At 46.9% G+C, this 71,908-nt stretch overlaps 1 protein-coding gene across 1 annotated transcript; it reads right to left on the minus strand.

The window, feature by feature from the left end:
• Positions 1–603: 603 nt before the first annotated feature.
• Positions 604–15,353, minus strand: BMP3 (bone morphogenetic protein 3). Its single transcript, XM_054172760.1, has 3 exons — positions 14,581–15,353; positions 6,502–7,412; positions 604–2,458 (listed from the first exon to the last, which is right to left on the minus strand). Exons 1-3 carry the CDS (start codon positions 14,948–14,950, stop codon positions 2,267–2,269), a joined length of 1,473 nt encoding a protein of 490 aa, XP_054028735.1. The 5' UTR covers positions 14,951–15,353; the 3' UTR covers positions 604–2,266.
• Positions 15,354–71,908: the final 56,555 nt, after the last annotated feature.

Here is a 71,908-nt window from a genome sequence, read left to right on the forward strand (position 1 = left end):
CTACTTCCGGCTCCGCTCGGCTCTCTTCGGCTCCGTCCCTCCGTCCGCGCTCGGCTGAGTTCGACTCCCTTCGGCCGGACTCATCTCGGTCCGCTACGCGCATGCGCGGTGTCTGCGGGAACGGCAGCTGCGGTCCCTATCAACCCGGGCTCCGACTGCGACCCGGCCCCGTCCCAGCCCGGGGCTCGAGCTTCTGAAATCCTATTTCGAAGATAGTAGATATAGGCTATTTATTTATTTAAAAACTATAAATTAATAGACATTTGTGATACCTATCTAAAAATGAGAGATTTCTGCCTGTCCGGTTTGGACACAGTCTGACGTTTCTCCTCTTTATGGAAATGGATCAAATGAGTCTTGATCTAAATGTACACAGCTTCACACCTTGTGCTTGGTTTTGATGGATGCTGAAGATAGCACTTGGCCACTCTAGTGAAGGAGACTTCACCATTTCCAGGCAACAGACTCATGAAGGCAATACAATGCTGCAGAATCCCAACGTGCCACAAGCAGGTCAGACGGCTGTGCCAGTTAGCATTGCTTAACTGGAGCCAGTGAACACGTATCTGGTGGCATGCTTTGGGAACCTGACTTCAACGGTACACTGTTTAAGCAGGGCAAGGCAAGGGCCACAAGCACAACTTGCATCTGGGACTAACCTGTGGTTCTTTTAACTCCTGTCAGCTTCCACCAAGGCTTTGTGCAGTTAGAAAGTGAATCCTGGGAAGAACCCTAGGCTCTCTATTTTACCTCCACCCCCTCTCCCACCTTTGCACATTACCCAGTCTGGTAAACACCACGGCACCAGTGACCAAATACCCCTCCAAAAAACCCCAAAGAAATTAACAACTGAGAGTTCAAACTAGCATGAAGTAAGAAGGAAGCTGCAAAAAGGCACATAGGTAGGAAAAACCACTGTCACCTTCAATATGCTGAGGAAAGCAGACTCCAAAGTAGACTTTAACTCTCATGGTGATGGGGAATCCATTTATTCCCTATGAATACTTGCTGTTTAAACACCATTGCAGAGATGCAGTTACATAGGCAACTTATGTTCACTTTGAGAGCAAACTGAATCACTGCCCTGACCAGCCAGAAGTACTTCATAAAGCATCATCCTCTACAGACCACGATGCTAGGGAGGGTATTTGGGTTCTGCCTAAAGTACTTCTGTCAACATTCACAGCTGTGCCTGAGGTTCCAGATAGGTTTTCTGTCCTGCTTGTAGTCTTTCAAATGAATTTGTGAAAGAAATCATAACATGACAGCATAGATACAAATTTGATTTTCAGAGAAGTGAACCAACTAAGAAGGGAAAAAACCCAAACTACTATTTGGTTAATGTAACAATCAAACCTTGCCAAGCAGAGGCAGCTTTGATCAAACAATTCTAGTGAAGGCCTACAGAAAAGAACTATGCACCAAATAATTTCATGTCAGGAATCAACGACCACGCTTTACTCGGAGTATTTGCAGCTGTGCTCTGGGATGTGTGCTGAGAAGTCGTCGCTCAGACACGTCACTGAATGTGGTGTTTTCATACCCTGGACCTGCTGAGTTTCTGCAGTGGCCTGAAATAAAAGTCTTGGCTTTTGGGATACCACAATTGCACACACAGCAAGCATGTGTTTTGTGTTCTTCCAGTCAAGGGTACAGCCCTGTAATGAACTGAATCACAAGGAATTTGCCAAGGCAAAGGAATACACAATGCAGCCATGTCATACCGAGCAGATATATGTCTAAGATGGATTATCTAAGGCTCTCAGAATGTCAGATTTTAGTTCCCTGCTGCACTACTCAATGACCTAAGGCAGAAAGCTGAGCTTTACAAGGGAGAATAGTGTATTTCCGATCTCCCTCCTAATCAGTCACCATTTGAACAGAGACAAAGAAATTTAACAGCTGATGCTGCTTCCAAAGTCTTGTACAAAAATAGATCACTACGTCCTTCTGGCAGTGCCAAAAATCTCCAAGTCTTCTGCAAATTCCTCTTTTGTCTCTTGATTTCAACAGAAACAGTCAGTCTCCACTGCCAAGACTTGTGCCCTTGCCAAATGCAGAGATGAGTGAAGTTTGTATCCTCTTTCCTTGGAATTAGTGTTCAGAATCCATTCCACTTCCATCCTCTTTCTTTGGATCTCTTGGTTTTTTCCTCTTTTTTTGTCCGGAGGACATGCATTGACAGTGCAAACAAAAAGTAGATACCATGAAATGCACACACAACCCCCCTGACCACCTCAGTGTTTCCAAAGGCTCTCCCAAGATGTTATCTGCACGCACAGGATTCCACTGTCATGTTGGGGTACACCTTCAGGACCACGTTTTTGTTCTCATCAAAAAACAAGATGCTGAGGGAAGCCATCCTCTCCGGAACGCAGCAGGGCTCGGGAATGCCCGGCACAACCCCCACGGCTCTCACGATGCTCTGAATGGTGGCGTGGTTGGACGGCTTCAAGGCCTGCAAGAGAAACACACAGCAGGAATGGAGCTGCAACTGTGTCAGAATGCACCCAGGTACTTTAGAACCAAACCACCCGTGAGAGAAAGGGCCCTGCAGAGACCCCACAGCTGACTGCCTTGTAAAATCTGTCTTCTGCCTGACCATTCCCAGCTGTCACCAAAGCTGCCATGAGCAGGGAATGGGAAACTGCTCTGTTTCATTTGGCTACTGGGTGCAAGTGTCACTCCACCACTTTTGGCTCAAGTATCCTGCTGGGCAGGGGGCCTGGGGCTCCCTGTGGGACAATGATTTCCCAAGGAAAGATCCAGGCAGCAGATCTTGCAGCAAGCTGAACTCACAGGTCAAGGTGGTCTCCTCCTAGTGAACTACATTACACGTGGGCTGCAACTGTTGACCTCACTTGTGTTCATAAATGTAAAGGCTGAGTGCCCAGAGGATGGAGCCAGGCTCTGCTGGGGGATGCCCAATGACAGCACAAGGGGCAATGGTGAAAGCTGAGGCACAGGAAGCTCCATGGAAACATGAGGAAACATTTCTTCACTCTGAGGGTGACAGAGCACTGGAACAGGCTGCTCAGGGGGGTTGTGGAGTCTCCCTTTCTGGAGACATTCAAGACCTGCCTGGATGTGTTCCTGTGTGACCTGCTCTAGGTGCTCCTGCTCTAGCCAGGGGGTTGGACTGGATGATCTTTTGAGGTCCCTTCCAGCCCATAACATTCTGTGATTTACTCATAAAAGTTGTTTGGCTGAGAGCAAGGCAATCAATGTGCTTGTAGGCAGAGTCAGACAGGGGAGAAAAAGAAACACAGGTTGTGGGCTGGGGTGCTTGACCAGTGGAATGTGAGAGCACCAGGGAGAACAGAAGCAGGTAAAAGGCATACAGGTGAAAGGACACAAGTGCTTTACACCATGATGCTAACTGTTCCCTTTATCTCGTGTGCAAGGTTAGGTGGTTTTGCTCATTCTGTAGGAGACATCATCAGTGACATGGCTGAGGAAGTGAGCCCCCTCAAAGGACTAAATCTGCTGCATTGTGCTCATGCAAATAGGAAAACACTTCCACAGAATCACAGAATTGTCAGGGTTGGAAGGGACCCCAAGGATCATCCAGCTCCAACCCCTCTGCCATGGCCAGGGACACCTCACACTAGATCAGGTTGCCCAGAGCCACATCCAGCCTGGCCTTAAAAACTTCCAGGACTGAGGCTTCCACCACCTCCCTGTGCAACCTGTGCCTGTGTCTCACCACCCTCATGGGGAAGAAATTTTTCCTAATGTCCAATCTCTATCTCCCCTCCTCTAGCTTGTATCCACCCCCCCCAGTCCTATCACTACCTGACATCCTAAAAAGTCCCTCCCCAGCCTTCTTGTAGGTCCCCTTCAGACATTTGAAGGCCACAATAATGTGGCCTTTGGTTTGATATGAGAAAAAAGCAAACCTGACCAGTGAGAGAACTATTTGTTCACACAAACCCAGAACACATTAACTCAATCACAAAAATAAACCAGATCCATTCTGGCACTGTGTGATAAAGGAAGTGCTGACTTGAAGTCTGTCTGAAATGTCCATGGCCCTTAAGGGGCACTCTGGAGCGTGCCCAGCTTTGGCATAACTCTGCTTCTGCCAGTGGGAATGTCACTGTGACTGGAGTAAAACTGAAGGTGTGTCCTCAAGAGAACTGAACCTCCTGCTGCAGTACTGAGCTGGCATAACACCATGGGAGGCAAGTTAGGCCATTGCCTGCAGCTGCCTGCAGTCTGGTCATGAAAAGCAGGCAGAGATTTTCCATAGGAAGGGAGAATTTGGAGGCTGAGAGGAGCAGCAGGAGGGAAAAATGCCAAGCTGACCCCAAACTGCCAAATCCGTGAGTGAGTCCAGCTGTGGCTCAGGCTGCACCTGCCAAGCTGCACACATTCTTGGGAGCCTTGCTGCCCTGTTGAATTTCATTAGGGATGCATCACCAGCAGGGCAAGTGATGTCAGTCACAAACTTTCATTCCTGACCCAGGAGAGGGTCTGCTACAGCCTGACCCAAGCCCAGCACATGGGAGTTTGACAGCAGTCAAACCAGCTAATTGAAATCAGGAAAAGGGGGAGGCCAGAAAGCTTGGAGCTGGAAAGTGTGTGGGGGGAAAGGCACATCTGTTCTTAATTACCCAACAGGTTGTCAACTTTAGGAGCTCACCTTCAGCAAGGGAACATTCTATACCCATAGGCACAGATTGGTTAGTTATTGCCTGATGGTTTTAGTATTATTTTTGCAAACAGTATTATTAGTAGCACCAGGTATTACACATGGCTCAGGAGTAACAGGTGGCTCTAGGAGAGCTTCACTTTTTCTTATCTTTTAGGTTTTCTTTCTCCCTGGAAAGCAAGGGCATTCTGGTTTGTGCAACTGCATATAACACACAAAAGGAACAATTTGCACTGCAACATGCACAGAAATCTACCGGTTGCTTTCAGGCAGCTGGGCTCACAATGGGCCTTGGAAATCAGACATTCTGCTTCATGTCAGACAAGTTCTTTAAGCTCTCTGCTTTATTTGCCTAGCCATTTCTCCTCCTTATTTCCCACCTGTTTTCCACTATGAGCTTTTCCCAGGGCAGAGACCTCTTCTGATAGCGTGTATGTGCCTATCATAGGCAGAGCAGAAGGATGAAGAGGAGGAGGAATAACATTCTTTTGGAAGTGCTGTGCTCAGTTACCAAGATAATAGTAGCCAGTACTGCAATCTACTTATCTGAGAAGATGGAGCTTAGCTGTGACATCCCAGAGGCCTGCACTTACACCCTGCCGGAAAGCAGAACCCAAATTTGGCAGAGCATCCCTTGCCTCTGTGTGTTCAAAAGCTTTCTGATGAAGCTCAGGGGAACTTCCCAAAGATGGACAACGTGCAGATAAAGCTGGTCCTTCTCTTTCACCTAAGCAGTATGTGTTAACTCTGAAACACTAGCTATGTAGTGAGGTGGGTGTTGGTCTCTTGTCCCTAGTAATAAATGATAGGACAGGAGGAACTGGCCTCAAGTTGCACCAGGGGAGGTCTAGGTTGGATACAAGAAGAAACTAAAAGGCTGGCGCAGGCTGCCCATCCCATTGCCCCTTGGCCTGTCCTTGGGCATCACTGAGAAGAGCCTTGCACTCAGAGCATTCCAGCCACTCCCAGAGCTCCAGCAGAGCCCGCTGTCATCGTCACAGCTGTGCCTCACCAGGCACACATTCTTCCTAGAGCACGCTACGCCGACTGCCTCCAGCTTGGCTCTGCCAGCAGACTCTTTTGAGGCCGAGTGACTACTGTCCAATAAGCAGTTTTCTGTATCTGGCTTGCATCATGTTTATTGAGCAGGTTAATAACAATCTCTCACATCATGAGCACTATTTTTTAAGGCAGGACCTTCTTTTTTTCTGTGGCAGTTGGGTTTCTTGACAAAAACCTAACACCAAGCAGTAATTCTGAAATCCCCTTTACAAGGCCATCCTTTTACAGGCTGCTCTGTTACCCCTTGCAGCATGAGCACTCATTTACTAGACCTGAACATGCAGCATGTGACCAGCTGCCTTCTACTGACACAGGGAAGAAAATGCACAGTTTACAGCATGGCCTGGTTTGACAGAAGGTAGGTTTTACTCTCCTTCCCTCTCCCTCTCCTCCCACAGGGAAAAGCTAGGCAGGGGAAGTTAAGAAAACTAATATTAACAGAAGTAAACAAAGTACAAAAGGTATTAAGAGAAAAGGATTGTATATACAAACCCAGTATCAGCAATGGACTAGGTCCCACTGTGCAGCAAACAGCTTCCCACCAGTGAAGCCTCCCCCAGGGAGCAAGGGAAAGCAAAAGGTAAGAGAGCCAAGAGAGCTCTCCCCAGAAGCTCTGTCTCTTCAATAGAGAAGATGCAGGAAAAGGAAGGGAAAAACATATTGCATGAGTCGTGCCTCCCCCTTGGGACTGACTTTCCACCCACCAGGAGGAGCTCCCCTCTATGGTTCAGCAGTTAACCCTTGAAAGTTTAAAAGGAAGCATAAAGAATAGATGAAGGCTGTACCTTTGGAATTGGGAACTGGCATTCCCCTGAGCAGTAATAGGCATCAAAGGATTTAGGGGAAATAATCCACTCGCTCCAGCCAATGTCTGCAAAATCCACCTTGAGGTAGCGCCGGGTGCAATACCTTGGCTCATTCCACTGCTTCCTCCTCGCCTTCTTCAGTGTTTGCTCATCAAACTGGAGCGTCTGGCTCTTGTGCTGATGAGCCTTCCTCTGCTTTTTCTTACTCTTTGACCTCTCAGCTAACTGTGGCTGCAGGGGCTTGTAGGGTTTTCTGTCTTCCCATCTCTCATCCTCGCTGTACTGGTACTCAGCTCCTGGGAGCTCATTGTTCTGCAGGGGCAGCAGAATGTTTGTAGAGCGCTTTTGCCGCCACTTCCCCAGGCTGCTCCTCACGTGGCTTTCTGGCCTGGGAAAGACCCTTGCCAGAGGATGGCGGTGCCCTTGCAAACTAGAGACAACACTCTCTGGCTCTGAAATAGCAGAGTCGTTGGCATAAATCAGAATGTAGGGCTCATAGCGAGGAGGTGCCCTCTTCCAGGGATGGTGGCTGCCCACATCCATTTTGACACCGATGAGGAGTTCATTGTTCAGTTTTGCTTCATGCAGAAGCTGAGTGATATCCTTCCACTGCCAGGAAAGGTCATCCTGGTAAGCAGCAGAGGCGTTCATTAGGAAATGTCCCAGGCTCCGAGTCCGGTTCCCAGCAGAAGGAAAGGTCCAAGCTGAAAGATGCAGCTGAATTTCAGGCTTCCTGTGCCCATGACCAGAGCAGCCTCTGGACTGGGAGCAGTTCCAGGGAGCACGCAGCAGATCTCCAATGTAATAATACACCGAAGCCGACAGGACGTTTTCAGAGTCGGTGAGCGATGTCAAGTTAAAAACGTACACCTCCTGGCTCTCAGGGCCCCCTGGAGGAAGAAATCCTTAGATAAGCACATGGGCATTTCAGAACGGTACAGAGAAAGGACCGAGCATGCTGCTCTCTAGGTTACACATTACAGTCCCAGGAAATGTTCATGCAGTGCTGTGGGAAGGGGCCTGGGGCACTACTCAGGAAAATAACCAAGCTGGCAAAGTGGTGACCATAAATCACACATTTTCAATCTGGTTTCCTTGCAATACCCATCTCCATTCAGAAACGCACATTTCCTACTGCTCCTCTGCCCTTGGGGAACTAGGCCACAGGAACAACCCAGCTTGAGAACTGATACACTAAAGACTTCATCATCTGAAAATTCAAGTGATGCCATGGTAAGATTTTGCTCTTTTGTTTCCCTCTTTCTGTAAGGTTTCCAGTCCCCTCCCTCTCCAGATGCACTTAGGTGATGATGGCTGCCAAGCCAATTGGGATGTCAATGGGATACCAACAGCACTGAATCGTGCCCTAGCCCAGACCGAGCTGAAGCGGCAGAAAGGCTCCCACTGGCTTCAATAGGCTCTGGGTTGTCTGTAAACAATCATTACCATATTGAGCCTCAGGTTGTTGAGCAGAGGCTCAACATGGCAGTGAGGAAGAGGAAAAACTTGGATTCAAACACAGCATGATTCTCAGTGTTGCCACAGGCTTTCAGATGTATTGCCAGCTTAGTCACTCAAGCTCTGACTGCCAAGCTGTTCAATGCAAAACCAGCCTAGACAGTTTCTTTAAACCTTATACTCTGATCCACGGTGATCTGGGCCTCACCTACAAGACAAGGACTCTGGGGCCTGGGTGGTGTTTACACCTAGCTTCTAAAGGTGTCAAAGAGGCTATTAATGAGAGACTGAAAACCATGCAACATTTTGTACCCATATCAGGAAGCAAAACAGGCAAACACAGAAAGTGCTACACACTTCAAAGGCTAAATGAAAAGGCAACTTGAAATCCTGTCTTACAAAGGATATTTCCTCTTGGTATTAACCATTCCTCCAACAGAGTTAGACCAATTTATTGGTCCCTCAAGCAGACAGTGACCTCAGCATGCACAATTGGATCCTCATGACCCTGAGCCCTTCACCACAGCGAGGTTAGAGCTGGGCAAAGAAGAGAGTATAAGGTTATTGACAAGAGCTTTGCACATTTGTAATCACTAAGAGAAAGGTTAATGTGCAATTTGGCAGAGTGCTAAGTATGTCCACCTTAGGAACCAGAATTTATGATGTCTCATGAGTGCCTGTTAAAGAAGTTGTTATCTGAATCACTGTTTTGTGTTGAAGGACAAGTTTTTTAATAAGAATCCCACTCAACAAACACTGCCTGTTCCCAATCACTGTATTACAGTGGAACACAAACCAAGCTGCTTTTGTTTATAGAGCAACCCTAGACGGTGTGAAACAGACACAGGAGGAATATATAATTTTGATTAAAAGCAAAACCCAGGCAGGCACTGTGGCTATCTGAACCCTGCAGCCAGAGGAAGAACCGGCAGCAGGTGGTGCTGTTTTCTCACTGAATAACCTCTAGGCTCGAAAGGCTCTGAAAAAAGTGGTTTTCATTCATTCAGTCTGCAAAGTCGTCCTGAAACCACTTACTAGTGGCCGGCACAGAGGTGTATGGGTTTGCCGGCTTCTGGCTGCCCCAAAGCCAACTGTGTGGCCTGGGTTGCTGTCATAACTTAGGAACACCGTGTCAAAGATACTCACTGTGTGACAGCAACACCTGACTTTCAGATGTGGGCAGCACACTAAGTATTCCCCAGGCTATTCTTTTTCAAAATGACAGGCATGACAAGGAGTGTTCAGCTCTGAAATACCTACAAATGCACCTCTTCCTCAGGAAAGTTTAATTTCACATAAATGAAACTTTACCATTCAGTACAAGACAGAGCCTTAGGAATTAGCCAAGGCCAAGCCTCCTTTGGCTTGAAGGAAACCCAGACCCCAGTAACCCCATGGCAAAGCCTGCACTGAGACACACCGGTTTGCCAGTCTCCTGCACAAGTGACAACTGAGCTCTCTGGGGTGGGGAGAGAGGGGAGGTACAGTCTCTGCAGGCCTAAAGCAGAAAAGCCTTCCTCTCTCACACAGGCTGTGCCGTCACTCACCATTTGGGGGGCAGAGATGCCAGCTTATTTACCGCCAGCCCGGAGCAGAAAGGAGCCGGCTCACAGCACTGCAGCCAGATCTGCAGGGGCACAGCCCATGCTTCCTCCCCTCCCTGCAGGAACACACAGCGGTGTGCACTGCCTGGGACTGCCACTGCTAAGGGATTTTAAGAAAAAGCAGTAGGTCTGTGGAGACTGACATCACTGGCATGAACTGCCTGACATCACCAGCATCACGTTACAAGGGGCATTTCCAAGCATCAATAAGCTGGACCAAGTCCACTAATGTGGTGTGTTTACATTTATAGAGGATGCACTGACATTTTTATGGACTGCCAAATCTATCCCACGGGTGAAAAAGGATGCAATAACGAGGACCATTTAGTTATATAGTCATCATTAGCCATCACTTAAATGAGATATTAAAGTGGTGCCCTTGTGCCAGTGCACGGCTAAGAATGGATCAGTGTTTCCATTGTAAAACTTTGTTTCCATGGGTTCGTAGCACAGTTACAAAAGTTCACTCAGAGCTGGGAATGGAAACCAGTGCCAGAATAGGAACACAAATTTAGAAGCCAGGTTTCTCCTTTTCTCCTACCTTTGCTCTTACTTGATTGCTGCTTCCCCCTTACCAACTGGAATCTTTTGTAATGGAAAAAAAACCAGGAGCAAGCTCTGTCTTTTTTAAGGGCACAAGACTTGGTGCCAGACTGGTTTTAGGAATTCTTTTAGCAAAGCAGGTAAGGTCAGAGCAGTTAGTAACTTGATATAAAAAGTCCATCCCTGATTAATGCTATCAGCTACTTAAATAAAGAGCTTCAAGAAGCAGTGAAGGTGCATGCTCAGGATCTGACTTAGGTGTAGATTTTGTGATATGGAAACCACAAATATGCACATGGCACGTCATAAATGTGCTGCACAGTGGGCAAAGGATCTCTCTTCTATATATTTTAAGCAGAAAGACCACAGCAGGTCTGAAAAACAAACAGAATGTCAAACTCAAAGCTAGTGCAGGCTAAGTAAGTGAAGAGGTCACACTGATAAAGTGCACAACTCTAGGAAGGGGAATGCAGAAAGCCAACTCTGCTCCTTCTCACAGATTAATTCCACTTTGGCTGGCAGCAGCACAGTCTGTCCTCTCCAGGTCAAAACTCCTCACTTGTGAAGGGAGATGCTCTAGGACCTGTGGCTGACTTGGGATTGTGAGCACAGCTTATTCATGTGCATGGCAGCACAGGGAGACTGGCTGGAACAGAAGGCAGAAAATGAAAATGCTGGGTCTGGGCCTGAGAAGAGAAACCTACCTGCCCCTTTGCCTGGGAGAAGGTTTGCCTGAAAGCTGCCAGTGTGCTGCTGCTTGCACTTCATTTGCAGGGACGTAGGAAAAAACCCCAAACCAACACAACAACAAAACCAAACCAACCAACCCCAAAACAAAAACCCACTCGTACTGTCTCCTGCCTGAGTGTCTTTCAAGTCCTCATTACAAAAGACCCTGAACGTTAGCAGAGCGCAGGGAGGCTGGAATTTGGCCTGTACTGGTTCCTGCAGGCTGACGGCGGCCGGGGCCTAGCTGATTTCCCTGTGCAGCATTTGGTTTCCTCTGTTTGCGTGGGCATTTCACACCACAACAAAGGAGAGAAAGGCATTTTGAGAAGGAGAACATAGCTCTTAAACCACAAGAACTGGCCTAGGGGCAGGTGTAATACCTAAAATTACTTGAAATTTAGTCAATAAAAAAGAGTTTAAAGTAATTTCTGACTGTATAGCTTTACTATAACATTATTACAGAGACCTTCCAATTAAAGCCGAGTTTTTTAAGTGACTCATTTGCAAGACATGTTCCTTTAGCAATGCTGTGATTAAAAAACTATATAAAGAGCCTTCAAAAGCAAACTGAGAGTCTTGTGTTTGAGGCGTTGATCTTTCCACTGTCTTTTATTTATTCCATGCAGTATCTTTCCTCCAGATCCTGAGCTCCAGAGGCTGCAGATCAGCACAGCTCTATGGGAAGCACTGCAGGTAAGCAGAGTTTTCTCAGCGGGGGATCTGCTCAGAGTGATTCGCTGAGGGTATGAAGGAAAGAATGGCTGTGTGCAGAAACTGATGCACAGACTCACCCACCAAAGTGTTCAGCTATAGCTTATGCATCATCTGACCTTCTTCCTAGCTGTTGTCTGAAAAGTCACAAGGAAAGGAAAACCACTCCCTGTTGTGGTACACGCAGGAAAAGAACCAAGAAAGGCACTGCCTTAGGATTTTTGCTGAAGCAGAGCTCACTTGTGAGGCCTGTCCCAAGCAAGACAAGGGCTGCTAAGTGTCATCCCAGAAACATCCCACAGTAACACAGCTGCCAGAGAAATCACAGGCTGAACATCCTTTGACTCAAACACATAGGAATAAATTAGGGCAATGAGAAAGAACAGTGCTGAAACATAACTGGCTGTATCATGACTGATGTACACTCTTGCTTTGCTTGTAATGGATTTGGGGCCTGGGGTTTCTTTCAGCTTCATCGTGGGCATCAAAGGTTTTTGAGATAATATAGCACCGTGAATGGAAAACAAATTTACCTGAATAGAAGATCACACAAGGATTCATCCAAATCAAAGGATAAACTCCCCAGCCCAAACAACAAACCACTAATAATCCAGTCTGGTCATAAAATCTGGTCTGGGAGAGATTTCAGAGCAGCAGCGTAGGATGCAAACATCAGAGGTACTCATGAAGTGCTGAAGCTCTTGTCCTATCCCCACAGAGGGCTGAACCATGGAAAGAAAAACCTGCATTGAACACTTGTTAGGATGCTGCTTCTAATTAATCATGCCTTAGAGCTTTCTTGTTAGCTGTCCATGGTAAGTCTGCAGCTGTCATGTGCAACACCACTTCTCTCGGACTAGAAACAGGAACAAGTTTTATCAAATCCTACCAGTTCTTGGTCTCTTCACACAATACTATCCTACAGGGTCATGAAAATTTGTCTGGAAGATCTGGGAAAGGCCTTTCCTGTGTGGGGCAGAAGAGCCAGAAGCCCTCCAGGGGAAAAGCAAGGATGGAAAGGTTTCAAAGCACCATTGGAGAGTTGTGTTTCAGAGCAGAAACAGTTTCGCTTCCGAAAACATACAATTACGTTTCAAAACGTACAGGTAAACTGCAAATTACAGCAGCGAAGATCTCCTTCCAGGCCTCTTCCTGTAGATTCAGGAGAAATGGTCAGAATCTTAGGGTAGTTCTGCTAATGAACAGACAAAAAAGCTGTCTCCTGAAGGGGCTGGCAGTGGGGATGGAGAATGGTGCAGAAGGAGTGACAGCAGCATAAGTTTTTAATGTAGCCAATGCAGCCACATTGAGGATGAAAGCAGACCTGTGGGACACCGAAATTTGCAGTCCGAGAGTGCAGCAGTCAGAGTAGAGGATCTGGAAACAAACTTCCTCAAAGGGCAAATAGTTGGGATGTGCTGTTTCCATCACAGGGCTGGCCAGGCACATGGAAGAAGTCAGAAACCAGAAAAGGCCTTTTCACCTCCCTCATCACCCCAAGGAACATTTGATCTAAGGGTTTTCTCAACATATACCTTTCTGCCATCAAAAAAACCCCAAAACAACAACCAAACACCAACCCATACCCAACGAGCTGCTGGTGCCTATGGCAAGGGAAAGACAGCAGTTAACTGGTTAAATGTTTTATGCAAATACTTAGAGAAGTGTCAAAAAACTTATAACCACTTCCAATTTATTGCTTTGGCACTTGAACTGTGAAAGTATCAGAGGAGGAGGAAAGGGATTAATGAATAGTGTGTTTATAGGACTGCTGCCACCCAATGTCAAGTGAGAATATAAATAAAATCAGAAAGACCACAGAGAAGGGATTTGAACCAAAAGCCTTCTAAGTTTAGAACAATAAATATCTTTAATCAGATATGATTAAAGGAGCAAATATCACTCTGCTGAGATTGTGCCATCTCACACCACCCCACCCCCCCTTTGAAAAAAATGTATTACACCCTCCTCTCTCTTAATGAGGAAACTGCTTCTTTCAGAACAAAGTAGCATACAGCATACATTGCAAAAAGTAGGAGTCTTTGACAGACAAGGGGCTTCCTCTTTAGGAACAGCAGCTGGGAAGTTCCAGCTCTCTGTCCTCCAAATGCAGGCTATTTGCACCTCTAGCTACCAAAGCCTCTCTTTACATTTCCATGTGTATCTACGTGCAATCACAGGGAGATCCAAGTGCCACTGCCAAAGATGCTGAGATGCGGTATTTGCCAAGCACGAGTTATGTTTCAGCTGTGCTCATTTGCCATTGCCCCTAACGCCAGTACTGTCACTAACATTTCCAGTACCTTGCAGATAGTCTAAAGGATCTCCAAACCACGCTGTTGTGCTATCACATGCAAATCAGACCTTGGTTTCCACAGAACCTACACATACAAAACACGGCTAAGGAGACTCCAGAGAGGGTTAATTACTCCACTTCCCTCACATGATAGTCAGACACCGTACGGCAGAGGCGCTGAGCACTGAGTTGATGAGAGAAGCCAATAATTTAAATATGGGAGACAATGTCAACATTACATCCTAAAATACACAACTGTTGCTGCAGGGAGCATGACTTTTCTAATCCTTTTCTCATCTGTCAGTCGGGTTCCCTAAGCCGTAAAGCAGACGAAGCACTCGTCTGACAGCGCAGGACCGTCACTCCTCGCAGGGCTGCGAACGGACCGTTGCCTTAATTTTCGGAGACCTGGAGCTTATTGCGTGCACAGTGTCACCCGAGAGCGAGCTGCCCCGGCAGCCAGCTCAGCGGCTAGGGTCACCCAGTCGAGAGCCCTCCCCTCCGCTCCAGGCCTGCGAGTCGCGGGGGAGCGGACGAAGTGGTTGTGCACGCCCTCCGCCGCGCCCGCAGGGCTCCGGTCCCGCAGCCGCCCGGCCGGGCTGTGCGGCGGCTGCTGGCCCCGCCGAGCTTCCCTCGTAAGTGGCTGGCATGGGCGGTAGCGCAGGGTCCCGCGGGGCCGCCGCCCGCAGCCCCAGCCCCACCACAGCCCGCACTCACCTGCAGCCCGCGGGCGGAAGCCGCGCACCGTGTTGCCCTGGCGGAGGTGCAGCCCGGGCAGCCCCGGCAGGTCTCGGCGCCGCGCCGCCCGCCCCCCGCGGCCGCCGCTATACTGGTCGTAGAGCCGCAGCATGTGCTCCGAGACCTTGTCCCCCGGCTGCAGCCCCTCCGGCCGCCGCTGTTCCTCCGGCTCCGGCCGCTGCCCCGGGCCGTAGTCACCTGCCGCGGCTCTCGGCCGGCCGCCCCGTATTCCTGCCGGGGTGTTTCGCCGCCGCACCCCGACCCAGCGAGCCTTCAGCACGTCGCCCAGCGCCAGGCACAGGCACCCCCAGCCCAGGCACAGGCACAGCACCCAGCGGTTTGCCGCCATCCTGCGCCTCCGACACGGCCGGGCGACCTCCGCAGTCTTTCTTGTCGCTTTTTTGCCCCGGCAGGCGAGACCGAGCCCCCCAACCAAGTTTGTTTCGGCCGGATGCAACCGCCGGCGGCGGCGAGTGCAGATGGGGCTGCGCTAAAAATCAGAGTCGGGGTTTCCTCTTTTAGGGAAAGCGCGGGGGGGAAGCGCAAAAATCAGAAGAAAAGGAGCAAAGTGGGGTGGAGGAAAGTGCCACGATATAAAGAGCCCGTCCCTCCCGGTGCGGGCGGTGAAGCGGTTTATTCCCGGCTGTGCAGGTTGTTGTTTTGGCGAGAGGTGGAGGTGTCGCTCTCTGCAGCTGGATGCTCGCTCCCCGCTCTGCCGTGCAGGCGCAGCCCGGGTGAGGCTCCGTGGGTGTGCGCGGGGGGTGCGAGTGCGAGCGCGGCGCCGGGGCTACGAGCGGCAGCCACTCGCACCGCCCTCTCCGGTCCGCAGCGAGCGGCAGGCGCGGCCGCGGGGAAACCACCACCCCGAGTCCAGAGACTCTGGAAATCCAATCACTGGCGCTGACTGCGTCCCTGAGGGCAGCCCGGAATGAGGGGGGAGGGGGTTCCCCTCCCCACCTCCACCCAATCTCTTCCAAAGGCAGTAAAATACACGGCTGCAATAAAACAAAAATCACGACTTAAACCGCACTCAAGTCTTTTCCCCTGGAAAATCTCACGGGCTGGCTGGACTCAGAGCACAGCCCACGGCAGGCAGGTGGAAGAGCTGCTAACCGGGCCATACGGAGCTTCAGTTCCCCCTCTCCTGAGGACCAGCCACGCTGAGTGCGTTCTACTTCCTCCTCTGAAACCCTCGAACCCATCCAGGGCTGGCAGAGACAGCCCCAGCAGCACACGGGAAGGGACATGCACCGTGTCCAGGTGAAAGGAGGATAAACACTTCTGTGAGCTGCATGGGATCGGGCACGGAAATCCTGCACGTCAGGACTCTTCTAATACAGCAGGGCACAACAAGGGGTTCCTTGCTTGGCTGAGACGATTTCACTTCCCTTCTGCCTTTGCTGCTTTTCACTATGGAAAGCACAGAAGTATCTCACCCACCTTGTCAGGGCCACAGCATCAGACAAACGCTCCACTGAATGCTTAACACTGTCCCTTCCAAAATACACTTTGCAACACAAAGGGTGCCTACCTCATGCATCTGATGGGCAAAACTACAGGAGGTGGGAGAGAAACCTTGCTGCTTTTTCACAGTTTGTAAATGTGCTGGCTCACAAGAATGACTTCTTGTCTAACCTGAGGCTTGCAGAGCAGTGTGTGGAGCTCAGCACACATCTCCAGCACAGAATATTCACATTTCCAATGGGCTACAGAGACTGTATCATGCTCATGAGGTACTGAAAGTTGAACTTGCCTTTCAAATCCCACTGAAGTGGGATTGGCAATAAATATTGTCATGCAGCTTTAATAAGCCCATCTGTAACTACAAGAAGCAAGCAGGAAGGAAAGAAAATTATTTCCAAAGCAGAGTCATGATTTTGCTAGGCTTCTATATTTGAGTGCTCAAATACCAACCCATGGCAGCATCTCAAAACAGTTCTGAGTCACTGAATTTGCTATTGCATCTAGAAATATTCTCTACATATGTACAAACAGACACAATGTTAATGTTAATTCCAATAGCAAGAACCCTCACTTCTCTCAGAAACTTACAGAAGCTGTACAAGGGAATGCATGTAATTAGAACACAAAGGTGTGATGGAGGTTTTGGACACAAGTAATAAAACCAACGTAGATCTGTGCAGGAAACCAAACCAACCAACCAACCAAATTATTTTAACTGATAGCCAAGAAGTTCAACACAAAAGCTGCAAACTGTCTTATGTCTGTGTCAGAACTGTTTATCCCAAAGAAGAACTTTGAGCAGCTGAAATACTGCAACTGTTAGTAAGGCCAGGCTGGATGGGGCTCTGAGCAACCTGCTCTAGTGTGAGGCGTCCCTGCCCATGGCAGGGGGGTTGGGACTAGATAATCCTTGAGGTCCCTTCCAGCGCTGACAATTCTGTGATCCTATGATCCTGTGTTATTTTCTGCTGGCAAGAGATGTGATTTTTAAAAAGCCCAAGGACATGCCCCAACTCTCTGAATAAAACAAGCATAACTGAAGCCTCTTTTAGACCAACAGCACCAAACAACTGTCCACGAGCATATGTTTGGCACATCCAACACCTCTTCCAAACTGTACCCTGACTCTTGAGGCTGGACCACTGTAAATCAAAAATTACTTCAGTAATGAACAAAACACTCAGAGAGAGCATATATCTGCCACCATACTCAAGCAAACAAGGATTAGACAAGAACAAACTGAAGTTCAAGGTGGAAACTCAGGCACCCCATTGCTGAGCTTTTATTTAAACTCTTTGAAATGTTAGCAGAAAGCACTTATTTATGCAAAACTAGTTTGGAATTTGTCTCCCAGAGCCTTACCCCAACACTTGGTTGTGGCTGTGTAAGACAGTAAGCTGGCTCTGTGCAATTCTCTTAGAGCCTGTAAGAAGAGAGAAAGAGGACACTTGATGTGAGGCAGGAAGGAAGAAGAGACTCCAAGGGCATTAGGTGCCTTCTCTCTGAAACCCACCTTTTGAGACAGCCATTGGATTTTGAGAGTGCTGCAGGGGTTTCAAACACCTCCTGCTTTGTGCATTGTCCCTGTGACACGGTGAGATGCTCACTACATGCAGTTCTGTGGCTCCTAACCTTAACAAATATCCCTAGCTCAAACTGGAGGTGAGATTTTAAACCACCAGAGCACTGTGCACAAACCAAACCAAACCAGCACATGTAAGGTGTTACTCCTCATTAGCAAATAACAGCTGGCAAACTCTCAGAGCTGACCTCCAAGATAGCAGTGCTTTTGCACTTCTCTAGTATTCCTTTTCCACTTTTTTCATGGAAGAGTTGCAAACAGGTAGCAAGTTTAGCATTGTGTAGAGAACTAAACTTTGATCATGTTACAGAGAACTTACAGTTTAATCTCACAGGTTTCAGAAGAGTTGTGCTGATTTCCAGAGAGAAGGAAGAGTCCCCTAGAACCTGTATTTATAATGCTGTGGTACCCTAAGCAATGGTGAAGCTATATGCCCAGCCTGTGCTGCTTCCACAACAAATGCTGTGGAGATAGAGGCATCCACAGGCTCATTCTCACAACAGTTCTGACAGGGAATCTTTTGAATTTCAGGCAGCAGTGAGTGCAACTGAAACCACCCTGCTTCTTATGGATGCAGAATTTCCAATTAGAATGCATGCTCTGCTTTTTGGCTTTGATAAAAGAATCTGGAAGATCAAATCCAAGGGGCTGTTTAGGTACTGCTCAGATTCCAGCTGCTTCTACAATGCTATAATAATGTGTTTGCACGTAGCATTTATGGGAGAGGACAGGAAATGGGAAGAAGTAATTCACAAGTGGGCTGGGACAGCGATGTAAGAGGGAAAGGACATGCTGTGACAAATGTCCAGGCTGCCTAGCTCACCCAGCACAGTCACAACTAGCAATGTACTAAGTAAAATCAGATCCTGCCCTGAACTGAAAGGACTATCTCAGTTTTTGAGATGCTTTAATCTTCATGACTCCTCTTTTCTGCAAGCCTTCTGCAGCGGGCGACCAACAAGAAACCAGCTAATCCCAGCTGTCACGGTCATGTTTGTGGTATGACTGCCTCAGAACTGGGAACTGTCCCCAGTATTACTGACTGAGACAGCATCACTTTCTGTTAGGACAACACATATCCAGTCAGAGTGCTACAGGTGTAAAGCTTGGACAGTGATGCTACAAGGAAAGCACACAGCCTACTTCAACACCCTCAGCTCTCACTATTCTGTGTCAGAGACTGTAAAATATACATTTTACCAGTCCTGATCAAGCAATGAGCTAAGTTTTGGCAGCAAAAAAAGCTGCCAAACTAAGCAGCACAAAATCCACAAGGGTTATTTCCCATCCTTTAGGCATTTTCTATCCACCATCTTATTGCAGTTTTTGAAGTACATATTAAATGTATGCTCAACACTCTGCAGAAAACCTTCCTGGCTACAAGCTTGCACTGTGAGTCTTAGTTCATACAGGCAGTGCACAGCAAATAGGCAAGCAAGTGCCAGCTTTCAGCACAAGACACTGTTAAAGCAGAGAAAGATTTTTTCCCAAGGCTCCTCTGAACTACTACAGCAGAAGTGCAGGGTGATGTGATGAAATGGGAGTCAGCAGCCATGCTATTCTCTACCACTCCTGGTATTTTCTGGAATTCTAATGGGGACCAGCAGAAACACTCAAACATTATGGTTGGTGTATGCTTGTGTCTGTTTTGTAGCTGGGTGAAGCTATTCACTGCACTCAACAGCAGGCTTTGAGTCAGACAGTCTGCAGTCCCTGCAACTGCCAAGACACTCCTTTGAGTTGTACTGCTGTGACTGGCAGCTTCAAAGATTGCAACAATATTCCTGAGCTAGATTGTGAGCCCCTGTGATCATTCTGTAGCCTTCCTCTTCAGGGGCAGCCAGGTGAACATGTGGATTAATGCCCTCTTCTGAAAACATACAGACTGGCACACAAGCAGCAGTCTCTGCATTTGCTGATGGGGAGTGGGGGAATCTTTGTTTGCATCAGCTGATGAATATTCATGGCTACTGGTTTGCACAGTTAACAGCCTTCGATGGCAGGAGCAACTCTACCATTCTTTCAACCAGCCTTTGCTTTCCTTCTACCTACCAACATCTGTTGCTAAGATATGGATGTATTAAACCATTGAGAAGTAGGCAAGGCGAGTGGGCAAAGTGAGAACATGGTTTCATTTAAAATGAAATATTTCAATTGAAATAAACTGTGGTTGGTTAGTTTGGATTCCGACTACGTCCGCATCTGAAATTCTCCACAGGCATCTTTTCAGCTCAAGTTCTGTAACATTTTACACACACAGAAATGAGGGCTATGGAAAGAACCTGTGGTTTGGTTTTCAGTAGATATTTTGACACTGGCACTACTTCCAGAATGGAAATACAGCTCTGTAGTTTTTCTTAACATACATTATGGCCTGAGTCCTGCTCCAAGTGAAGCAGATGGGTGCTCCAGCCTGGTTGCCTTGATTGGCAAGGTTTCACAGGGCAAGTACACAATGACACAATGAAGTCAGCATCTGCTGATACATTTTACTACTGCATTTCATTCTCTTTCGGAATTGTTAGACTGTTCTGGGCTGATAAAGGCAACACAAGTCATTCAGAAGCCTAAGAAGGGTTAAAGAATGTGTTGAGCTGTAATGTTGATGCAATAGCAGTAAAAATGATTTGTGCAGAATGAGCCTCAGCCTGAACTTGGTGCAGGAACATGCTGCATAGTTGCATTTTTAATGGAGATGACTAAATGTGGCATTAATTTCTTATTTTTCTCCCTCCTTCTCCACCTCCCCCCACCAATCTTGTTTTGCCAGTGTAGCAGCTCAATGGCACAACCATCAAAGCAAGTGTGGAATAAAAGCTTACCTGCCTTTCCTGTGTTTATAAAAACAAGGCAAACATTTCAGTATGATATACTGACAGGCTCCACATCTCAAACACTGCCCAGCTCCTAAATCACTTAGTTGGAATATCCATATAAACTCATCTGCCTTTCACACAGCATACAAATCATTTTGGTACAAATGTACAAATCGAGTCTCAGTCAGTCTGGAGGGCAGGTCTATACACAAAACAGCTGCAGCGACATGAAAAGCTGCAGAACATGCAGACAGACAAAAAGAATTACCATCCCCACAAGGGACAAACGCTGCATACACACTGCTGTGATTATGGAGTGACTCCATCCTATCCAGCACAGCCACTCTAGATTTCCATCTATGGAAACCGTTTGAGATAACAATTTGAGCTGCTACAGATAACCTCTCTTTTTTCCTTTTCTATTTTTCTCCCTGGCTCCTCACTTCTATTAAGAAACAAGAAAACTGCAAAGAGGTCAAGTAATGCTGCTCTGGATGTAGGCACCAAACTCCAACTGCTCGATGCACGTGCGTGCACCTGAGGGCAGATTTGAGGCTGAATGAAATCAAAACTGAAATGTTGACTGTGCAAAAGAGAGCTCAACTGTCTGCCTCCCTTATAGCAATATACAAGTGGCTTGCCTTACAGTCAAGCAGGACTGGACTTTCCAAGCTGATTTTCCACATATACTTATTTTACCCCAATATGTAGGCTTTTTAACCTCTCAGCCTTGGGCACACGGTAGGCTTCAATATTAATTAAGTCCATTTAAATGATGAGCAGCTTCGGTGCCATTTTCAGGGCTGGCCTCACCACCCCTCCAACAGCCCCTTTCCAAAGTGCCTATTGAAAAACTTCACCAAAAACTTCCAGGTTTCCACTTTTTCAGAGCTTGCTATGTAATGCACATAACTGGTAACTTAGTTATTTGTTCCTGCCACACAATCATTCAGGAGTCCTGGGGAAGAGGAAACCACAAATACTGCTTCTGGGGGAAATGAAATAATTACATATTTGCATAACAAAGTGATATTAGCAGAATCTGTTCGGCATGTGAAAGCCAATCCCACTGTTGTGCTTATTAGTTGCCTGTCTTCCCAGCCTTCCAGAGTTTATTTACAAAAGCAATCCCCACTACTGTGACTCCTACACGCAGCTCTCCTCACTGTCATCTGGTGAACACCCCTTGCAGCTTCACCTCAGCTGCCTCACACCAGCTCTTGGCACCATCTGTTTGCCCATCTCAGATGGGCTTCTGTATATCCTGCTCTGGCAGGGCTCCTGCCACCAATCTTTGGGTCAGTGATAGCAGCTTTTTTCCCAGCAGCATGTGTCTCACCCACAGAGGGACCCCTACTCATACTAGATCCATCATCTCTGGCCATCACTCCAGAGAAACCTTGTCTCTTCTCACTGGATTCAGTCTCATGACCCACTCAGCAGAGCCCTCTCTGAACGACTCATCCCCAGCTGTATCCCTTCCCTATATCTCTTACCTACAGCACACATTCCCATATATGACACTGGGAAGCTCATAATCAGCACAGGAGGACACTAAACAGTGCATCAGCCAGCAGAGTTTGGGATCGCTCTGTACAAACATGCAGAGCCAGCTCTCCCCTTTGACTGGGGAACAGTGGCATTTGCTCTCTTGGAATCTCCTTGCTCCTGGAGACCAGTACAGAAAGCAGCCTTTCACTAGGGAGGGTCATGGTGAGAAACTTCTGCCAACCTGCTCCCATGTACAGCCATTACCTCTGCCCATCTTATTCTTCTGCACTCGCTGGCCTGGCTGTTTGCTCAGGTGGCCAGCATGAGCCTTCCTGCTGGAGGTGCCTTCCCAGCATAAGTTCTTCCCTAGGGCCCAGAGATCATGTTTCTCTCATCACAGAGAACCTCTGCTATGCAATCTGTAATAATTCTGCTTGGAGCTGAGCTGAAATAAAACATGTGTCAAGTGAACAACAGCCCAGTAACAAGGGTGAGAGCTTTCCTGCTTGAAGAGAGTGTGTACTGCACACGGAGGCCACTCAGCATGGCTTTAGCACATTCAGCACCTGTGGGTTTGTTTTCTTTGCAGTGGGAACAGTGGCTTGGCCTCACTCCTTGTCCCTGCCTGTCTTGCAGAGAAGTGCCCAAAAGTTCTGCTCCTTTTTAGTCATACTTCTGTTGTGTATGTGAGGAGTCAATGGAGGATTTCCCCCTACAACCTCTTTCACTGAGAGTCAAAAGGAAAACACTAATGATCAAGTTGCACACTCATGGACATCTTGTTTTTTATTTGAGAGGATGGTGCAGCCACCTCTGCTTCCTCCTTTTGGGTTTGAAGGGGCAGCTTTTTTGGCAATGCTGCTGCTGGAATCATGAACTTGGGAGTTCATGAAGCGCTGCTGGGTTTTCTGAGCTGATACCTTACTGTACAGCCAACAAATTCAAAAGTGGGGCTTAATTACCATAATTGCTTGTGTTCCTCAGACAGTTGGCCTTCCACAGACCCACTATTGGTCAAAGGATGTAAAGCTGCCAATACCTCTCCATAGAATCACACCAAACTCATCAGAACTTCATTGCATTTCCAACTACCTCAAAGCATCCTGCTGAATTTCAGATTTTGGTGTAAAATACTTTTCTTTTCAAAGCCTTGTATTTTGTACTAAACAGTAACTCTTCCTGTGCTTCTGCTTGTGGCTCAGGATGGAGATGTTCACAAACAGTTCCATGCCACTCTTCATCTCTGCTCTACTATCCAAAATAACAACAACAACAGTTACCAACATTGCTACAAGACCAAAGGCCCAGACTCCACATAAAAGGAATAAAACTATCATTTTGGCAGGGAAGTAAAAAACAGCAAATAATCCAAAACATACTCAGGCTCATAAAAAAATCTGTAGACAGTAACTCATCTATGCAGTTTAGGCATGCTTAAAAAAACCCAACAGACACACCCTTGAGTTGTACATCTCGAGTTCCTGGGGTCCCCTGCAAGGATGCACCGTCCCACCAGTGCCTAAAGTCAGTTATCTTACAGAAGTGTGTGCAAACACTGTGCCTACAGTACATGTCATGACCAGCACTGACACCAGAGTCTCTTTTCAGAACAGAGATTTCCACTCACCTGACATTTATAGTGGGACAGTTTGCATTTGTTTCTGCTAAACAGTCAAAGAATGTACACATGAAGCTTTCATGTGGTTATCAGTCCTTGGAAAGCTTCTCTCATGACTACCATATGTTTTGAATACTCACTGTGCCTCTGCCCAAGACTGAACAGTGACAAGATGTGGGGAAAAAACCACCACTGACATTTTAGGGAACTGGAGTGTAACACCACTTAGCTGCTCCTAGGCACAATCCTTCTATTAAGTTCCATATACATATGCACTAGATGCACCATACTTTTATTGACTTCTATTCATGCTATTTATTATGACTCTGAGATAATGCTCTCCGAACTTCAAGGATCACTTTCCAAACTTCGGCCCTTCTCTTGGCTGCCTCAAGACACAGGGACAGTCAAACACAGCCGAGGCAGTGCCAGCAGCCTGGGTTTGAAGGGAGCTGCACGGAATGATGCAAGCCTTCATGCTTGGTACTGCTAAAGGAGGAGATCGCCTAGAAGCACCAGGCTCAGAAAAGCCTACCCTGACAGTGCGAAGCCTTTGATGTCCACATCTCGGCCCTCTGCAAAACTAAGGGAGTGACGGCCGCCTCGAGCCGCTCTCCCCGTTGGCAGCCCCGGGAAGCGGCGCAGCCAGCCTCCGCCGTTCGCGCCGCCGGCACCAGGGGGCTCTGCCCGCCCGGACATGCCGCCTGTGGCGGGGCTGCTGCGGAGCGCCCGGCGCCGGCCCCCTGCCCCGCACGCTTTAGAGATGTTTGTGCGCATTGATAAGGTCCTCCTGAGGAGCGCCGGGGTGAAGCGCTGTATGTAAATGCAAGATGTTACAGTACAGGTCTCTCTGGAGCCTTCTCTTCTCCAGACTGAAGAACCCCAACTCTCTCAGTCTGTCTCCATAGCAGAGCAGCACCAGCCCTCTGCTCATCCTCGTGGCCCTTCTCTGGACACCTTCCAACACCTCCAGATCCTTCCCATAACAGGGGCTCCAGAACTGGATGCAGCACTCCAGGTGTGGTCTCACCAGAGAGGGGCAGAGGGGGAGAATCACCTCCCTCGCCCTGCCTTCTTGCGAAGATCAAGCAGCTGGTGTGCTGATCGCAGCCGGGCCCGTAGCAAGCGCTTCTGGAGAGCTTGTTTGCCCTCCGTGTTATGGGGAAGCCCAAGTCAGATGGATCTTATTGGGACTCACAGGCCTGTGCCCTGCAGCTTGCTGTGGGTGGATGCGATGTACAGGCACAAACGCTTCTTAGTGTGCTCCTGGAACACGAGGACCTTTCAGGAGGATACTAAAGAGCTGGTTATTTGTTACAGATGCTCTGCAGCTGCAGAGAGCAGGACTGGTGGCCCACTTTCAACGCAGAGAAACATTTTTAGCTATGTGTTTCTGAACGTCTAACAAACCAACGTGCTTATTTTGAAACACATGTAATTTGGTATTTTGTACTCTTACTATTCATATGTGACCGTCTTTCATGGGAAACCCATCAAAGAAACCATCATCCTAGATCAGTGCTGCAGAAATCTAAACAACTCACGGCCCAGCCTAGTTCCTGTGGGTTTTGAGAACAACCAAAGCCCAAGTGTGTTTGTTGCATCCAATCTATAGACCGAGGACTTCAGCCGTAAGCAGCGTAGTTCAGTGCTGGCTGCTTGCAGGGAGAGCTGTCTGTAATGATAATACCTATTCAGCTCTCAATGTGAAGGATAAAATACCTGTGGCAATTGAATCAGCTTTCAAGTGTGGCTGAAAATATCTGGGTATGACTTAAGCATTTGCTTTGTGAATAAATGGCAGAGACCAACTTCAGCAATCATAGCACCAGAATGATTTTTAGATGAAAGCAAAGCATTCACTTGCACTGGCAATTGCCTGTGAGACATCGAGTCCACAACATTCACTCAGTTTACAGCACTGCTAAGGCAGAAGTATTTCCCTTTCTTTTGTTCAATTGTGAATCCTTCTGAACCATGTACTGCATGCTGGAGAAGCATAGCTTTCTGCAAGAAGATGCAGCAAATTGTCTTTTCTGAGGATTTAAAACCCAAGTTTGACCCTTATGCCAGTAACAGTCACAATCTGCTGCAAGAACTAAATGGCTTCAATGGGGTCACTTTCCTTAGGACTTCTCCTTTTTTTGTATTAAGGAGGATGAATAGGGATTGTGTGTGGTTGGGAAACAAATTCTGCTACTTCCAGCTCACCTGGAAACATCCTACCTAGAAAACATCCTACACTTCAGAGTAGTGCCAGGATCTGGGATATTGGGGTTCCTGCAAGTTGCAGCTGTTGTTTCAAAGTAGTCTCATATTTATTTCCATCCATCTGCAGACATGTTTCATAATAGAGATCTGATTTTTAAGAGGAGATGAATACAGAGACTGCCAGTCCCAGATGTGCCACCGACATTTGAGCCATTTTTGCCCTTAGCTGGAAGCACATCTGAGTCATCCTCTGAGTAAAACACAGCGTCTTCCTGCAACAGATGTACACTCCCATGCCTCAGCCCTCACATCTTCCAGTCAGTCCCACTTTCTTCCTCAGCCTGTTCCCAATCCCATGCTTCCCTTTCCTTAGCACTTCCCAGCAATTCAGTTAATGGGACATAGCCTCAGCCTGGGGGCTATCCTGGCAGTAAAGGCAACTGGTTCTGGTTAGAAGGGAAAAGGGCAGGAAAAGGGGCAGGGTGTAAGAGAAACTCTAGTTCAGAAATCACATTTATTAGTCAGCTCAGCTTCTGATTTCTGTCATCACAAGGGAAAGGCCCAGACACACTTGATCATAAACAAGGTGGGCTAAGCTTATCCTGACAGGGACCACAGCAGCTGTGATAACAACAGGAATAGCCTATCTGAGCAAGCCTGAAACAGGAGATGTGTTTTGAGAAATACACCCTTTGCAACTGGACTCAACAGTTTAGCAGAGCTCCACTTCATAAAAGCAATTAGAATATTGGGAAAAACCTCCAAAACATTTACCTCGGGATCCACATTTATGGTCTTCCTATTGCTTTTGTTCTTGAGGAGTAGTCCACAGGCATTTTCTACAGTCACTTGGTAATTCAGGCTGGAATTTGATGTGCTGACATTTCTATCCCTGTGAAAATGTGAAACAGAAATGTTCTGCTTTTAATGGATGTCATTCTTCCTTCTTAAAGGGCAGATTCTGACCTCCTTACTCATGCTGAGTAGTTCCTGATTCCACAACAGCCCTTCTGAAAGGCAGAAAGATTCACTGAGTAGCAGAAGTCTACTAAATATTAGAAAACTCATCCAAATGTGGTTTTACATATCTGATCTCTGGCAAACCAAAACTGAGGCCCCTAGTTGTCTCCTCCTCTGTTCAGTGCTAGCCTACTACAGGAGTACAGGTTATAACTAGTGGGAAGTGGTAGTGCTCGAGAACTACTACTGTGATGGACACAGCTCTGGAGACCACCTGACAGTGCTTCCTGGACCACCACAGATCTGCAAGCCAGATGTGGGAAGTGATGGTTTCCCCTCAGGATGTCACTGGAACTCTCTTACTGCCTTAGTGTTTTCCTTTCTCTTGTTTTTGTGTGTGTGTGCTATGGCTGCTGACATCAAGTGAGCTGGACAATCACTTTCTTGGAAGCAAATCCTTGGCAAGGTTACAAGCAGGATTTTGATGCCTTACCCTCTGATCTTCTCCCTTTTGCCTTTGTTCCACAGTGGGAAATGAGCTGTGGTGGAAGAGCTTTGTACACAGCTCGTTCCAGGGATGGAAATGCCATGGTGCATGAGGCCTGGGCAGACTGGAAAAGCACTTCAGACCCTGAACAAACTGAGGGTTGTCAGTCACCATCTGACCAAAAGAAAAGGTGTGCATCTGCAGGGTGAGAGCTTTGTTGTCCCAACTTACTATTTACTATTTAAATCAGCAAAATCAGAGAGACAGAACACAGTGTAAAGGTGTTTATGTCTATGTTGGCCCTACCTTTGATCCCATGGGGTTAGATTATACTACCCTACTCTTTCTTCCCCTCAGGATAAGGATTGGTTCCTTGATTCAGTTCTCTGTTTTTCTTTCCCACCCACACATACACAAAGATAAAACCATTCCCTATAGCAGACTGGGACTTCAGTCAAAAACTAATTATAAACAATGATGGTTCAACAGCTTTCTTCAGCTTGTGGTTCTGTGAATTTGTGATGCAAACTATCTGGCTTCTGACCCTCTCCTGGTAATTTACAGACTAGCCTGCTTTAGTTGGGCAGCAGCAGAAGGGTGTAGACAAGGGAGATGGGGGCATGCAGGACAACAAAGACAACTGGAATAGGGAATAAAGAGAAGCAGCAATTCCTTTATGCTGGTGTTCTCTTTCTCTCTGCCCTCTGGTAGAGTGCACTTTTGATCATTCTAATGGGGGGAATTGGCATTTTGCATGGGCTTGCCAAATACGACAAAGTAGCAACACCCTTGGATAGGATTTGGCCCCACAGTCTTTCCACTGCTTCCTGCTGCAAACCAGGCCAGTGCCTCCCTGGGACACAGCTCTACACCACCCACTGGTTCTTGGTAAAATGCAACTCACAGACCTTAAACAAGAAATAGCTGGGGTATTTTCACCTAAGAAAGCCAAAGGTGCTGAGTTTTGCGTTTATTTTTCACCTTGAGGCAGCTTTCACTAAATATATTTACCAAACAATTGACAGGGTAGGGTGAGATGTGTCACAGCACTTTGGAAGACCAAAGCAGTTTGACTTGTCCCCAGCTACTGTGCACAACAGCCATTCTGGTTATTCCCCCCCCTTACCTGTGCTGTATTGCCACTACTGAATTAACACCTTGCAGCATGTAGCCACAGTCAAATGTCTGACTACCTTGCAAACAGCCTGTAAATCGGGAGTAACTCCGAGGAACTTGCAGAAATGAGCACCTGGCCTATAGGGCAAAGCTATGCCTGTGTTTCCTCAACAGTGGAAAACCAGAGCACTGTCCACTACACATCCAGGAGTCAGCAATAGACAGCAAGGGTCTGTGATGGCCTCTTCATATGATTAGTACTGTGGGTAACGAGGTCTCTGCCTCTCATCTGTAACTTCCCTGCTCAGAACTGGCAGAGTGAGAGAGTAGATGTTTAGCACTACAGCCAGAAAAAAATCTTTACAGCTGTTTTGGCCTTGCCTTTGCCATTTAGCTAATGTGTAGCTCAGTGCATCTCATTAGTGAACTTGGGAAACAGCCTCAGCAGCAGCAGGATCTGCAATGACATCACTGCAGACAGTTTCACAGATGCACACTGCACCAGCTAGTACCAGACATGTCTGAACCTAGAAGAGATACAACTTCTCCCCCTTGCTCAAATCTGGACAGCTCCTGCAGCAGCTCTGTGGCAGGCACCAGCACATTCTCTCTGCAGTTCTTGGACCCAGCCTTTCCTTTGCACATCTCCCAAGTAATAATGGAAGCTCTGGAATCCATGCAAAGCTGGTTGCATAAGGGATGACACTCACCCAGTATGTTCAACAAGCACAAGACAAGAACTAAGACATCCCTGCTAGTCATCAGGACTGCAAGTGCTCCATGGCAATAACACTTACGAAGAGCAAGACTTTGAAAATACCTCCCTGAGCTGTTGTCTCTCCTTTTTCATATGGCTTTAACAGCAAATTGGGTTTTTTTTCTCCTTTTCCTTCACTTCATTAATTTTTATTAAGCATAAGTGAGATTCAGCAAGAGCTGGGGAGGAGCATGTCTGTGCTTATCCTCTGTGCTTGTGACTCCACAGCAAAAGGATGAACTCAGCATTCCATGGAAGGGACTAGATCCTGACCCAACACCACAAAACCAGTACTGTGAGGATGCACAGACAGCCAAGCCCTCAGCACATGAGGATATGCTCCACACTGAGTGCAGGGAAGTGTCTGGGGGAGCATGGAAGTGGGCTTTAAGCCTGCTTTCTTTTAACACACACTCACAGAATTGTCAGGGCTGGAAGGGACCTCAAGAATCATACAGTTCCAACCCCCCTGCCATAGGCAGGGACACCTCACACTAGACCAGGTTGTTTAGAGCCACATCCAGCCTGGCTTTAAATACTTCCAGGGATGAGGCTTCCACCACCTCCCTGGGCAACCTGTGCCAGTCTCTCACCACCCTCATGGGGAAGAACTTCTTCCTAACATCCAATCTGAATCTACCCACTTCTAGTTTTGCTCCATCACCCCTAGTCCTATCACTACTCAATATCTTTGCTGTTCAGTGTATCATTATTTGAACAAATAACAGGGCTTCCATTATTAAAACATTTTCTGTTTCCTTGTGTATTTTCACTGATGTGAGAATTATCATTAATCAATTGTGAGTTTTTCATTAGAATTGTCAAATGTTGTGAAAATTCTGACCCTATCAGTTTGGGGCTGAAAAAGTTAGGTATTACAGGTTGTAGCATTCTGTTGTGAGAATAAATTTGAACATTCCATTAAAAACAACCAACCACCCAGCATCTCTTCTTGCCTCACTAATTCAAGTGAGTGCTTTGTATGGTCCTATTGGCTGCAAAGAGCATTAAGACCAGAAGAAATACCTTTCCCTCCCCACCTTAAATGTCAGCCCATGCTTCTCCCACCACTTCTCCTGCTGTTCTTCAGGAAATACTTTCCGTGTGGCTGCACGCCGTGCGATCTGCCTGTGCACAGAAAGCCATAAATCCATCTTAACAAATGTTTAGCCCAGCTTTTGAACCTCTTGGAGAGCATGGTATCAGTATCCCACAAACCCCAGGCTACAGCAGTGGAGCAGAGAGAGCTAGCCAGAGATCATGTCCTGCTAAAGAACATTTTGATCCGCGGCGGTAATGAGAAGCAGCGCTGCAGGCAGGTTTCCTCGGTGGCAGCTCCAGTGTGTAGGTGCAGGTGCACTGCCCAGACGGAGTGCTGAAATAATGCACTGCTGGCGCGGCCGGACTCGGCTTGGCTCGGCACGCACAGCTTTTGCATCCAAACCTTGTTACTAGATCGGCCTGGAATGTCATTCCAAATCCATAGTCTCCAGGAATTAATCAAGAAAGGAGGCCAGCAGGAGGGGGGATAGTCTGCTTAAAACTCACAGCAGAGGAAAAACATACCCTCCCAAAATGTCCTATCCGTGAGAAGAATTAAGTGGCTTTCCTAGCTTGTGGTCATTTTCAGAGACACAATAAAAATAAGCTCTGGGACCCACACAGTACCTGCAGTTAAGTTGTCATCACATGCATATGGATGGTATCTTTACTATTGCAGTGCATTACATTATTTCCTTAAACTGGTTTTGTACTTCAGTCCCTGGAAAAGCACCAGAAGAATTTACAGGGGCTGTGAGACTCGGGCTGCGCTGAACAAGCCCCGTTGGGCTCACTTGGAAATGCCTGGGAACTCCCTGCCACTCAGCTGTTAAGCCGGGCATAAAAGGGAGAATTAAGAGCTCTGCGAGCAGCGCTGAGTGGCCGCCGTGACCCGAGCTGCAGGCTCTGGAAACAAGGAGGGCTGCTCCTACCCTGCAGGAACAGCACGGCAGCAGCCCTGGGTGAGAGCTGTGCCACTGTCACACCACAAGCCAGCATCAGAGAGCATGCGATGGGGCTCAGACTGTGACACTTGTGTTCCACGAAAGCAGAGACACACAGACTTATTACAGAGCTTCCCGGAGGAGAGCCCAGTTTTGTGAGCTCTCCATGAGCGTCTGTGAAGGAGAAGGGGAAAGGAGGCAAAGGGATTCAAGGAAATTTGGAGACTAAGGGGGAAAAGATTTAAAACTAAAGGCAATGAAAACAAAGTGATGGATATGTTTCATTCAGGAAAAGAAAGGAGGTGTATGCAGGATGACTGGGGAAAAAAAGTCAAAAAGCACATGACACTAAAATATTCACAGCACTTTACATCTGAGAGGTGTTGCTCCTCCTTGGCATCCCCCCTGTTGGTGTTGAACAAGCTGCCTTGTCTTGAAGCAGATGAGGCTGAAACAACTCTCAGGCTTCCTCCTGAAGCTTTACTAACTCAGAAACCAGACTTCCATCTGCTCTCCATAAGCATGGGTGCCTTCAGGAGACAGTTTGGAAATATAAAATCACTGTTGTGTATTGTATGAAGATTTTCACAAACATAAATATGAACTCTGTAGTGCAAACAACAAAAAATGTGTTCCTTCCCCTGCACTTTCTTAAGCAACCAAGAGAAGCACAGAGAGGCTCGATGAGGCCTCAGGCAACCTGCTCTAGTTGAGGATGTCCCTGCTGACTGTGGGAAGGTCAGACTGGATGAACTTTGGAGGTCCCTTCCAGCCTGGACCGTTCTATGATTCTATGATACAGTATTTATGCACACACATCTCTGCTAAAGGCCAGGAGCTTGGTTTCTTTACTTTCCCAATACCCCTCAAGAAATGCAGTTTAAATCTTTTCAGTACTGTGATACAGTGGCAGGAAGAAATGATAGTCAGAGCAACATTGCTTATAAAGCTTGTGATCCTTTCCCAGAATACATGGAGAAGCCAACTGAAAATGGCTGGAATTACATTAACTTGGTTTTGATCAAGTATCTTTGACACAACCATTGTGGTCAAGAAATTCAATTCTTACTCAGTTTTCTTGCTTGGGAAAGATTCTCATTGCATGTGTTGTGTTTCTCTAAACACAGAAGCAGAGAATTGAATGCCAGATTTGGTTCCTTGTTTGGGGGTCTCACTCATTAGCTGCTTCTAATATTAACTGCACTGCACTCATGCCAGGAAGCCTATTCTAGTGGGCACCTTGAAGTGGCCTTCAAAAACACAGCTTGAGAGGGTTAGGCACGTTCTCCACGCATGACTCCATGTTGACTGGCAAACCTTGTGCAAACAATGGGACAATTTAGAAGAGCTTGATAAAAACCAGCCCGGCAGCACCCACACAGATCTCTTGCCTGCATTGGAAAGGTCAATTCAGTATCATTTCTGGTCAATGTTAAGAGAGAGCTGAGGCTGGTGTAAAGATATGAAGCTATCTGGAGAGGCGAGATACTCGGGATTTGCCCTCAGGACCTGCACAGCTCCTTTGGAATGAGCGACCACACAGGCAAATACTGCAGAATTGTTCCTTTCCTGTGTTTGTTTTCTCCAGGAATCAGCAAGATCCATCGTGGTTAGGTCTGACTGCCTTCTGCATCTGTCTGTGCATCACAACACTATCTCAGCAGCCCTGAATCACTTCTGATTCTCAATTGCACACAGAAGCTTCAACCCAAATCACCTTCCAGACAAGTGCTTGGCCAATATGTACCTTCTGAGGGATTTTTCCTACTGTTAGGTTCCTCCCAGTGACAGAATGACTGCACTGACAAGGAGAGGAAGATGGCCTTTCCCCTGCATGACAATTCCTTCTGGTTTTAATAATTTGCATTTTCCCTTTCCCAGTAGCAAACATATGAAGTTCGTTTGGTGGAAGCTGCAAAATGCCAATCTTTGCTCTTTAGAGGCTTTACCTTTCTTAGGAGACTGTGGTTTGAATTGAAAAGAAGAGAGAAAGTAACCATGAAAAACATTGTTTGCTGTATTGAAATACAAGCCAGATGTGGAAGCACACACCTCCAAATTAAACATTTACTGAGTTGGCAGCAATGGAATTTTCTTCTCACCCATGCAAATGTCAAGGCTGAATGTCCTCTCCTTCCTACCTACACGTCTACCTGCCACTCTCTCTCTCCGCTGCCTTGCCTACCTAAGAGGTAGTTAAGAATTACCCCCTGGACTTCTGCACAGCTGCTGCTCCTCCCAGCACAACAGCATCGCTTCATCTCCAAAAGATCTGAAGACTGTGACAAGAAATCCTGGCTGTGACTCTTTCCCTCACAGCTCCTGCCTGGGCAAAGCGTAGTAGGAGCAGCGCTCGGATCTGTGAGGTGTGGGGTACAGCAGGGAAGGGAGAAGTTGCTTCATGCCCCATGCTTGAGAATGTATTCCTGGCCATGATTTGGCCTACAGGTCTCTACAGATTAACAGATGGTATCTTAGAATACACCTGACAATAAAATGGGAGGGAATCCCAACACCAGTTAATGAATGATTGTGAAACGCTGCACCCAGTTGCAGCTAGAAGAGATCACAGCTGAATTACAAGAGAAGGGCAGATCCTGATGGGATGGTTCTTGCCAGTAACAAAGAGTAACATGCCATGTCTGAAAGACCCCTATGTCATGCTACACTCCTATAGCAGAAGAGGAGGGTCACCACAAAGCCCTGAATGCCGAACCTCCCATGCTCAGACTGATGCATGCTGGAGCCAAACCCAAACGAATTTCACTGCTGCTGAAATAAGCAAGTGATTTCAGACCAGTGAGTTCAGGGGAAAATCTAGGCCCTGTGTTCTACACTAAATTGCTCCTTCCCTTGCTCTGTTTTAGACAGTAATGCTCACACCGGTAAGCAGAAATGAAAACACTGCAACCACAAGGCAAGTGTGAGGATAAAACACTACAGTGTGCAGTATCACAAAGACCACATCTAGCAGGGCTCCCCAGAAATCTCATGGAAAACCGGGGCAGGGGGTCACACCAACTGCAGTAGTGCAATTCTACTGCAAGACACTCATTTCATACTCCTTCTCTGGGAGAGGTGGTCAAAGCATGAGTGATCAGACAGAAGGCAGCCCAGACTGTGTCTTTTGCTTCTACTTCTTCATTCAGAGAACTTTCTTGGTACAGACCCATTTTCTCTGAACAAATTGCATGACTCCTGGGTTTCATCCGATTACATGAATTAGCTGAGAGGGAATGGCTTCAATTGCAGTCCACATTCCAGGCTGCTTAAGAACTGACTGCCTAACACATTCCATTCATTTAATAAACTGGAACCAAATGAGGATTATATCATATAAATAATACTCCCTTGAAAGGGCAACACAATAAAAAGTCAAAAATACTCAGAGGAACCACCTAGATCAAACGCAGGAGCCTCTGTTATTACCCACCGGATTTCAAGTATGGCTATCACGTAAATTTAATTGCTCAGTGTTTTTACTTTGTGTTGTGAACAAGAATCTGTTTCAGAGGGAACTGAGAACCAAGTTTAATATCTTCTGACAGCTTCAGACAGCTAAGGAAAAAATGCATTGCAGCAAAGTATGGATTTCCATGTTTAAAATGTGATAGCTCAGATAACCTCTCCTGCAAAATCCCATTGAGCATCCCCTCTAGGTAACTAAGAGCAAGTACGAGCAAGAGTAAGCTTTGCAAAGCTCTGAGCAAGACAGTTTCCCTAACTGACTTGTTTTGTGGGAATGCAGCACTTTGGAACCGAAATGACAACTTCTAGGAACAATCATATTTGGTGGAAGTACTCACAGGGTCCTCCAGCATGAGGAGCAGATATGCCATCTAGGCTTGGCCATCTTTATGCGTGCCTAACACCTAAGTGTCCAGGGAGGAAAAAACGTGGACAAAAGACTTCAAACCTAAGTTTGAGAAGGGATTCTAAGCTGAAGGCACAGAATGAGTGATATATCCCCATTCACAAACAGCATTCTTCCAAGTTTGCCTGAGCCAATTCATAGCTCTCCTCCATCTATCCAATCACGTTCTCAATGTCACCCGTGAGAGACCTGGTGAGAATGAAACACGCTGCTCTGACGACACCTAATTGATGCAAGATGGACTTTTGATAGCTCCTGGGGACCATGTGTCATGGTTTAACCCCAGCTGGCAACTGAGCCCCACACAGCCCCTTGCTCCCTCCCTCCCTCCCACTGGGATGAGAGAGAGAATCAGAAGAATTAAAGTAAGAAAGCTTGTAAGCTGAGCTGCACAAACAAGTGACAGAAACCAAGAAACTGATCACTGCTTCCCATTGGCAGGAATTTCCTGGAAAGCAAACTCCAACACACCTAACTACAAAGTTGTCATGAGACTATGCAGGGAGAAAATCAGAAGAGCCAAAGCCCAGCTGGAAATTAACCTGACTTCAGCTGTTAAACACAAGAAATGCTGCTACAAACACACTAGCAACAAAAGGAGGACTACAGGGAATCTCTGTCCCTTGTTGGATGCAGAGAGGAACATAGTGGTCAAGGAGGAGCAAAAGGCTGAGGGACTCAATACCTTCTTTGCCTCAGTAAGACCAGTTGTTCACTGGTTACCCAGTCCCCTGAGATGGAAGGTAGGGATGGGGAGCAGAATGAAGCCTCCAGTCGCTGGTGGGGCGGGGTGAGGAGCAGAAAAGGCCTTGAATGTGCAATCACTGCTCAGCAGTAACTAAACCACTCCTGTGTTATCAACACTATTTCCATTCTACCCCAGCCAAAGCCAGCCCACCCTGGGATGTGGAAATGTGTTAGATTTTTCCTGTGGCATGATGAGGCTTTTACCTGGGACACCACAGAACCACATCACTGAGCCATGGAGTGGAGGCTTTTTCCTTAGCCAGTGTACAATGTGCTAAGGCATCAGGATCTGTGATCTATTTGTAGGTATCATCACCTATCTCCTTACAGATCTGTGTGTGGCCCTCATGAAGTGTTGTGCACACATCCACACCTATCTCTGCAAGGCAGAGGGATCAGCCTTCCTGGCACCCTTTACCTTCAGCTGGAAACATCCAGTGCAGGCTTGCATCAGTTACTTTCTGGTGACAAAACTCAGAGTATTAAGTCACACTCTATCCCCCTCGGTCCTTCCCCCCACCCCCACCTCCATTTTTTCTCCCAGCAGAGGTTATGTGAACCACCACCTGAAGCTCCGTTCCCGCACTGGAAGGAACGAGCACCCCAAGGTGTCTGTGTAGTTTGCAGTGTATCTTACAGAAGGGAAGGAAAAGGAGGTTGCAGCATAGCTTAAATGAAACTTTTCCAACTCAGTATAGCCAGGACTAAGCACAGCTGCTGAATACAATGCTGACATTTCATATTGGATATGACAGCAACAATTAACAAATGTCTATTTATGAGCCACTAATAAAGCCCTAAGATGTAGAAAGGACGTGAGGTACAAAGCAGACACGATGTTATGCTTACTCCTGTTGTTAATTTGGTCATAAACAACAACTGCCTGTTCGCCCCCGTGATTTAAATGTATCAAATCATTATTTTACTTTCCATAGCAGGTGGCTGGGAGATTTCGGTGTCTCTGCCTCGTTACTGACATCTGCTGTCCCCTGACTGAAGAGCACACAACCTTCCCCAGCGCGCTGGTGCCCTCCGGCTCACTCCTGCATTCTCGCTCTGCAGTGCCACCAGAGTTTGAGCAGCATTTGCCACGATTTGCATTACAGACAATCCCTCCGGGAAAATGGACAAAATGCTTTAACTCCTCTGTGCTGGACACTTTTTCACCCCCTGCCGTTGCACATGACACTGCAGCTAGCTCTTTACAGTTCTTACCTTCTAACACACGGGCAGAAGGGCCTCTCGTCGGATTCAGCCCACTGCGCCGTTTACCATCGCTCCCCCCACGGCCAGCAGCACCCAGCTGCCTCAGTGTATTTCCTGTGTCTCCTGCTGCCACTTTGGCAGGGTTTTCCCAGAGGTGCTGGGCCATATCTGCCAGCTCCATGCACAGCATGTACTCCAAAGCAGTCTGGAGCCCCTGAACACCTGTTTTTAAGCAAGGGTGTATTTCGATGTAGCACAAGACAGGGTCAATGTTCAAAGACAGAAGAGCTGCTTCCCCTGATATTACCAGAAAGAATTTCCTTCCTCACATTAAGCTAAATCTGCCTGTCTGAAATATTCCACACCTGAGAGACTGTTTCCCTCTGGTTAGAATACTACAGTGGAACTAAGGTACTTGCCAAACACATCACTCTTTCCATGCTCCACACTTCTTTTGGAGGAACTGGTGTATCTACCCTGCTCTGTCATGCTGAGGTCTGATGCTGCTGCCTATGAAAGAAAAAGCTATTGAGACAAATAAGCTTTCCAAGAAACACCTCAAATTTTTTACAGTTTCCATGTACCAGAAGGCTATCAGCATTTTTTCATAAGGTAATGCTGCAGGTGAGCTCTCCAGGGCTCAGATGGTGAAGCATACAGCAAGGACTAACATTGTTTCTAACACCAATTAATATTCTTGGGAGGGGGGTGGAAAAAGAACAAGTATATTTTAGGGGTAAAAGGTACTGGTGTTGTTTACCTTACAAAAACTTTTACCTCTCCCCAAACCCTTGCCTTTCTTCTACTCTTGGAGCAGAACATTTTCAGTCTCAAAGAAAATATTTTAATGTGGGCTTTTCTTTCAGCACCTCCTCGACACAGTTTGTGGTCCTACACTCTAATTGTAGTAATTTTTTAACTGCATCCAGTGGCTCTGGACTGAGACCTAGGAGGGCAAAAGAACTGGAGCGTGCCATGATTCAGCTTTCCTTGCACTGATTGCAGTGCAGCTGTGTGCAAGTGCAGCGCAGCTGAGGAGGGAGAATATATGGGAGTGTAAAGAGAGCAGCCCTGCTGCCTGGTGAAGCAGCCTTGTAACCTGAGTTCTTTAACAGCATGCCAGACTGGAGGGAGACCACGGGCAAGTAAAGACAATATTTAGGAGTCAATTACTAATTCACCGAGGAAGCTCTCTTCACATTGCAGGTGGGGACCCAGGGGAGCAAGCACAATGAGGCTGAGAGGTGCAGGTGTAAAATGCATTACCAGTTAAAATACATTTTTAACGAGTAGCAATTTATTTTGCTTGCGCAGTGCGGGGCCTTGTTTGCCACCTGCAGATCACATTACATGTAATAGAAATACCAGTGGGCAACAGTAGTCAGAAAAAGGACCTCACCTCTCTATCTTTACACCAGATGCTATTACCATTTCTGCTTTACAAGTTGGAATAAATTGCTGACCTGCTCTTTTGGCTAGCTGGGAGTGAAAATCACATGGAACAGAGGCTGTCAGATCAGGACTGACCTCCTGCATATTTTGATTTGGGGTGAAGGGGGTGAGGCACAGCAGAAACGTGTTGTCCCTTCAGCAGAGAGACTGAATCACCACTGAAGTAAGCCTGGAATGTGCTCTGCATGCATTCCCCTGTTTTCATCTGGAAATACCATTCTCTTACTTATGCTAACTTTGTAGCATTTCTAAAACTTTTACTATGTCTGAGACTGTTTCAGTTCCCTTCTCCTGCGAGAAAAAACCCCAAACCCAAGCAGGCTTTTGGAAAACACGGATCTCTTACCTGCCTATTACTGCACAAAAGAACCCAAGGCTTTTGAGTGCCAGAACCACAGCAGCCTTTAGGCTGCTTTCTTACCATCCATCCAAAGTGAGTAGGATGTGGTGTAAAGGTGAATGCAAGTTTTCAAGTAAAATTTTAAATCCTTGCAGACACTCACACAAATACAAAATGTCTTTGCCTTGCTGTTTGGGGGTTTCCTTACTTAAAGTATCTTCAAGCTCTGATCACAGGAGTTTGATAGCATCTCTCTCTGCTTCCTCTGGTCAGCACCTAAGTGCTGGATTCCAGCCCCAGAAAGAACTGAGGGTCCCAACCTGGGGCACCAGAGCACACAGAAGTACTCTTGGGTATTTTATTTCATGAGCAGAAACACAGAGACAAAGACTGAAAAGCAATACGCAAGGTGATAGTCCTCAGGGCCAGCCCAATGGCACTGCTCTGCATCGGCTGCAGGACATAAGCCAGAGGTCCACAGCAGTATTTGCCTTCTGAAGCTGTTCCCTGCACTCCCTGCTGTGGTTCTGGGAACAGTTCAGACACACAGGCAGCGACACACAAGCACACACAATAATCTAACCTGGGAAGCAGCACTTGTGGAAATTGATGCAGCTGTTCTAGGTTTCAGAACAGGAAAAAAGGGGGAAAATAAAAACGACCCACAACAAAACCCAACCAACAAACCCCCAAACCGAGCCACAAAAACAAAACAAAAGGGGGGAAAAAAAGAACCCAACCCCCCCAAAGTCTGGTTATCCTTCAGAAGAAGAAATGTTTGCCATGTATGTGCAACATGTGCTTCCCAGTCCCTTACTGTGCAGTGCTTGGCAGCTGCTCTGACTGGAAGAAGCTCTGTGGACTGTGAATTTGCTTATATATGTAAACAGGGTGTTGCCTCAGTTTGAAAACAATATTCTGGCTGAGAACAGCCTGCTGAGAGTGTGAGTTTGGATTAATTCTGTTAGCATTAAAACAAAAGAGCTTATTAAAACCAGAAATGCACACAGAACCTAACGTTAGCTCAGACAGATGCAAGCTGTCAGCATTAGCAGCAAGAAGGTACCTTTGGGTTCAGATAACATGGAACAAGGCTCATGTTCACTTCTTGGGTGGATGAGGGACAGGAGCTGTGAGCAATGCTCTGAGCAGAATAAGCAGATGCAATGAGGAAAGGAGCAGAAGGACAAAACCAGTGGTCTGTATTTAAGGAGAGGTGAAAGGGGAAAGTAAAGCAACAAGAAACAAGAATGAAAAGAAGGAACAACAAAAAGAAATGCCAGTGCAGGACACCCACCCCCTTCCCCCTGCACTCCCTTTCCCCCTCCCCCCCAGATTTAAGTGGAGGGAGAGGGAAAGAGGAGACTTTTTAATTAAGACCTGCCACAAAAAGAGAACTGCAGATTCCCCATGAAACTTGTTTGGGAAGCAAGCTTTCACTTAAAGCTACTGAAGCACTACAAGCCTTTTACTAAGCTCAGAAACACAAAGCCAAAACCAAAACCCAACTCAGTACATGAAGAGAGAAAGATGAGGGAAGAACACCCCAGAATGCCTGCAGATGCCATCTCAGCCTATTTATGCTCTCTCTCAAGCAACAAAACCTTTCTGAACTACCATCTCCACCACGGTGCTGGCTGAGAGCACAACTGCACCGCACCGTGCTGTTCTCCACAGCAGGACATCGTGTTTCACTTTATCAGGACTACCAGGATACACCTGAGGAGGTGAAACAGAAAACAGGGGGCTTCTAGCTGCTCAGGATGACACTTTATGCCTGCTACAGAAACTGAGCTCCTATGTGCTTCTTCCAAGGCCCTCTGCCAAGCCCCAGTGTACAATTTTTCCATGGCATCCAGCCGAGAGGCAGAATGAAGGATTTAGGGGATGTGAGGCCACTGCAGCTCTCTGTTGGGGGAAGACCAGGGAAAAAGTGCAGACTGAGTACCTGCTCCAACACTACAGCCACAGATGGCCTTGCATGGAAAAAGTCTGGAAAAAGACTTCAAAGGACAGTGGAAACTTCACCAGAAGAATCTTTTGTCCATCAAACCCTTCCATGATATTTCATTCTTTTAAAATAGCATCCTTGAAACTTATCCTGGTGAAACAAACTGCCTTACAGGTAAGTCCCTAATTGAATCTACTGAAATTCCTGGATCATGTCACCATTTTCTCAGTATTTACCCCTTGCTGAGCTCTGCTCGAGCTCTGCTTGTATTAAACTTTCACCAGTTCTTGTTTTCCCTCAGCCAAATGCCTTGTTTTGGTTTGATTTCAGTGCCAACATTAGTTTAGCGCTGAAACTAACCAGAAGGAAAAAAGCACAACTAGCTTCTCCTCTCCTTTCAGTTCAGATGCACCAGCTCAGAGTGTGCTTGATAGCCATGTATTTTACTCCCAGTAGCAAGTCAGAGGCTCTTGGATGTCAACAAAAATGTATATATACACATACATTACACACAGCAACAGCAGCCAGGAAAACCCAGCAGCCTGGACAGTTCCTGCCCCCACCATGCCAATGGGTCCAAAGAGCAGGAAGAAATAGTGTCATTAGGACACAGTGCTGTGCAGGAGCCTGGTGAAAGCTAGCAAGAGCTAGAGAGGATGAGGTAACCCCATGACATGCAAGCAACAGCTTTGGTAATGGCCCCCGGGCTACTTGTTTCTTTAATCCAATGTACATTTCTGCAGCTTGTAAGAGAATAGCAGCAGCCAAAACTGGCTGAAGAAGGCAGCAAAGGCATCTCTCCTGGACTGAGGCTGCTGTGGCCACACAACACAAGACATTCACTCTTAGTTCTGCACCCTGTCTCTATAAAAAAGCCACAGAACTGTATGCTGACAGTAAGGGCATCCTACCAAGGGTTTCTCAGCTGCAGATTTATAGGCTGCCTGTAGCAAGGACACACAGGGGTGAAGCACTGCTTGTTGAAGAGGATTTTCTAGCTGATGTTCTGCCTCTGGTGGGGAAAAAAGAAATCATTAAAGAATGCATATATTTTCTATTAATTAAGCAAGAAACCTTTAGGGGCCCCATCCACGTCCCACCTGGCGCGCTCTCTGCCCACGCGTGTCGGGCAGACACCCAGGCCGGAGCAGCCTCCCCGCGGCGCCGGGGCAGGGATGAACAATCCCACAGTGTTCAGCCTGCTGCAGGTGTCTGGGGGTGTCAGCTGCTGCCATTCATGGCTGCTCCGCTGCGCCCGGGGAGGCGGCCCAGGCCATCACTAACAGCTCTGTGCAAACGGGTCAGGGAAAGGAAAATAAAGCCTGAGCAGTGGGACCCTTTAGGGGCTGGGCTTTTGCTGGCAAGGCCTGGTCTCATTGCTCTTTAGGTGCTACTTAAAAATTGCTACTTGTTTGACTTGGAAGCGACTTCACATAGCTGGGGCTGCGCAAGCCCTGCGTTGTAGGAAAGCAGCTGGAGGCAGGTGTGCTGCTTTTGCATTTCCAGTCCTACCAGAGGAACACTTCCTCTGCCCCGTTCTGAGGGGTTTGCTTTTGACCAGTCTGTTGGTGTAACTTGTTTTTCAGAGAAGAAGGGGTGGGAACAAGAGTAAAAATAATAAAGGATTCATTTGCATGGCTTTGAACTTTGAGGGGTTGTTAGGGTTTGGTGGGGTTTTGGTTACATTTTGACAGAAGGGGGGGGAGAAGAGATCACAGAATCACCAAGGTTGGCAAGATAAAAGACCTCTTAGAATTGCATGGGAAAAATACAAGCAAATAACTCAGCAAATCTTCTGTTTTCTACTGATCTAACAGCAAAATGTGATCCCTGCCAGTCCTTCAGTGCTGATAACAGTTGCAGAACCTCTTGCAGTTACATTGTATTATAAAACAGGACTCAAGGCAGATTTGGGATTAGAAAATGGCTCAACTGCAGCACACCAGATGTCTCCAAAGCCGCTGTTCAAGAACGGCCAAGGGAGCATGCTGGCAGTGCAAAGAGAGCCCAGGCACCCTGGTTGCAGGCCTGGGGACTGCAGCTGAGAGAAGGTCACAGAGAGAGGTTGTTAGAAACAGCCTGGGAAATGAGGAAAACAGATCTCCCTGCTTGTGCTGCTGGATGAGCAGAGGAGCCCCATGCGGGCGCTGCAGGGGGCCCTGGCTGGGCACGCATGACCGGACAGCCTCCCCTGGGCCAGGGACTTGTCTCAAAGTGTGGAGTCTCTCTGCCAGAACATCTACAAAATCACTGCTATTTTGTTCTCAGCAGGCATAACCTGTGCTCACCTCAGGACGTCCCACTGCCTTGGCAAGGGCGATGTTTGCACAACCTACAGCTCCAGTCACTGAGGCAAACCACAGGGCCAGGGCTATGCTGAACTCTTCTGCTCTTTGGCAGCACCCTCCAGGGCGAGTTCTGCTAAGAGCCCGTTACCCAGGTGAGCCTTCCCGTAGGAGGTACAGATAGCAGTTCCCTGTGACACCAAAAGGCCCTGACTTTGTACCAGACTACCCAGCTACGTGGGAATCAGCTAACACCTTAGGGAAGCCACCAGTTGCACAGAATATAAACAGCCTTCCCCTTGGCAAAGAACAAAATGAATCTCTCACCCGTTGTGCTCTGGGGTCACCTTCACTCCCATAATAACAATTTCAAGGCAGTCATCCTGCTTACACCAGCAAGTGTTTGCTTTCTGAAACCTCCCCATACTGTTCCTTGGCCTTTGGGGCAGCTGGAAAACTAGCTGTGTTTGGCAGGTGCAGAAGGGCCAGCTGGTGCAAACAGCTACAGCCACTTTCCTCTCCAAAGGAGCAGAAGGAGCTCGTTCCTGAATTTATTCACATCAAGGTACAAACAGGCAGAGTTTACTAAAACTGACAAAAAGCCCTGTCCCTTGATGCCAGCTCTGATGAAATGTAGGAGAGACAGACACGCAAGCAGAAAGAAAACACAAGGGGAACACAGTCTAATACAAAGCCCGGGAGGGTTGAACTCCAGGTGTGATGACAGCAACTTCTAGTAGCTGCTGTGGGGTTGGTGAACATTTGCTATGCAATTACATACACACTTCAGCTCTCTGTAAGTTATGAGACCTGAAGGACCACTGCAAAAATTCCTGCCAGATACAATAAGCATTCACTCATGGCTCACAACCTCAAAAAACATTGTTGAAAAACATCTTTATTGAGGTCAGTCAATACCAAAGTAAGATATCTGGCCCTGGAGAGTGGCACAAAACTTTAAAAGTAGCTCAGGCATCCACCAATGCCCTGAAGCCTCCACAAAGGGGAAAAAGCTCTCTCAAAATGAACTGAGAAAGACAGGAACAGAAGTAAAACCAAAGCAAAGGGAAAATGTCTTACTCGTCATGTGTGCAAGTTTAGGTGCTTTTGATCATATAAAAGCACAGTCATTTTTTCCTGTCACAGGAATGAGTAAGCCTGTTGATTCTGAACTCCTAATTAAAAATAGGATTTGATGTACATCTGCCTACATAATCTGTTCAGGCTGCAGGACCTCCCAAAGGCGTCTCCTATGCCACCGAGTTTTCCCCAACCCAAAGGCAGGTCAAACCTGACCCTTGCTGCCAGCTCCAGCACCTGTCCTGCACACCCACTGCAGTGCCTCCCTTCCAACTGAGGGGAGAGGGGAGAGGGGAGAGGGGAGAGGGGAGAGGGGAGAGGGGAGAGGGGAGAGGGGAGAGGGGAGAGGGGAGAGGGGAGAGGGGAGAGGGGAGAGGGGAGAGGGGAGAGGGGAGAGGGGAGAGGGGAGAGGGGAGAGGGGAGAGGGGAGAGGGGAGAGGGGAGAGGGGAGAGGGGTGAAGGATTTGCAATCCTAACAGCTTGCTTATTTTTTGTGGTCAGGAGTGACCTTTAAGAGCAAGCCACCTGTCTAAAGAACACTCTTTCCTGGTGTTTGTGGAGGGCAGCTAAACAGATGTGGCTGCAGGGAATGCCATGCCTCCGGCAGCTGAACTGGACTGGCCGTTCCCAGGCTTCCTTTTTTACCTTTTTAAAAATGCTGTTTACTGAAGCATTCACAAAATCCACTTGGCAGACTCGGGGCCTGAGCCTCATCTGTGATACCCTGTGTGTGCCCAATGCTGGTGCTGCTGGTGGAGAGCAGGGATAAGGTTACAGATTCACTGCCTGACCTCAAGGGAGGGTGACTGCCCAGGGTCCGTGAGCCCTTGGCTCTGCACAGATGTTGGGCAGTGGCAAGCCCTGAAAGGCCTTGGGAGTCTGAAAATTCTTCAGGGTAAGGAGGTTTTACTAACCCCTATTGGTAAGCTCCAGAAGTTGTTCACAGATCTTTCATAAATACCACATCTAACACCCAGAGGAATTGTACACTGAGCATCCAGCATCCTATTGCTGCTGCTTCCCTTGGGGAGAGCACCCCGATTCACCTCTGCTCTCAGCAATTGCTGCCATATCCTGAGGAAGGCATCTGCAGGTAAAGCTGGCTTGCAGGGAAGTTGATTTCTCTCTTGGCATCCCAGCCAATAAGATTTTTAGTTATGTAAAGCCTATAATTACAAAATATCCCTTGATTACTTTCAAACACCTGCTTCTGTCATAAGAGGAAAGAAACCAACCCATCAGCCCAAACAAGCCCTGGGAAATGGTCAAATGGGAGAATGCCTTGCAGATGCTACAATCACAGGATGAATAACCAGCAGAAAGAGAAGACAGAACAGGGGGTTAAAAAGGCAGCCTAAACAAGTGCTTTACTCAAGCTAGTGCAATGCCAGCATGGACACAGGCTCCCCAGAGGGCTTGTGGAGTCTCCTACTCTGGAGATTCTGAAGACCCATCTGGATGTATTCTTGTGCAACCTGTGCTGGATTTTATGGTCCTGCTCTGGCAGGGGGATTGGACTGGAAGATCTCCAGAGGTCCTTTCCAACCTCTAACCTCCTGTGACCCTGTGAAATCCACGAGCCCAGCTCCAACACAAGCTGACACATGGCACGATGATGCCAGGCAGACAGCCTCCACACAGGCTACCAGGAAATCCTTGGGAAGTGTAAAGCATCAAAGAGCAGCAGAGCCTGGATCAAAGCCTGCACACTGAAAATGAGCTGCCAGGAGCTGGGTTAGCTCAGGGCAGGAGTGAAGTGGGTGCTGTTTGCAGCAGAAACAGTTAATCTTCATTAAAAACCCCCAAGCCTGAGGTGGCTGGCTAGGGTCACCTCATTTACAGAGGCTGTGGGGGCCAGGGAGCACTGTCTTGCCAGCAGCCCTGCAGCCAGCATTCCCCTGGTTTCACCAATCTCCCACTCCAGCCTGGACTGGTGCAAATGCCTCCTCCCTCCCTCCCACCCCAGCAAGTACATCCACCAGCACAGACATCCCTTCCCACCTAATTGCAGGGTGGTGCCACTGCACAGATGTCTTCATGCCAAGCTTTGACAGCCCACAATTAACCAGAAGAATCCTGCAGCAAATGTGGTTGAAAGGAAAAGAAAGACAAGTTTACCCCAAATTTGACAGAGCTGCCTATAAATAGCTGCAGGGCCCTGGGAAGCACATCTTTGCTCTGATTTCTCCTCAAATATCATGTGAGTGGGGTTTAGTCCCACCTGGATGTTTGCTATCAGAAAAGAACCTCACTGACACATCTTAAAGAGGTCTCACTGCTCTCTGCCCAGCATCTGGAAGGTGTGCATGGATTTGTAAGACTTCTGTGAAGCAGAAGTCAGTGGTTAACCAGCTTGGTTGTACATAATGTGACTGCTCACTGTGACCACATGGACATTCTGTCATCAGTCAAAAGGGGGAAAGCTGCAGCTAACCTATAATTTTAGTTGCCTGAATGAAGCCTATTCCATGGACTCACATGCATCTGGCCCCAGATCTGGAATCCAACGGAGGTGCTCGACAGTCGTGTCTTTAATGACTTCCATGTGCATCTCACAGGGCTGACAGTCTGGAGACTTTTCTCCCCTCAGTACTTACTGACATGATGAAAGAAAACCAGAAAACTCAATACTGGCACCATGAATGGACCCACAGTGAGAGAGAAGACTTTGATGATAAAAGTCACAGCTTTAGGCTAAAGATGGAGCACTGGAAATAAGGGTGAGGCTTACACATCTTTGCCAAGGCTTGTGATGGTGCTGTGTCCCAAGGGAGGGCCAACTCTATACTAAGGCAAAATTTCAAGCAAAGGATATGGCCCACTGCTCCTACTGCATGCCAGCACCCTGTGCCTGTGAGACCTGAAGGCTTAAAGGTGATCCACTTGCCATTTTCCCTAGTGTTGCAAGCATCTGTCCAGTCCATCTGCCAGCTGACCAAGTGATGCCAGTTAGCCCTCTGAACACAGCCCTTCCAGCCCTCACATGCATGCCTGCAGCTCCCTGGCAACCTGTGGGAGAAGAGCACTGCTGTGATTGTCTCACAGGATCAAGTCAGTAAGTCTGACAGGCACAATCTGCAGCTGGGTGCTGCAGCCTGTGGGCTGCAGCCCTGGCTCTTCTAGCAGCACAGATCACTCAGAACATGTGTGGGGCTCAGGAGATCAAAGTCCAGCCGTTCCATCCAAAGGCCACCACCCAACACTCTCTCCTGTGGCAGACCAGCTCCTTTCCAAGCGCTTCTGGCTCACTGGACTAGACGACCTTTGGAGGTCCCTTCCAACCCAGCCCATTCTACGATTCTTCCTGTCACTGGGCTGGGAAAGGCTGGGGCAGGGCAACATAGAGCCCAAACTGCTACCAGCAGAATCCCAACTTGCTGCCTTTGTAAGGGAAAAGGAGTTTTTCCTGGGAAAGATGACCTGCACAATTTGCCCTGGCTTCATCCTGTGGCTCAGCTGAGTGACTCTGTGCCACCAGCACTCCCCTTAACTGAAGAAACAAAACTTTCTGTGTCTATTCCACAGCGTTAGAAATTCACTTTCAGATATATTTCCTGTCCCCATCCAAATTTCAGCACTCCACCTCCCTTGAACTGGTACTTCTAAGCAAGCTGCAGTTGAAAAGTGCATCCCTGCCAACTGGTTTTACTGCAGAAATGGAAAGCGAATTCCTCTCTGGAAGTGGAGTGAACAAGGCCGTGGGAAGCCCTCTCAGAGGACTTGGTTCTGAGGGTTTCCCCTTTGCATCTCAATGATTTCCTCAGAGGTTCTTCCAAAAGACAGCAGCACTCCAGCATTGAGGCTGGAGGAAACCACACTGCTGTGCTTCTGTTGGCTCCTTTATCAGTGCAGCAGAGCAGTGCAGAACGCTCAGAGCCTTGTGTTAATTAAACACCAGTGTCATGAGGGCAGAACTCATAGCCTAAGACTGCTTATGGCAGAAAGTGGAGAGCCAAATAGGCAGGAGAAGAGATACATGCTGCTCTATGTTAGTCCTTTAAATACACAGAAGCAAACCTTGCCGAAGTCTCTCCACCAAGCATACAGACTCTGTTAGCTGTTGTGCAGGCAAGCCCATAGACTACAGGGCAGGACATCTCACTCATGTCCTGCAGGAGCCTTCCAATAACCCCTGTGTATGCCACCTCAAGGGAAATTTGGACATCCTCCACTTCTTTCAGTTCTCTTACCTGAACCATACCACACTTCTTAGGGTCCAATATGAAACAAGCATATCACTTTTTATGAGGCTGACAAATGGGAATTAAGCTACACAAGCTAAATTGAGAGCACAGGTCTAAGCATCTGATGACTGACTGAAGCCTGGCTTTTAATAAACCAAACCAAAACTGTATAGCCAGTGTTATACTCTTACACTGATGTTAATAAAGAAACCTAACAAGTAAGAGGACACCTGGGGTAGTTCTATCACATCTCTGCTGGAATTCCAGTAAAAGCTCATGGAATTCGTAGCAGTGCACAGTTTAGGGGGGAAAAAACCAACCACCCTAAGTATCTGGAATGTACTTCACAATTCAGCTAAATCAAAGCAAATTTTATTGCCCTGAAGTCTAATTCAGTGTCAGTTGATGCAAATGAGCATTAGTAGAATGAGTGAATACCTAAGTGCACTCAGCCCTGGTGCCAGAATCACACATGGTACAACATGCTGATGAATTTGCCTGTATGGGTCATCAGGAAAGCATTTTGTGCTTCTTGGTTACAATAAGAGGGGTTATTAATCTCCCAGGAAAAGTTCTCTATTGAACAGTGATAGCTACTGTATAGAATCTAACTTGTTTCCTTCTGCAGACACATGTCACTGCTAGACAAAAGATCTGTCACCAAGGATTTTCTGGGAAAGCCTGCAACTTATTAAATTGAAAGTCTCATCCACCATTTGCAGTTGCATTGTCAGGAACATCTTTTACTCCTTTTGAACTGAAGCCCTCAGCTGGCTCAACCTTTTGCTTTGGCAGCCCTCTCAAGTAAGGTAATCTTTGGCTACCTTGATAGACTCCAATTCTGCTTTAACCCATACTTCATGTTATTTGCCAGTATTCTCTCAAACCTGTTGAATGAGCAAATGTTCCAAGCTGTCCTAAATATGAGCTGCCACACAATGGAGAGAACTGACAACTTCTTTCTTTCTCTTTCCCTTCCTGTCTGGTTCACTGAGAGTCAAAATGCCAGCATGCACTTGGAGGACCGTTCAGCCCCTGATTCCCCAGGAGGCCGAAGCCAGGTGCTCTCCTCACCAGGAACATTTGCAAACCACCATTCAGCAAACACAAGCAAGGCTCCTCAATATTCCAGAAATTCACCTCGTTGTTCAACTAGTCTAAAGCTGCTCCTGGGATTACAACAAGAGGCCTTGAGAAGAATCTTTAAAGCTGGTGCTGCCTATGGACATGCAATCCCACACACAGGTTCCTCATGCACATAGTGAGGAGGCAATGGAAGGGCACAGCAGCCAGAGGCTTGCTCTGTCTTCCTCCCCAGAGGCAGAGGTGCATGCCTGCTCCTCAGGTCATTCACTCCTTCCAGAGAGGAAGCAGTAGTGCTCCTGATGGTTCCTGCTCCCCGGGCAGCACGTGACTGATCGGCTGACCCAGCTGAAGGTGTGCTGCCTTGATTCCCACCACCTACCCAAACAAAACGTGAAAGAACCAGCAGGTTGGAGGCCTTCATCACAAGGTGAGGAGGTTGGGGCATCCCTCTAGTATGCTTTGATTTGGTGTGCTGCTGTCTGAGGAAAGGGACCATGCCAAGGCTCACTTAGTGCCAGGCTTTCCTTGGGGTCCATGGCCAGCATGGCCCTCCCAGGTGAAGGGCAGCAGTGCAGCTGGATTGGACAAGAGCAAAGGAAAGAGACCTGGGGTGCAAAATGGCAGCATTGAAAGAGAGATGGGCTGAACTTTACTCCATCTGCATGGCATTTCCACAGGGAACCAGTGGGGATTTACACATTGCTGCAGCAACTGCCTGAGCCAGGTTTTAACTTTGTCTGAAAACTCAGTGCAGAGAAATCTCTCCCTCCTGTCCCTCTGGTCTTCTGCTTGCCCTCACAGCTTGGCATGGCTTTCTGTTGCCAGCAGTTCTGCAGTCCACATAACCAGAACCTAATTCCAGGGATGTTTGGGGACTCTGTATATACATGGCAAGAGGGAAGGGAGGGAAGGGAGGGAAGGGAGGGAAGGGAGGGAAGGGAGGGAAGGGAGGGAAGGGAGGGAAGGGAGGGAAGGGAGGGAAGGGAGGGAAGGGAGGGAAGGGAGGGAAGGGAGGGAAGGGAGGGAAGGGGTTAAGTATGGCTTTTGTTCCCTGTTCTAATTGCCCCATCTGCCATGGGCCTAATGACCACAAGTCTAACAATGAGCCTACCAAGCCAAATCCTTACAATTGGAAACATCTGAAACACCGCTCACCCGCCGGAGACAGTTTCTGTGTGCCAAATAGTGCTGCAGTTTCACCCTTTTCAACTCCAGCAAAGCTTCTGAAAATAGCTTAGGAACCCAGCTAAGATGAGAATATGCCACCAACCACTGCTGTAACCCTGGCCCAGCCAAACTCATGAGGCCTTTTGTCTTTGCCAGCTCTCAGACAGCTACAGATTCTGTAGCCACCCATTTTAAGCACTTCAAAACATTTTTGTGAGGGTCTTGACAACCTTCCAGTAGAAAGCAGCTGTCAAAATGTATGGTACAATATACCAGCAGACCTCCTCCACACTGCTGCTATAATTAGGTGTTGGGTTTTTAATTTTGTTTTTGTCTTGAAAGCAGCTTGCAGAGAATATAATCTTCAGTCTGACTACAGAAAATGCTCAGAGCACGTCGGCTCCGTCATTACATTTCAATTTGAGAAGAATGTGTTTGGTTTAAAAGCAAGCAAGGAGGAGAGTTGGTGGTAATTTATTTTACCTTTCACAGCTTCTGAAAGCCAAACCCTCAGAGAAACTACAGTTCACAAAGCATGCAGCAATTTGAGACCTTCTGATGGGAGCTCAGCATCCACATGCCTTCTTCAGGAAAGCACTTTGTAGGTAGAAGATTTGAAGCTTTTACCTTCCAACTCTCTTCCTTTCTCAACTTCAGTGAAACAGAGCACTCAGCTTCCCACCCCACTGTCCACGACAAGCTGCAGAGGACAGAGCACATTTCCTATTAGGGTCAGGCTGTTTGTGGTGCTCTTTGGACACAAAATCCCAATAAATAAGGCTTAACTGTGTTTATGGATGCTGTGTCAATGCAGCTATGCAAAAGAGCCTGAGGTTACTGAGCAGCCTGGCTCCAAAAAACATACACCAGCACACTTTTGACAGCTGTACCTAACAGAGCTTCTTTTTGAGAAGCCTTGGCTGAACATGTCCCTGTACAAGGCGGCTGAAGCCAAGGGCCGAACGGAAGCACAGCCGACCCAGCGCCTGTTCTGAGGCCAAGCAGCCACTAGTGTCCCGCGGCATTTTACCTGTTAAAGCAGCCCACAGCCTCCTGGAACCTCAGCCTAGCCCCACATAATACATCAGCACAGTGTATGGCACAGTTCTCCAGCCTTGCCAGTTCTAGGGTTGTACTTTTATGCTGGCAAATTGCTCTCTAATAATCTTTCCTTCACAGTTAATGAGAGTGTTTTCTCCTCCATTTCCTCAGTCTGTTTTTCACTCTGCATTAAAAAAGTAATCCCTTCCAGTCACAGTTCATCTCTGAACTATTCTCTGTCCTCCACTTGGCAAAACAGAAAACCAGCAGCACATTAAGTAAAAGCTTGTTATATGCCATTGCTTTTTTACCTTTAAGAGCAAGCATGAATCCCTAAGACCAGATTCCCAACACCTCTGCTACCCACTCAGAGCAGGTCCCTAACCATTTCCTCTTGGGTTGCGGGAGCTTCCTTCTGCTCCCCATCTTCAGGCACAGGGGTCTGGGTAGCCAGGGAACAGCTGATCTCATGGTTAGAGGCTCAGGCAAAGAAAGCATGGAGAACCTCAGCCTCAGTTTGCAGAATAATTAAGGACTGAGCACAAAAGTTTTAGTCAAGTTCCACTGAATCTAGCAGGAAACTGACTTGGGAAAGGGTGAAACCCAATGGATTTCACGTGGATTTCACCACAATAAGCTTGACCACAGCCAGGCCTTCAGCTTCCTGACTCGGGGGTGACTCAGCACAACGTCCAACACAGTGCATGGATACAGAGTAGGTGCCTGAAGAAGCAGGCATGGGTGTCCCTGGGGTTAGGAGAATCCTGTCACACCAGAATCAGCTGTTGTTTTCAAGGATGCTTAGGATTCAAGTGCCTTGGGAATGGGCATGAAATCGCATCTTTGCGCTTGGGCTCTTACAAGGACTGCAGTCAGGTTGCAGGAAGGGAACACTGGTTACAGTGAGCTTCACATGCCATTTGCAGGGCCAAGTTCACCCTTGTTATCATTCCAGGGGCTTGACCCTAGCTACAGCACTGATTGCTTAGGTTCAGTGAATTCCACACATCCATGAAATAAAAAGAGCTTTTTATGCAAATGATGGCAGTTGTGCCCTGTGCCTCTCTCTGAGCGTACTCCAAGTCCAGGAGGCTGGGAAGCCATGGTAAAGGCTGCAAGGAGCAGCAGTCATGCCTGTGAGAGAACACCTCACCAGCTCTCATTTGCCCAGAGCGAGAGTAGCCATGGAGCCTAGGAAGCTCAACACAGGGAAGCAAGAGAAACTGCTGGGTAATGGCTTTCCTGCTACCTGTCACTGGTGCTTGCTAAAGGGGAAGCAAATCATGGCGTCTCTAGCAGGACCCACCTCATCATTTCAACTTCTCTTCCAGCTCACTTGTTGCACCACAACATGTCCAGAGAGAAGATCCATCCACCCTCTGCCCCTTTCCCTCTAGAGAGCACAGGGTGCTGCCATCCCCTCCTGCACCCACCCTTTGATGGGTACAGCTCCCAGCTCAGTCTCTGCCTCTTAAATAGCACTTAAGTCTTGTGGAGGCAAAGGGACCAAGTTATCTGCTCTAACTCACTTGGCAACATCTTAAATGCAGAGGAATGTAAATCTCTGACTTGCAAGTGAAGCACAGAGATGGGGACAGGCAGATTGCACAGGCAGAGCTCTCTGGCGCAGAAGTCGCCATGCTGTGTAGCACACCAGAAGGCTTTAATTATGCAGATCTCTTTCAAGCTCTGGTCTGAAAGCAAACATAAGGTTCTAGGCAGTGGAGGTTTTCTCTTTCTGCAAAAAGCATTGATGGTATCTGAAGCAAGGAAAACACTGAAATATAAATTGAACCAGAACTATTAACCCCCCAAATTGGATCTTTTCTTGCCTGTCTTTTGGCAAACATCTCTCCTTTTTCCCCCACGCCTGCACTGTGCACATCCAAGGTAAATCAGAAGTGAAAATTCCTGCCTATATCAGAGCAATCTGTCCTGAATGAAGCTGACCTGAGTGAGGCAGCAAGGGGTCTGCACAGCTGCCCAAGAAGCAAGTGAGGATTTATTTCTATATGCAGGGTTTAATTTAAATCTTGAGACAGACAGCTTTCTGCATTGGGGCAGATTTGTCTTTCAAGGAATTGTCTCCTTATTCACAGAATCACCCATTACCAAACCTACCCTTTACCTCTACTAAGTGCCAGGAACTGCCAGACTCTAAGTGAACCTCACTTCCTTTCTGGAATAAACCACCACTTTCACATGAAGCCAGGACATTTTTCTCCCCAAACCCCTTCCTTCTTTCACTTGCTGTACATAATCAGCTTACCACTTCATTTATGTATTTGTTTGTTTATTTACCTATTACTGAACCAGTTGTTTGTCTGGAATGGCACCTCCCACCAGGCACGAGCACGGGGCACACGGGGACTCAACGCCCCAGTTCCTGAAGGGTACCGCAAGTCACACAAGTGCTACCGAAGCGCATCATGAGACAACTTCACTGACCTCACACTGCTCCGTCCCTCCCCCGTGTCCACGTGTCTTTCTGATCCTTTCTGATTCAAATGGAGGCTCTATGTATTTTGGGCAAAATGTTGCTTTAAATTTTTTTCAAGCAGACATAGTGCTTATTCCTTATCTTTTGATTCATCCTCCCGAGAGAAGCTGTTAACAAGTGTCGAAGTTGAAGTTGCTGCCTCTACAAACTTGTAAGATGCTATAGCTTGGCTGGGGCAGCAGCATCTTTTAGTTCAGCAGTGCTGACAGGGTAAGCAACAGCCTTGGCTCTTTTACACTGATCCAAAGTTTTAACTCTGGATCTGCCTATCTTGACAGAAATTAAGTAAGAGGAATAGGGACTGGTAAGAAGTAAAAAGCATAATGCAGCTTCCTATGGATTTCCTCTCAGTACTAAAGGATTAAACGCATTATATTTGCCATTGTGCTTAAATTCAGAGCCTTTAGCCCTCACAAGATGAAATGTTTCCCCCTGCCTCAAAGTAATTATTTTTTGCTGTTTTGAAATATATCCCAAGTTGTCACTGCAACAACACAAAGATTTTTTCTTGTGCCGACTACAGGAGGAGATGGACGACTACAGTAAGATAGTTCAAAGTCTTAATTGTAAACAGGATTTCATTGTATTCTCATTTATATAAGACAGTTCCCACTATACACCCCACTGTATAAAAACATCCAGCAAGTATAGTGGCCACCCAGAAGCAAAGGACTGAATTCCAAGAGATTGTGGGGAGGAACACAGCTTAGTTACACATGTGTTCTTGTTTATACCATTTTTAGCAAAATTAACTTGAGCTTTAAGCAAATAACATTAAATATTGATGTCAACAAAATGCAAATTTCCAGAACATCTGTGCTGGAGAAATAGAATTATGCTCATCAGAGCACTGGCTTAAGCTACAGCTATAGTAGGCAAACTGAAGCCCAAAGAGAGTTTAGATTTTGGGGGGGGTTGATTTTTCTAAGTGGAAAGCCCTGTAAGAGTAATGTCACAAAAGTAAAAGGTCCAGCTTTTAAGTAAAGCACAAGTACAGAGTAGCTTAGTCTGAGTTCATGACACCAATCTGCATGTGCATTCCCCCTATCCAATAGCTCTCCTCTCACCTGGGTGGGGATTGGGCAGTCTGTGGTGGTGCAGTGAAAAGTCTTCTTATACACAAATGTTTCCAAAATCTCCCAGACACAGCTGGAAAGATAACTACAGCTATCCCATCTCCCAGATTAAAGCAGTCACACATTCACACCTGTTAAACTGCAACAGCTATGAACTCATAGAAATCCACTGGCCTCAAATTGTACTGCCCCAGAAAATGCCATGGCAGCAGCAAACCAGGATTTGCCAGACACGATGCCACGAGCCCAGCTAAGCTGCGGTGAGGAGGAGACATCAGGAGCGTATTTCCATTTCTGATTTGGCCTGGGTGTTCTCTGCTTGCATAAAGCAGTTGCCTACATTTTATCTACCTTGATCAAACAACAAAAGGGAAAAAAATCCTGCATCTGAGATTTGTACAGCCTTGAAGGTCCTGCGCTTGTCTGGAAAGGAGCTGTCATAGATACCCCTGTGTATCCCATCCATCATCACAGAAGATCAGAACTTCTTATGCTTTCACTTTTTTATTGCCAAAATCACTCTGGTAAAAACTCACTTCAGGCAGGGAGACTTCTAATGTAGAATTGAATAGACTAGCAGAAGAGAATGCAGCTCAGATTAACATTGCTAGTTCTTTTACCTAGCCTGTCAGAATCTGACCCAAAACACTGGAGAGGAAAAACAAAAGAAAATGACCTAATGCCCATACTGATTTGTTCAGAAGGAGCAGGCAAGCTTTTATGCCACATTACTTTGCTAAATTCTCTTTTCAGTACTACAACCCAGAAATAGGCTGATGGAATCATCAATGGCAGAGTGGGTTAGCAATTCTCAGAGCACCAGAAGGCTGGTAATAAAAGCAGGTTTCATTCACTCTTTAGGTGTTTGTCTGGAATTGCCTGTGTGGATGCTCACCTCAGCTTCAGCATCCTTCCTCTTCCACTCAGCTCCTCTCCCCTCATCAATCCCCCAGACATTTCTGCCCTACTTGTCTTAAAAGTCAACCTACCCACTAGTTAATGCAGCCTAAGGTGTCAACAGCTCTGCTCAGTTTTAGCATGGTTTCTTCCTCTCAGCCACATAAACATAAAGCCCCAGCCCTTGACAGGGTGCCACGGTAATACAAACAAGAAACAAGACACCAGCATTGCTGACCCTAACCAGAAACCCACCCTGTGAGACTGTCCTAACACTCAGGCCTTTGTCCCATGTCAGCAAAACCAGCTTTTACTCCAGAGATGGCACTGGCATGAGAAGGCATGGGAAACACTTTGTTTGGCAGCAGAGTCTGTCAAAGGCTGCTGCAGTGGCCACGCTGCAGCCATGGCAGCAGAGCACGGCAGTTCAGCGGTGTGTACACAGCTCGGAGCAGAAAACAGCATGGTGGTTCCAATCCCACATTCAGGCAAGGCTCCCATTGACGTCAAACATAAATATTGGAGAGTTCAGCTGTGTAAGCCTTCTGCAGTGCTGAAAACAAGTGTATTTTCTGTACTTGGCATGTTCTTAAAGAGAGTTCAGATGAAATCTTAAAGGCAAGCCCTTCCAAACAAGAACTTACCGCTGTACCAACCTTTCAGCTGAACAATGTTCCTGCCTACATCAAGACACCGAAGCATCAGGCCAAGTCACAGTACAACAAGCACCTCAGCAGTCAGGTAATCCTCCTCTGTGCTATCTCAGCTGTTAGGTCTGTGGCACATAGAAGCACTGACTACATGTGAAGGCACTGCAGGGATGGTATGCAAAGCTTCTGGGCACTACCTAGTGTAATAGGTTGTCCCTATGTGCTCCACAGAAGGCATGACCAGACCATCTGCTTCTCTTCTGTTGACTGCATTAACTGTTAGATGTTTTTACATTCCTGAGAATAAAACACAGTGACAAACAAAATACCCATCTGTCATGCTTGCCAGCAAGTCACAGAACATGGCAGAATGTTAAGACAAGGCACAGGTATTGTGCATGAGCGGAGCCTGAACTTCTGCATGCCTGTGGACACACCTAAGAGCAGCCAGCTAGAAGACAATGCTACTGGGCTCCTTTAGGAGAAGTTGGTACAGACTGTCAACAGTGGACAATTATAAGGGCTCATTTTATACTTTTCTCCTTCTGCCCATTCCTATTTTCCTGAGTTCAAATCTCATACCAGAAGAGGAACTCTCCCATTGCAGAAGGAAACACCGCTGCTGAGCATATGCACTGATCAGGAGGGCAGCACAGCTCAGCTCCTGTCTTTGGGGCGATGCCTAAGCGTTAGGTAGCACTGCAGATGTCTGTTCCAGCCAGGGTAGTTTTTATTTATTGCTACAGAAGTGTAAAAATATTTGGTGGTAAAATGAAGCCAGCGGATGTTTTTGCTGGCAGGAGCCAGGGAGTGACAACTGTACTGCTCATTGTGAAAGAGTAACAGCTGAGCATGTGTTGGAGTTGCTCCACACTGACACGGAGGCATCCAGCCCTCTGTGATTAATTGGATTAGAGCGGCTTTCCACTTCCCACCCAGATCAATTGGCATTTTAAGTTATTCACTTATCACCCTGCATGAAACTAATAACTTCAATAACAGGCTTTTTGCAGGAGTTTAGCAGACTTCCCCTCCCCAGGCCCTGCTCCCTCTTCGCTGCATCACACGCAGCGACAGCGTTTTTCTTCTGTGGTGAAATAACCCATTAATGTGACACAAAATTAAACACTGGGACACGAACATCCCAGAGAGAAAGCAAAGCAAACATTTGAAACTTTGTTTTATGTGACTTCAAACATGGGCAGTGGATGGAAACTGCAGCACAGGAAGTTCCACCTCAACATGAGGAAGAACTTCTTTGCTGCGAGGGTCACAGAGTGTTGGAACAGGCTGCCCAAAGAGGTTGTGGAGTCTCCTTCTCTGGAGACTTTCAAGCCCTGTCTGGATGTGTTCCTGTGCGACCTGCAATAGATTCTATGGTCCTGCTCTGGCAGTTGGGGTGGACTCAAAGACCTTCAGAGGGCCCTTTCAACCCCTAATGTCCTGCGATCTGCCACACAGTCATGGCACAGCTGGTTTGGGAGCCAGGAGAGAATGGGTGGTTTCCTGATCAGGTTGGCAAAACACAGCTGAAGTAAGAAATGACCACATCTATTTAGAAAGGGAATATGAAAACAGTACAAAGTCACTTCTCCTCCCCACCCCCCCAAAGAGGGAGGAAATGGAAGAGTAAGCAGGAATTCAGTGGCAGTAGAGGGTCATCCCAGGAAATGGAGCATCTATACCAAAATCTCCTTCAAGAGAGCAAATCCCATTCTGTAGATTTTACAGCACAGAGCTTCCTGCCTCAAAACTGTCAAGTGCAGCATCACCGAGACCCCAAGGACAGAAACTAGAAGGAAACTCTGCTAAGTGCACATTAGTTGCTATGGAACTCCATAGGCTGTGCGTGTCCCTCGTGCACACAGAGTGCTAATGATCATTTTCACTCGAGAGGCTGGTTAGGACAAGCCAGTCCTGGCAAATGCTCTCATTCTGGCCTGCCTAAGAATTTGGGTTTTTTCCCAAGCAATGGTGTTGACAGTCTGCACTGTCTTTGACATCACCAGCCTGATCAAAGCTGCATCTTACTGGCCTGATCCATGTTTAGCATTTCTTACATGGCTGGTGCACAACCCCACGCTGTCAGCACACCAAAGGCAGCTATCATCAGGCTGGCTGAAGGATGAACCTCAGCAGCTCCATTGTTTAGACATCCTCTTGTGTTTTCTCTAACCTACTGGTACAGTGGGAGCACCACAAGGAAACCACAACCTCTTGCCAGTGCCACTCAGAGAGGAGCCTCAGCTACTTAACACCACCAAAGCACACGGAAAGCAGCAAGTCAGCTCTTTCAGTCTTAACACTTCTAGACCCAAAAAGTTCAACAACCAAAGGATATAATTAATGTTTCCTAGGATTTTGTTCAATCTGATGGGACAGGTGCTCCCTTTCTGACTGCTGCTCAGTGTGACTGGGTGCCAAGCGCACAAAGCCACGGGTGGAATCCAACTAATCCACAAGTCGTGAATCCCAATAACTGAATCTGTGCTCACGTACTGCAGTTGGACTGGCAGTGCTGGTAATTAGTGAGGAGCCCCATCCTCAGCAAAATTCCTCCTTTGCACTGAGTGTGACATGTACACCCTGGGATACACCTGTGAGCATGCTGCCCTGCCTGACTGACACTGCTAATGGCCTGCACACCAGGGCTGGCCTAGGAGTCTGTCCCAGTAAAATCAGGGCAGCCAGTTACATCCATTCCAGTGTACTGCTTAACTCAGAGACAGCACCTTAAACCATCCAGGGCCCAAGAGGACATCAGTGGAAATTGAGAATTTGGCTACTTGTCCTTAACTAGCATATGGCTCTCTCTCAGCATATACTTATCTCAGCAAAAAAACTTGTCATGGAATTAATGAACAAGCAGGAGATTTTGTTACCTCCACAAGCTGGAACTGCTTTGTTCTGTTTGATGCTCAGACACTGTCTTGCCTCCTGACTTGACTGCTCACAACACGACCAACTTCTCTACTGAAATGTTTCTTTTCCTGAGGAATGGAGTGCTTACTCCAGATCCTGAACAAGCAGTCTCATCAGATCTCTCTGACAAGTTCACATCTCCTATGTTTATTCTTCTGTCTGCAGCAAGCAGATTTCAACCCAAGAAAAAGCAATGTAGTAACGTTCACAGCTGCAGAAACCCCAGTGTACCCCCCAAGAAGTAACTCTGACTCTTTTTGCCAGAGGTTGCCAAAGTTACACACCTCTAGGGAACAAGAGGATCTGTGCCTGTTCATTTGTTATCTGTGAAGTGCTTGTTTCACCAAAATCCAAGTAATTGCTCCTGCGATGCTACTCAGAAATCATCCAGCTATTTCAGTAGTCCTTTGTACACAAAAGGCAGCCCATGGAGTTGAAGGACAAGAGAAATGGTGAAGTACTAATTCCTCATCTGAAAAGCAGGGATTGACTGCACAGACTTTCCCTCAGCTCCACTGCAAGGAGATGAACAAGACTTCAAAGACCATGGTATGGGACGCAGCTTGTCCCTGTTCCAGCCCAGCATGTGGTTACCCACCCTCAAGCTACTCATTGATCTCCAAGTTATGTTAGCATCATTCCAGAGAAATGCCTGGCAGACTAATTCCTTCCTTTCCCCCACCTCAAAGAACACAGGGAGGTTTTCTAAGTGCAGCACCATCCATGCTTCCTTTAAAAACACAGCCTTGAAGCCTTGCTCCCATTTCAGTGCAAATGAACCCAAGACAAAGGCTCAAAGAACAATACTGACATTTGCCATCCACTCAGCTTGTCCTCTCCCAGATAACAGCTCTGAAAAATCAGCTTGTTCCTGGGAGGGATAATCAGCTCTCTGGATTTGCAAAGGTCATGCTGGAGCTGGTGTGGCTCCCATAAGGACCACATGCCCTCCTCTTGCTCTGTAACCAGCTATGCACTTGCTTGGTTTTGAATAACACCCCTTGGCTTCTCAGCATATGCCTATCTTCTAAAAAGAAAATTCCAACAAATCAAATTACTCCTTCTGAGTCAACTTTATCTGCAGGTCTATTAACTGAGAGGTTTATGCAACATGGTTTTCCCTAGGAGAATTCATTTGAGTGTGATCCACCTGGAGACACTTAAACAAATGTTATTCTACACTGTTCTACACTTGCTTAGAGCTTTGCTTAGTTCTCCCATGCAGCTGAATGCTGTGTAACTCACAGAATTGCTCTGCCTCCCAGTTCAGATCATCCTTGAATTAAACCTTGAAGTGAACATAAGCAAGTTTGTGCATCCCTTGTTCTTCTGTGGATGTGCTTTCTAACACTCTCCTAACTGAATTAGTCTGAATGACCCCAAAATAGTTCCAGCTTCCAGAGATGTATTTTAAAAATAAAGAAAGAAAGAATGGATTCATTGTTAAGAAACAATTTGCAGGTGATCCTGCTCTGGCAGGGGGGCTGGCAGGGATGAGCTTCCAAGGTCCCTTCCAGCCCCTAACATTCTGTGATTCTGTATAGCCAAGAAGGCTGTCAAGGAAGCAGTTTTCTGCTAAAAGGCATCCTCAGCTTCCCTACGTTTTTCCTTTACAGCACAGTAAGATAGTTTGGCTCCAACAAGCTGCATTTATTCACAGTGAGAAGTGTTGTCAATTCTTTCTTAGTAGGCTATAGTGACTGGGGAGACTGGGATCTTTCATGGACAAAGAGCTCTGTATCAAGAAAGCAACTGTGATACTACTTTCAAGAAACCATGGTGTCATAGCTTTGTTCTTCAGTTGATCTCAATTATGGCAATCTTCTGCAGAGCTATTTGAAAAGATGTTCAACAGAGCTGAGGTTGTGTCTCGTTCTCAAAGCAAATCACTGTGAAAACATGCCACATCGTGCCACAGATGGAGTGCAGCCCTCTGAGACAAGCTGTACTCTGTGAAACAGCATTTAAAGTAGTCATCCAAGTAGTCATGCTTCTGTCACTCCCAATAATGGTAAAAGTCAGGTTAAATGATTTCCTTCGTCTCATACAAAGAACAACTTGCTTGCTGTCCTGTTACGTTATCGCAAGCTATTATCTGCTGTTCAGGACGAGCAATACTCTTCTATAGGAAGGACCAGACAATTTACAAGGAAGTCCACAGCTTGCAGCTAAGTAAATATTTCATCACTTCATTGAATAGCTCTATCATCTACACAAAATACTCTTTTGTTATGTCATCAAATGATAGCCATAAAACAGGCTCTGCAGGTCACTATCTATCCTTGTACCTCATCCATTGCTAAGAAATGACTGAGGTTATGGTAGTGTGTGGTCTGGCACTTCTCTTCCAAGGCCTCACCAGGCTTCAGTGTCCCCTGCTCAGCTGCATTCAGTGAAGAGTATCTATTCTGTGGTGTAACTGCTGAGAAGAATTAAATATCCCTGAGAGCCGAGGAAGTCAAGTTTTGTGCTGAGCTACACACAGGATCCTGGGGCTGGTGAGGAAGCAAACTTTCCTCCTGACACACCTCCAGACATTTTCACCAGAAGGACTGGGGTCCTTGCTTTGGGAAGCATTACCATCAGATTTTTTTGTGAGGATACAACTTCCAGTTAAAGCAATTTTTCTACAAGGAAAAGCTTTGACAGTCTCTATCCAAAAAATAAAAGCCCCCAACCAAGCAAAATAAACCAACCTGAGAATATTCTGGAAAAGAAACCAGACACACTCTCCCAGTAACACTTTTCAGTGGTGTTGAAGTGCAATATCTAATGCAAACATCCATATCAAACAATAAACTTTATGGGACCCAAAGTTCTTCTGCGTTATCATTATGGCAGGCAAATCAGTTGCTACAGTGTGACACAGAAGTGATAAACCCCTCTCTCCAGGCACATTCTTGTTTGCTATTACAGAATTTAACACAATATTGATAATATGTAACTCACACAGATGATTAAAAAGCATCTGCTTTGCCACCTTTCCAGCAGGAAGACTTGTGTCCTATTCCCACCTGGCAAGCCTGTGCCTTGGGTGACAGCCCAGAGCCAGATCTCAACCCAGCATGCACCGGGGTGAGGACCAGTGGCTGGGCAGATGGAGGCTGGGAGGAAGCTCTTTTCCTCACACAGACTGTGTGCACCAATGTGCCTCAGTGGCTGCAGAAGGCAGCTCAGAGAGGGAGGCTGGCTGGGCAAGGGGAGGGAGATGAACATGCAAAGCTGGGCAAGGCACTGGCTGATAAAGTCCCTGCCCCCCGTTCCTGTCCCACTTCCCAGCCACCAGCCTGCACTGCACCCTGGCACACATCATACAGAAGCTGATAAATGAAGGCAAAAGAGAGAAATGCCAAGAAGAGTTACCCAGATCCTGAATAATTAATAATAATAACATTAATAATGTTGTTTTTTCCCCCCTAATCAGCTATGGAGAATCCAAGAGTCATCACATGCAATCTTGATTTTTCACCCCAGGCAGAGTGATAGACTTTATCTCCCTGTTATCTAAGTGTGTCATAATCTATTTTATGATGTTTGTGAGAAAAGGGTGTGAGGCTGGGGATATTTTGCAAGAAGCCACAGAGATTGAGGTGCATAGAGTATTCTGCCTAGGCAGTACTGGAGATATGGAGAAACAGAGAACTTGCCTTTTGAATCCCACCACGGATAACTCCCTTCCTATCTTCCCTTCTGACATTCTTATACTTGCATATTTCCCTGCAAGGATATGGACTTTAAAAGTCATAAAAACAGATCAACAAAAAATGCCATAAAAGAAACCAAACCCCAAACTCTCCTTATCAAGAATTAACACAGCTACACAAACAAAGCTGCTCATGACAACCGCAATACCAAAGCTTTTAAAGCATCATCAAAAGCTCCCAAGGACCAAGTGCAACCGTTTCAGCCCTGGACACTGCTAACCATTTCATTGCTAGCAGAAGGCCTGACAGTTATTGTTGACCCAGATCTGTGAGGAAGAACTGCTTGGTTGGTGCCTTCAAGGCAGAAGACCCTGCATCACCTACTGGTGTATGGAACAGTACATCCATAGGAGTCTTGTCCTTGAACCATGCCCTCTGAGTGCCTACGGCAGTCCTCCAAAGCAGCATGAAGACTCATAAGGAAAAATCCTGACATGAAATAATTTTCTTCAAGACTTCTGCATTTTTGGCCTTTTTCCAATCAAATGAGCTTCTTTCACAACTTCCTGTCCCACGTCCGTGCATCGGACACCACAGACAGGCAGGCAGGCACAGGGCTCTAACGATGTGCACGTGGACATTCCTGGGTCATCAAAGCCTTCTTAATGACTTAATGTTACATGCAAGAAACATGGTGTGGAGGTTCTTTATGGTAAGTATAGCAAGATGCTTGCCATTGGAGATTTAGAAGTGTAATAGTGCAGGGAAACCAATCAAATGTCATGAATTGCAGTGGCACATGCATCAGCCAAAGGGATGTTGACTCTCATGCAAAAATATGGTTGAGAGCCCTAAGAAAAGAAAAACAACCCAAAGAACAAAAGAAATCAATCCTCTCCAAAACCCCCCCAAAACAGAAAGTCCACATGCAGAATAATAATAAAAAAAAAATATTATGCTTAGTTGTGTCTTCTGAACTACCAGGCACACAAACCTACACACACAGCAAAACAACCTCCCACTGTTTCTTTCTTTATTGCACAGCCCATGATGTGCTTGAATTTACCCCAGCAGCTGTGAAAAGGCAAAATGAGGCAGAGCAGATGAGGGGTTGTTATCTGGGAAAGTCAGTACTGAACATTTAGAGTCAGACAAGCAAACAAAAAAAGACCCCCCAAAAAAAAACCCAAAACCACCAGCACAACAAAAACAACTAGTAAGAAAAATTCTTAAGCTTAAAGGCCCTCAAGCTTAGCAATAAGACACAGATTGCTGAACTGGGCTCACTGGAGTTCGAAAGCCATTTTTAAAGCAGCCCCACTGTGTGAGTCTTCTAGACACAGCTTTGTGCCCCAGGACACACTGGAGTGCCAGCAAACATTCCCTTTGTGTTTACTTCTTCCTTGCTTACACTTTTTAAGCATTTGTATTAGTCACGTTCACCTAAGCAGTTGCCTTAACTGCATCTCGCCGCGACACGGATTTTAACAACCAGAGCTATTAAATATTACTCAAAGTCCTGAGCAGTAAACAGAGTTTAATTATTCAACCTGGGGCTACAACAAATATTGATCTCCAGGAGGAAAGTCATTCAGGTATTTTTCCACCCTTATAAAAACGGGTGCATCTCTTCAGAGAGCTAACCCTTATGGGGAGAGGCGGGCAGGCTGTGAAGTCAAAATTAGACCAAACTAAGATAAAAAGGGAAAGAAATTCTGAAGCTACAAAGCTGGTTTGCAGGCAGTAATGAATATTTTGCAGTTACCCTGGTCCAGGCTGTGTCATGTAAGGGAGACCATTTCTCATGGCGAGTGTGATTGATTCTGTTACTTGTGACTGCGCTCTAAAGCACTTTACTTACACTATGGCCTGGTGCAAGCAGAAAACCATCATGTGTAGTGTCCAGGGAGCTGACTATCTCCCACCAGTATGACCTCCACAGGCAAAGGCCAAAATGGACCCAGCCAAAGCACTGCACCAAGGACAATGTTTTCAGAAGCACTTGGCACCACTCTGCTTATCTTGCCGAAGTTGATGGGACCTCTGTGGCAAGGTCTGCAGCTGATGAGCCTGCATGGGCCTTTGGTGTTGGTAACAACCCAGCAGGGAAAAGGAAAGGCAGATAAATCAGGTATGACCAAACAAGCACTGAGAGTAAACACTCAGACACAGAGGGGAAAGAACCCTCCAAAAAGATGATAAAAAATTTTCTTCCAGAGACTCCTTGAAACAACACCAAGACTGCTGCTTCAAGGACATCCACAACAAACCTCAAGGAAAGCCTGAAGGAAGCTCTGAAGAAGTCACAGCTCAGGATAGCATGTGCAATGAGCATGGCCAGGGACTGACTTGCTAGGCTCCAAAGAATGCACCACCCTTAGGCAGCAAGTAAGCACAAAGAAAGTCATTACCAAAGTGAGCTGGGTCACTCTTACTGAAGCTTTAGAGGTTTTTTTCCTCTTGGGGAGGTAAAGAGCTTCTCATCACCATAAAGCTAAAACCAGAGGTGACTTAAAACAGAGGTGAGCCATAACTTGATTCTGTTCTGTTTCCAGCAGCACTGCAGAGATTTCTCTGAAGAGATCAAGGCTGATTTTTTTTCTTAATTTTCCCCCCTTAATAAGCAGTGTTGAAACCAAGTTGTTCATTAACAGGCAGTAAGTTGTGCTTCCTTATGCTGGACTGTCTAGCAGTTAACAGAGTCAGGTTTCAAGGCTGCCGTATGCACAGAATAAAGTTTGAAACACTCATGTCCTAATCTCAACTGATTGGGACATCTTCAAAACATCTGCAAATTTTGGTGCAATGCCCAGGAATTATAATTATTTCTGAGGAGGAGAAACTGAGATTTATTGAATAAGACAGGGCAATACCTGGGAAAGTATGAATCTTAGGAAAGATATGCTGCAGCTAATGGCATTTCAAGAGTTGAGGAGAGTCAGCACTGTGGAATGGTGAACCCCAGGCATACTTTTAATGAAGTTTTTGATTACACTCTATTTAAAAGAATCAGCTGTCAACAATGATCATTTCCTTTTGTATAATTCATAAAGTGGTTAATTTCAGGAGTGAAAATATTATGGGTTTGAGTAATTGTCTGCTGAAGCACAGTAGGTACCGGACCTCCACATCTGGTGACCGGGAACACGTGCTCAGCCTGCTGCAGGCCCGCTCAGAACCGCCCTGTGTGAAGGAATGTGCTTCCACACGCAGGCTTTCTGCCTGTGGGGAGGGAAAGAACACCTCCCTGGGGAGCACAGGGGCCTGGCAATGCTCACACTGCTCCATCCACAGAAAGCCTGAGGGCTCTGTCCTTCTCCACAGGCTGTGCATCCTTTCACAGCCCAGACCCTGCCTTTGCCAGTGGCAGACAGGGACAGCATAACAATGATCCTCCTCTTAGCTATGCCACATAATGCCATTAGAACTCAAGTTCTGGTTCTTTGCACTCTACAATCACGTCTAACAAAAGCTCTGATTGCCGTGGTTGTGGCACTTGGTATTTCTATCAACCAGCAAGGCTGTGCTCTCATGTTTGCATAATTCCTGAGCTCAGCTTCTCGAGCTGAGATCAGAAAATAGATACACATTGAAGAGTATCTATTTTAGCCAACAGAGCCATCTCATCATTCATTCCTTCATTATTATTCACAAACATCCCAACAGTTCCTGTAGCTGTCTACTCAGCTTTTGGTGCATCTCAGTCTCTCAGTACATGTCAAGCACAACTCTGGCAGGCCAGTCCTTCCTTAGCCTGTCACAAGTGAAATGATTCCTTTCCCCTTGCCACAAAAAATCAACAGATTTACTGATACCAAGGGGCAATGTGAGATACTGAGGTGGGGAATTTTTCTCCATAGAAACATCCTGGGTTTGGATTGGTCCTCCCACTGGAGGGAGCTTCAAGACAATCTGGCTGCATCCATCCTCATCTTTTCATACACAACCATTTTGTGTCACCTGCTTCCTAAAAACACAGCCTGTGACTCCAAGCCTGCCTCACAAGCACCACCCCCAGCGCTAGAATTTTCTCTGTCATTTCTTACACAAAGTACTCTTCCCAGAGTGCTCTCTGTTACCAAAGCAAAGCAGAAGATGTCTCAGGATCTCCACCTGCCGTGCCAACGGAGACCGAGTGGAGCACTGAGCAAAGCAGAGCCAAGTGACAAGGCCTAGAAGTGAAAGGAACCACACCATTCTCTCTGCAATGCTTTTCTCCTCACACTGAATGTAAAACACTGCCCTGTGCAGATTGCTCATAAAGCCAGGCAGGAATTGCTTCCAAGCTTCTGAGCTTATGCAACTAGAAAATGGTAATTAATTATATAGAGAAGTCTAACATCTACTGCCTGCAAGTCGCTGCCCCCACTGGTTAGTGCACAACAGTTCTTCTGAAGAGAAAATCTCCAGCCTCGATTTCCACAGGTGTGTGACACAAATGTAACACCAGCAGCCTCAGATAAAGTCCCCAGCGAGGTTCACTGCCTTGGGGAAGCACTGCATAAAACAGCAAGAGTTAGCAACCCACCACCAGAATATTTTAGTAACTGACAGTTGCTGTTCTCTGAGCACCTCTGCTGTGGAGGCAGACTGAGAGAGTTGGGATTGTTCAGTCTGGAGAGGAGAAGGCTCCGAAGAGACCTTATTGTGGCCTTCCAATATCTTAAGGGGCCACAGGAAAGCTGGTGAGGGGCTTTTCAGGGTGTCAGGCAGTGATAGGACTTGGGGGAATGGAGCAAAACTGGAAATGGGTAGATTCATATTGGATATCAGGAAAAAGTTCTTCAGCATGAAGGTGGTGAGGAACAGGTTGCCCAGGGAGGTGGTGAAAGCCTCATCCCTGAAGTTTTTAAGGCCAGGCTGGAGGTGGCTCTGGGCAACCTGATCCAGTGTGAGGTAGTTATCTCTAGAAATGTGGCACTGTATAAAATGCAGCTCTCAGGACCTCTCTAAAGTGATCCTGATCCCCAATTCATTGCTCTGATAGCAAGCTAGTGAGAGAGAGATTGCTGTTACTTGATTCAAATAAGCGCCAAAAATTCTGTGACAGCTGAAAGTCTGGAAACACACAGAGACAAGGAGGCAAGAGCAGCAAGCCCCAGAGCCAGGGGAGCACTGCTGACAAGAACAGCAGAGAAGCAAAGGCACATTTTTGGAAATGCCTTTGCATTTGCATGGTACCAAGTTATTCAAATCTCCATCAAAATACTGAGTGGGGGAAAAACACAAACCTCTGAGCATTCCCTTTTTCAAAGTGTGCAGAGTGATTCACAGGAACATTCTGGAGAGGAAGGTGAGTGGGCAAAAACCCCTGAGATTTTTAGTTGTGGAAGTCAGCAAACAAAGAGGATTAAACTGGAGGAAGAGCAAGCAAAAGTTAGGGCCCATGCTGCCTCAGCCATAAATTACACTAAAAGTAAATCTGCTGCCAGGAAAACATTTTAAGTTGTCAGGCAGAGCAAGGGCAGAGCAAAGCACCCCCCAAAAAAGAGCATCACAGTGCAAGGCAATGCTTATTCCACACCAGCTCTCAGTGGAGAGGGGAGGCAAAGAAATTTAGAGCTCTGAATGAGGGCAGTTTCCAGAAGGGCCCCAGCAATGCCTCACAGCCCTGTCACTCATTCCATGAAACTCCTCAAGCTAGCAGCACAGTGGGGCAGGGGAGAGCCGATTCCCCTTCTGCAGGTGCAATTTTGCATGCAGAAAATGAATTCCAGATGCAAACCAGAGCAGTTGTCCATCTCTAGAATACAAACCTAGAGTTAGACTGACATTTGCTTGCTGAAATTCCCACCTGCAGTTCAACTGGGGGTTAAAAATGGGAGGGGGATGGAGTCCTCTCTTGAAAATCTGTGCCAATCAATCTTTGCTCTGGCCCATCCCCACATACAGAGCGATGCACTGGGGCATGAAGAAAGAAACCTACACCTTGACCTTCCACAGAGTGTTTTAGGCATATAATTAATGCATGCCAATTATTTGTGGTAGATGAAAATATTTTTTCAATTATCAATTAAACTTAAAGGGAAGGAAAACATCTGGAAAAGTCTTTTGTGTACTTGCAAATATGGAACTTTATAGAAGTCTGAAGTCTTTGGGGATGCCAAGCTGGTTTAAATTCTTTATAAATCACATTTCCAATTACATTTCCCCCCCACTCCCCCAGAATGCACAGCACTGGAACCTGAGGAAAGCTCAAGACACAAAACTTTTGCAGAAGTAATCAAATGTCACAGCTGGCTCTAAGTTCTTCTGCCCAGGATCATTTCATTGAGTTTACATCCCAACTAAACATCTAACACGTTCTAACCAAGGCGTGGTGTGAGGAGAAGGACCCCAGCGGGGTGTCACACCAGGCACGCTGCCTTGGCTCTGTGTGTCACTTTTTCAAGGAGCCACAAGTGCCCTGCCCACAGTGGTCACAGCCCTGAGCAGGTTCCCAGGAAAGCTCCACTCTCAGCCACAGGACCTTGGACAAACTTTTTCTCTATCAGGCTAAACTTTTCTATTTCATTTTTCACAAGATGAAGCTGAAAGAGGAAGTGATCTTTTGTTTCCTGTACAGACCACCACCCAAACCACAAGAAAAATCACTGTCAAAGGGGCCTTTTTTTGCTGCTACCTGAAAATGAATGGCACTCAGCAGCAGCATTTGCCTGCACTTTATTAAGCCTCACTAGCCATATTCTCTGGTCCTTCGGTCCAGTAGCTCTGAAGAGCAGAGGGATGCTCCACAGGGAGTCATGGACACCTGCTTGGCAAAGAAGGAACCCTACAGCCTCAGTCACCAAATGCTATGTAAATGTGCCAAGAACCATAGCAAGCCAAAAGAGCAGCTAAGGCATCTCCAGCTCTGCTACATTGCTCCAGCTGTTCTCTGCTGCAGGCTCTCAGATTCCACAGGCTCACTGCTGGTGCTCAGTAATGCATCCAAACCATCACGAACTCAGCCCTGTCCCTGTCTTGCAGGAGCTACACGAAGCAGCTCAGGCAGTGGCAGTCCAATCAGGAAAGAAGGATGTGTGATGTTGGCAGAAGGATTCAGAATTGTATACTCCTGAGACAAGGGCTGCCACAGCACATCTCACTCCAGCTACACCTGACTACATCACAGCTACAGAACAGGACATCTCTAGGGAAACAGATCCTGGTCATACACAAAGCCATGGCAGCAAGGATCAGGGGCCCTGGCAGCCCTCTTCAAGCACACTGCTTACAGCAGTGTCACACATACAAGTACACTATTTATTGCCATTATATGTCATGGACTGGAAAACCTGCAGCACAGGCTCAGTGCAGTGGGAATGCTGCAGGACTTCTTGCACACTTCCCACCCAAACAGCTTGGCCAGAAAGAAGGTGGGAGAGAGGAGGCGTAGATCAGGATCACAGAGGCTTTCAAGCCCACCAACACTGCTACAAATAAGAGGCTTCTGCTAACAATTATTCACTCCATTAACCATATTGTTTTCTGTGGATAAAAGGAAACCATACCAGCAAATCTCATGTTTCCTGGCTTAGCTCTGTGCTGATCAAACAGGCCCACAAGTTAACTACTTGGCATTTTATGACCGGCAGCAAGGTTTATTCTCCTGAAGCCAACAACAGACACGGCTCACAGGGCTTCAAGAGCTAAGTGCCTCCTTTTATCCCTCTGAAGGGAGTAGAAATTCCCCTGTGCAATGACACAGAGTACATTTAAATGACAGCCTCAGGGCTGACTGCAGCAGCAATGTGACAATGGAGGGAATAGGGAGAGAGGGAGAAGGAGGTGGCTGCACGCACCAGCCAATGCTCTCTCACGGGAACAGGTAAATTGCTACTGGGTGAAGCTAATGGGCATAATGGGGAGCTGCAGGCCTCATGCTCCCTCTCTCACAGTCAAGCTGCTCAGGGCTCCAGGGTTTTTTCATGGACAGTCTAAATAAAAGAGATTGCTTCCAAAATTTTCCATTTCTACAGACCTTGTGCTTATTAGGCAAAAATATCCAAACTATCCTGGGAGCTGTGGTGCAATAGCTTTTGGCAAGTGGCAACCAAAACTGCTCTAAATAGATGGCATTGGAAGAGGCACCCGTGTCATTTGAGGCATATTGTGTGTTTTTATGTATAAATGCATTCTAAGAGACTCTTTTTACCCCAGCAGGTTTACTGTGTTGATAAGAGAGGCAAAGGGTGGAGGGGAATGGAAGCAAAACCTGCAAAGTGACTTCCCCAAAGATCACAGAGCAGCTCAGCCAAAAAGGCAGTGATCAAGTCTTGGTGTCTGGATTCCCAATCAAATGCCCTATCTGCTAGACTGCACTGCTTCCACTTGCTTGGAAACACCATTTCCAGCTGTGGACCAGCAAGCTTGTTTACCCTCAGAAACAGGCAGTGTGTCTGACAGGCTGCAATATTTTGATGTTTAATAAAAAGGGAAGTAGCATTTGTGCAGAGGGCTGAACTGGAGTCTCTCATTCGATGAGCAGAACTCCTGCCAAAGGACACTGTTCTCTAACTGGCAGCAGACTGTTGTCACCTCAACTTTTTCAACAACTTCAGGCTGTGAAATCACTTGAGCTCTCTGTGCATCACTGTGCCCAAAGATGATAAAGCCAAGAGAACAATATTTGTGTGCCAGTTTTAAGCAGTGGTAGGTGTGAAAAGCCAGGGCTGTTTTTAAGTCCTTTGAAATTCTTAGCCATTAAGATTCTTCCTGAGACCAAGAATGATGAAA

This window comes from Dryobates pubescens, chromosome 24 (assembly GCF_014839835.1).
Source record: "Dryobates pubescens isolate bDryPub1 chromosome 24, bDryPub1.pri, whole genome shotgun sequence".
Taxonomy (NCBI): Eukaryota; Metazoa; Chordata; class Aves; order Piciformes; family Picidae; genus Dryobates; species Dryobates pubescens.

Coding starts and splice junctions, on each gene's coding strand:
- BMP3 (XM_054172760.1), bottom strand. CDS start 14,950: ATGGCGGCAAACCGCTGGGTGCTGTGCCTGTGCCTGGGCTGGGGGTGC. Junction 7,413..14,580: donor CTTCCGCCCGCGGGCTGCAG/GTGAGTGCGGGC, acceptor TTCTTCCTCCAG/GGGGCCCTGAGAGCCAGGAG. Junction 2,459..6,501: donor GCCAGTTCCCAATTCCAAAG/GTACAGCCTTCA, acceptor TTTCTCTTGCAG/GCCTTGAAGCCGTCCAACCA.